General features: G+C 38.0%; 4 protein-coding genes across 4 annotated transcripts; all 4 read left to right on the forward strand.

Annotated features, from left to right (window-relative positions):
- The first annotated feature begins 999 nt into the window (after positions 1–999).
- Positions 1,000–18,032, forward strand: LOC130430155 (protocadherin Fat 4-like). The gene is given in 24 exon segments (XM_056759142.1): positions 1,000–1,105; positions 1,608–1,730; positions 1,808–1,963; positions 2,129–2,270; positions 2,774–2,946; positions 3,040–3,168; positions 3,267–3,452; positions 3,535–3,595; positions 3,598–3,772; positions 3,874–4,019; positions 4,099–4,323; positions 4,422–4,579; positions 4,674–4,710; positions 5,113–5,254; positions 12,915–12,972; positions 13,961–14,099; positions 14,187–14,359; positions 14,453–14,581; positions 14,680–14,865; positions 14,949–15,193; positions 15,293–15,438; positions 15,518–15,730; positions 16,993–17,210; positions 17,476–18,032. Coding segments are annotated over 24 exon segments (3,438 nt in total). The 5' UTR covers positions 1,000–1,054; the 3' UTR covers positions 17,503–18,032.
- A 5,003-nt stretch (positions 18,033–23,035) lies between these two features.
- LOC130428043 (B-cadherin-like) lies at positions 23,036–26,942 on the forward strand. The gene is made up of 12 exons (XM_056755876.1): positions 23,036–23,092; positions 23,364–23,462; positions 23,540–23,695; positions 23,840–23,981; positions 24,092–24,264; positions 24,358–24,486; positions 24,585–24,770; positions 24,854–25,098; positions 25,192–25,337; positions 25,417–25,641; positions 25,722–25,940; positions 26,206–26,942. The coding sequence occupies exons 1-12, from the start codon at positions 23,051–23,053 to the stop codon at positions 26,247–26,249; spliced, it is 1,806 nt and encodes a 601-aa protein (XP_056611854.1). The 5' UTR covers positions 23,036–23,050; the 3' UTR covers positions 26,250–26,942.
- Positions 26,943–35,287: 8,345 nt separating this feature from the next.
- On the forward strand, positions 35,288–50,450 carry LOC130427937 (B-cadherin-like). Its single transcript, XM_056755702.1, has 16 exons — positions 35,288–35,558; positions 35,678–35,792; positions 37,391–37,635; positions 38,267–38,410; positions 38,488–38,643; positions 39,419–39,560; positions 39,671–39,843; positions 39,937–40,065; positions 44,951–45,136; positions 45,220–45,464; positions 45,574–45,719; positions 45,799–46,023; positions 46,122–46,340; positions 49,048–49,178; positions 49,376–49,519; positions 49,600–50,450. Exons 1-16 carry the CDS (start codon positions 35,508–35,510, stop codon positions 49,804–49,806), a joined length of 2,658 nt encoding a protein of 885 aa, XP_056611680.1. The 5' UTR covers positions 35,288–35,507; the 3' UTR covers positions 49,807–50,450.
- Positions 50,451–53,263: 2,813 nt separating this feature from the next.
- Positions 53,264–55,652, forward strand: snai3 (snail family zinc finger 3). Its single transcript, XM_056759263.1, has 2 exons — positions 53,264–53,822; positions 55,398–55,652. The coding sequence occupies exons 1-2, from the start codon at positions 53,264–53,266 to the stop codon at positions 55,577–55,579; spliced, it is 741 nt and encodes a 246-aa protein (XP_056615241.1). The 3' UTR covers positions 55,580–55,652.
- The last annotated feature ends 2,627 nt before the right edge of the window (positions 55,653–58,279 follow it).

Consider the following 58,279-nt stretch of genomic DNA (forward strand, 5'->3'; position numbering starts at 1 on the left):
GTAACCTGTACATTTATACTTAGGTATGTGCAATCCCCTGGGATCGAACCCACGTTGTTAACGCAATGCTCTTCTACTAAATCCCCAAAAGTGAGTAAAATCCACAAGTTAAGCAAGTAACATGGCAGGGAGATAAAAAGCGTAACAACAACAACGATTGACACAACTGAACAAAGGGGCATTATAGAGTACATACAGAAGAAAAGAAACATGAAATAAGACACAGATGAAACCAGTTGCAATAATTATTATAAATAAAAATGGATTATATTTATTAAAAACTCTTCTACTTGTAGATGATGAATGTGTATTTTCTCCTATATTTCCATTTAAAAATATTTTTGTATGTCTCAAGATTATACCTGCATATAAGTCCTGGAATGAAAATGTTTGGGAATCGCTCCTATAAAACACAAGCAGAAACAGCACTATGGCGCCCTCAGGTGGCGAACCGAGGCGACGGCAACAGGACGTGACACCTCATTCACAAAACATTTTGTCGTAGCACCATAATTTCTCCTAAACGGCAGTAAATGTAATAAGTGTGCAGTAATATGACCATCAGGTTTTTCCAAATACAAATAAATTTCAAGATTTCTAAAGATATTTGGAAGAATGTTATTAGCCGACAGTTCTGGGACATCATTGACTACCAGAGTAGACAAAACTAAAATGGTTAGTCAAAGGTGCCTCCTATGGGCACGGGATGATGACACAGAAGGGCACTTTGAAAAACAGTTTTTTGGTCCCCTACACCCTTCATCCCTTTGAGGGTAAACGCTTTGAAGGGCTTAGCGCATAGGGATGAACCCTTCGGAATGGAATGCAGGTACATAAATATTGTAGAACAGTATCATGTAGCCATGTTCACATAAAGACACAATGTTCAAAGTTTTTTGGGCCGTAATTCATATGCCCCACCCACTGACGGCTTATACCAAAATGATCGAAACCACATATGTATGTTGCGAAACTCTTGGAATTTAAGTTCCTTGCACAAACATCTTGCAGCAGCACACGCTTCACTCTCACAGAGAAAACACAGAGACTTCTCATGGAGGCAATGCTAACTGTACGACTGGGAGTTTTTATTTTCCTTATTCAGGTAGGATTCTATCCATCATAACAGGTTTCAAAACCTTTAAATAATGTATCGAAACATTGTATTGTAATGTAACATTGCTGCTAGAAGATTGCAACATTGTAACAATGTTTGAATAAGAACTATCTTAATCACATTTAAGTACAGAGATATTGCAAATATGTTGAAGATGCAGAAATGTTAACTTGCCGAGATTTTTGTCTTTTTTATAAGATAGTGACATTAAAGCAGGGGGTGCAGACTAGAATTCTGGGTTCCTCATGAGCAAACTGCTCTGCTGTTTCCCGAAACCATGTTCTAGCAGAGATTTGAACCCTTCTGGAATTTCACCAGACTTAAAAACAGAATTAGACACACCCCTTCTTAATGAAACTCCACCCTCTCAAATATGAAATGACTGACTCTAAGCAGCTCACATTCATTGACGGGTGTTTTATTATACAGAACAAGTTAAATAGCAAAAGGTTAATATGTCACATTTAAGACTTCACTTATTATTGATCAGGCACTCTCGTGTGGGTTTGCGGAAGAGTTTGCAGGACTAAAGAGAGCAAAGAGAGGTTGGATTATTCCACCTTTCAATGAGCCTGAGAACAGCAGAGGTCCTTTCCCAAAACAGCTTTCTCAGGTAAGTGAACATCATCATAATGACTTTTGTCATTAAACAGGGTTTGTGTTAATGAGTTTGTGTGTTTCTGTCATTAGATCAAGTCAGATTATGCTTCAGAAACTACAATGACGTACAGTATCACAGGTGAAGGGGCAGATCAGCCACCGGTGGGCCTTTTCATATGTAACAGAGTTACAGGGTTTATTTCAGTGACACAGCCGCTCGACAGAGAGAAAAAATCTTTCTATCAAGTAAGTTTATTTACTTTAAACCTTGTTCATGATCAGATGATTTCAAATGCTACTACACAACATTCAGAACATTTTAGATTAAAAACGAATGAGTTCTTTGAATGTTTTTGTCTTGTTTGCTGGCAGTCTTCAGTTTTTTGACTATAAACATGCTTCTGTCTTCAGCTCATAGCTTATGCTATTGGAGAAGGAAACATAAGAGAGAAGCCAATGGATATCATCATCAATGTGATTGACCAGAATGACAATAGGCCCGTGTTTACTCAAAATCCTTTCAATGGACATGTTCATGATGCCGCTCCAAAGGGTAGGTGACTTATGAAGTTTCTTTCATGAAAAGAATCCTAATGTTTCATCCAATGTCTTGTTTATGGTCATCAAGTTAACATGTAAAATTAGATTTTAGTCTTTAATCCTACTATGGGATTCAACGGTGACTCAAAACGGCTTCAGTTTTGTTCAGCACAACAAAGAAATGTATACAGGTTTGTAACAACTGGACGGTGAACAAATGATGTCATCATTTTTGGGTGATCTATTCCTTTAGGGTTTTTTCTGCTGGAGACACTGAGCCGTCACACAGGAGTCGTGCGTTCTTTATAACCACAGGACAAATTTTAAATGATATTTTTACTAAGGTCCTCTTCACACATACCAAAAACATAATGCGTGACCTTGTGATAATTCTGAATAATAATTTTTATAGTTTTAAGATTCTGTTTTGTATAAAATCGTTGCATTAACTACAGACAATAGTTGGTTGAGATGGCTTCTTTAAATTACACCACTTGTATTTCCCAATCTTTGAAGATTATGAGTTTATGAAGGTCACAGCCACTGATGCAGATAATCCAGAAACTGATAACGCTGATGTCAGATACTCAATTATCAGACAAGATCCTCTATTACCAAAACCAAATATGTTTGATATCAACACCATAACTGGAGGGATTCGTGTCATTGAAGAGGGTCTGGATAGAAAGGTGAGAAATTAATTAATTTGATGACTGTATCTTTAAGTGTTGTTGAATGAGTTGATGAAAGAGAAACTCACATGTGAACATCTTCTCTTTCAGAAATACCCCACATATACTTTAGTAATTCAGGCTGCAGATATGCAAGGAAAAGGTTTGAGAACGATGGGCAAGGCTGTTATTACTGTCACAGACATCAATGATAACGCACCTCAGTTTGAACAAACCATGGTAACGTACACTCATCTGAATCTGATGTACACAATTGTGTTCTATTACACAGTTTACAGATGAAGATATTTTACCTTTTAAGTATTTTATGTCTTTAGTATGAAGCATCTGTCCCAGAGAATCAAGTTTGTGCTGAAGTTGTCAAGCTCACAGTTACTGATGGAGATGATCCCGGATCATCCGCCTGGTCAACAAAATATAAGATTATAAATGGTGATAAAGGAGGATTTTTCAAGGTCAGTACTGGACCCAGTCAGCTCGAGGGAATCATCACCACTGTGAAGGTACAGAATGATGCTCATAAAGTTGAGAAACAATCGTTTGTGGTGATCTGCCAAAACTTACTGTGTGTTCTTGTCCATACAGCCACTGGATTATGAAAAGACCAAACAGTTCATTCTGTCTGTGATTGTTGAGAACGTCGTTGTCGCGCTTTGCCCACATCAACTGCCACAGTCACTGTCAATGTGGAGGATGTGAATGATCCTCCAGAATTCAAACCAAAAGAGAAAATAATTTACAAACGTGAAGATCTGGCTGTTGATTCTGAGTTGGTGACTTATACAGCCGTTGATCCAGACACTGCCAGATCACAGAAGATTATGTAAGAAGACTTTCAAATGTTCTTTTTTAATGATTGTCTAAATTGACGCAAAGTTTGTCTTGGCTATTTCATTTTCATATGCATAATCTGTTTTCCTCCAGTTATAAAATGGGCAGTGATCCCTCCGGCTGGTTTAATATTGTTAAAGAAACCGGAGTGATCAAAGTCAAGAAGCAAATGGACAGAGAATCTGGTTTGGTCACAGATGGCAAATACAAAGCTCTCTTTCTGGCTGTTGATGATGATGGTAAATTGGGTTTCTTTTGTTTGGGGGCTTGATGTGGATAATATTGTTTCTTTTCTAATAAGTTTGTACTTGTGTGCAGATAAAGCACCAGCGACTGGCACAGGAACTCTGATCGTCCAGCTGGAGGATGTGAATGACAACCCTCCCTTTATTATTGAAAGAGAAATAAAGATGTGTAATCATGAGGCGCATCCAGTTCTCCTCACTGTTAAAGATAAAGATGCGCATCCTTATGCTGGCCCCTTCAGTGTTGAGCCTCAAGAAGAAACCCAGAAAAACTGGACTGCCAAGATGAATGATGAGTGTAAGAGTTGACCAACATTTACTAGAGAAATGAGCGTTAAATGTCATGCTTTTCTAGTTGATGTGTCTGTTCTGATGGTCATAACGTGCTTGTTTCAGCAACCCACATAGAGCTGATGCTCAGTGCAACACTGGAGCCCGGCATCTACAATGTCATCCTGAGAGTTTTGGATCAGGCGGGCCTGTTTCAGGACAACACGATAAGAGCGATTGTATGTGACTGCAGCGGAGATGATGTCATATGCAGTGAGACCATGGTAATATATGAAAATTCATTCAATCATATTTTTATATGTACTAATTGAAGTTCACAAAGTTTTGAAAAAAAACAAAATGTGTTTTTGCATTCAGCCCCTGGACATCGAGGAGAACAAGCCGTACTGGTTCTGTCTGTAATCGTACAGAATGAAGATCTTTTTTTCAGTCCTTTGCCCACATTCACTGACACTAATCCAAACATTTCTTACTTTGTAGTGCTATTGCTTTTTGACGGTGGTTTGTTAGATTCTGATCAGCTCCTGCCAAATAAAAACTTTTAAATATAATATTGTTTCCTATCAAATCCTCCCTTTTTATACCAAACATAAGTATTATGGACCACAATTATACACAACATTTATAAAACGCTTCCTTTTTCCCGTCTGATTGATGGCCATCAGCGGTGGAGTTGAAGACAACAGATCCCATCATTCCAAACTCCTTCTGTCATGGTAGACAAAGAGAGACTTAGGTGCGGGGTAAATCAAGATTTATTAATGAGCACAACAACAAAAATTGTCAAAAAAATTAGGCACCAAGGATAATCCTGCGTACAACGGGAATGATGCGTTCGTCGTGGAGGAAGAGTCCACTGTGAGAGTCTTAGAGATTCCACGGGAGAAATGCCATAGAGATCTGGGCCCGGGGAGTATTCTCAACCCGGGACTCACAACGTGAGAGATTCTGACGATCCCCGTGAAGGGTGCAGTCCTGAGTCCACAGGGATGGTTCCTGGTGAATGAAGTGCTTGCAGTCCAGGACGACAACGGGAACTATAGTGGGAGTAATAGGAAGAGGTGACGAGACAGGGCAGCAGGAAAGCACAAAGTAAGATACGTGGTAACGTCTGTGACGTCGCTACGGCTACGGCAACGGCTACTGCTATGGCTATGGTCTAGACACGCTAGAACTAATTCAGTCTGAACTGACAGATAACACGCAACGTTCAGACAGAGAAAAAGAGCAACAGAGGGGTAATAAAGAGATTTCTACTGAGTGGAGATAGGTAGCAGGTGTGGAGCAATTACGGGCAATGAGAAAACCAAAAGGGAAATAGGCAACATGTGCAAGTGTGATAATAGATAAATCACCGATGAGGGGAAAGTTCTAACGGGGAAAGATGAGGGCTTGGTAAATGAAGTAGACACTGAGCGCGTGTGCAGCCGTCAAACATAGCATAATACACCTCCCGTGCCAGATAACACCTAGACAAGAACGGGATCATGACATCTTCACAGCGTCATCAAGCTACGCCATAGTTGTTGTTTTGATCGGGCGACTTCTAGCAGCGGTTTGTTCAAAATATAGCTTCAGCGCAAGTTCTGCCAGGAAGACTCAATCCTACATCCCTCACTACCAATCAACACCTAACCAATCACCTTCCATGATGGAACATAAAAGATCGCCACTTACCTCTTTCTACGACCGCCCCCAAAATCCTCCTCACCACCAGGAGGTCTCTGTCAATAAAACCCCAGGGGGGTTGGCTACGCCCCCGCCTTCATCTCAAGGCGGGAAGTGGAGGACTTCTTGGCCCTCTGGATGTGAGCCACAGACAGGGCCTACTCCAAAGACACCCAATATCCATCTTTACTATACTATCCATCTTTACTTATTGTAGTGGAGGAGGGGGGGCGAGACCGTGGGTCGAGAATCACGTAGGAGATCGGGAGCATATAAGAGAACGAGCAACCGGACCGTCGAAGAGAGAGGACCGGGCCCGAACATGTTTATGTTTGTATTTATGTTTTATACGCCGCCGTCGACTGTGAGGGGCGGCCGGCTGTCTTCTTACTTTTGATTATGTTTGATTAAATGTTTGCCGGTTCCCGTCTCCATCCTTCCCTACTTTGAATCTCTCTACATATATATTCTGTCTAATAAATGTTCAATACTCAACATTCGCCTCCCGAGTCTTTCTGGTAGGACTGTAGCTTTATGGACAAAATACATTGATGCAATTTCATGAACTTGTGTGTGATTGAAAAAGGGTTCTGTCAGGCTACCTGTATCCATAAAAAACACAAAGGTACATGGTACCCCTCTCATTCGACTAGTCTCATCGATCATCACCCCTTCCAGAACGCCCAGACACCTGGAAGTGGTGATCGATGATCAGCTCATGATTACGAATCATGTCGCCAGCACTACCCAGTCTTGTAGATTCATCCTCTACAACAGCGGTTCTCAATCCTGGTCCTCGCGACCCCCGCTCTGCATATTTTGTGTGCTTCTCCTACCGCTTCGGAGGTTTGTTTAATGCGCCCTTAAGAGCCCTACGAAGTAAACATCACTAGATATTCTGCCATAATTCCAGTTCAAAATAGGCATAATGTTGCACAAATCTCAAGATTACGGTTAAATAACCCTTCAATCTTCCATAGCAAATTTTGTCTGAATGAAGACGCTGCAGGCAGTAGTGATGCGCAAATTTGTGTTCTAAAGTTAACGTCATCCGATTTCATTTGTGTGCAGGGATTAAGGAGTAATGAACACAGTTAAGGAAAACGTCAATCGGAACGCAGTTCATTCATTAAACTCTCTTCTAATGAGCTAGATATTTAAATCAGGTGTGTTAAACAAGATACACAAAATATGCAGAGCGAGGGGGCGCGAGGACCAGGATTGAGAACCGCTGCTCTACAAGATCAAGAAAATGTGATCTTTCCGCATACTACGCAAGTCCTAGTCCAGGCTGTTATTCTGTCCAGCCTGAAGTATTGCAATGCACTATTGGCTGAACTTCCAGCTTCCACAACCAAACATCTACAGAAAAATCTAGATTGCAGTGGCAAGAGAAAACGTAGCTCCTCTCTTCATTAAGATAAATTGGCTCCCTGTAGTCGCTCGCATGAAATTCAAAGCTCTGCACCTGACCTTAAACACCACCACTGCTAAAGCACCGCTATATCTTTTCTCACTAATACAGACTTACATTTCAGGGAGCATTTCAGCATTTCAGGGAGGTATCCCGAAAGCAGAACCCCCTGCCGATCCCACCGCTCCCCCCCCAACAAAAAAAGGAGGCCAAGGATATATATCCCTAAAAGATATAAAAGCATAATATATAATTTCTACAGGTTATAGGCCTATGCAATTATTTGTTAATCATTAAAATATGTAGATTAATTTGACTATTTATATAAGCTGCTAATACTATTTATACTTTTATCCCAAGGGCCATCAAAGAACTGAACAATCATACACCCCTATCACAGTCAGCACAGTTGCACTTTATAGATAGGGACTTTATGCAATGGGACTTCAGTGTAATATTGGATGCCCTGTTATTGTTTTATAATCTTTATACTTTATTTATTGTGTGAGTGTGTATATGAAAGCGAGTATTTTTAGATGATGCACAAGCAAATTTCGTTGTATGGTACTACTGCACAATGACATAAAATTCTCTCTTTCTCTCTATCTATTATGTAAACTGCTTTTATTTATATTCCATTGCAATTTTAAATATGTCTAAGGTGTTTTCATGTAGCTAGTTGTTAGCCGACCTGAATAATATGCACATGAAATCAATTGAAACTTGATGAAGTCACCTCAACATGTCTTCTACAATCATTTAACCCACCATGGGCAATGCTGAAGTCGCTATTGCAAACTGTACAGCGTGCAAGACTGTCATTATTTTTCACTTTTATAAGACAGGGGTACACTTTCGTGTAGTCTCGGGTAAAATGTGTCTCATATTTTCGTATTTTGGGGCCCTCTGCCTATGCCACGGCGCTCTTGTTTCTAGCTATACTGAACTGAATATTCAGTTCGGGACTCGGGATGAGAGATAAAAGCCCGCCCACACGGACAAGTGATTGGTTGACTTACCGAAACAGGCCAATCAGGACGCTCTCTGTATTACCTGCGCTTCATGAGGCACACACGCAGACTAGCACACGCGCACGCACGCACACGCAAGGTCTCTCGCTCCCTCTTCCTTTCTGTCGTGCGCGCGCTACATGTGTTGAAGCACAGTCTCTGTCTCGCATGCGCGCTCTTGATCACTCGCTCTAGATTCCGGGATATTTTAACTCATTTGCGGGCATCAGGGAGCCGCTATCAATATGCGGGAGACTCCCGGAACTTCCGGGAGACTTGGGATGTCGCCCCTGCTAGATCCCTACACTCTGCCAATGAACAACATCTTGTGGTGCCTTCCCAAAATGGGAAAATCGATCTCACAATAACCTTCCACTTTTGTGGACTGATCTTCCTGCTGCAACAAGATCAGCAGATTCTGTGGCCATCTTTAAGAATCGGCTGAAAACACATCTCTCCGTCTACACCTGACTGTTTAGTTCTGACTTCTATTTCTTTTCTCTACTCTTTCTATCCAAAAACAGCATAGCTATGTATACTTTGGTAGGCTTTATGAGACCAGCTTTACTGCAACTATGTTTTTTGTTGTCCTTGTGTTGTGCCAATTGCTTCCATTGTTTACTTCACTTGTAAGTCGCTTTGGATTTTTATTTTTTTGTTTGTAAAAGTGAATCATACAAAAACAAATACAGTATGTATGTGTCATTTTCAGCACTGAAGGTCCAGTTACATCCATAAATGTACACATTCGCATCTGTGACAATGTGTTCAAGGGATCTGCTGTACTGTGTCACTAGATGGCAGTGTTATATTAAATGTCCACACTAGGCAGACTCAAAGGAATGATGTGAGGTAACGTTACAAGTTAAAAAAAAAATCTTTCTGTAGCCAAGTCTAACACTCAACTCAACTTTATTTATATAGCGCTTTTTACAATTTTCATTGTTACAAAGCAGCTGTACATGAGACACATTGAATACAAGTATGAATTCGAAAGCAGCCCCCCCCGGCCAGGCAGATAGTGCAAAACAATATGCAAACGGTAGTGAGGAACCCAAAACTCCCATCGAGAAAAAAAACCTCAGGGGAACCCGGGCCCAACCAGGGGATTCCAGTTCCCCTCTGGCAAAAGCTGCTGCCTCTGCACAAGCTCAACAGTGCTTGCACAACAAGGCTTAATAAAATATAAAAATTAAGGATTTAAGATTATCATTAACAATCTAATAGCATTTTAAATGTTGTAGGAAAAACAAAGTTGTCTCGTCCTTTATCCAGCTCTATCCTCTTAGCTCTTGTCAGGTCATCGCTTCCCATTCTCAGCTCTGCCATCAGGTCTGGGCATGGACTGCATCCTGCGGTAACCTTGGAACAAAGAGACAAGACTGGCTGAGAGTAGAGTACTGTTCTGCACTCTTTGATGTAACAAGTACATCATTTGTTGTTGGATGTGTTACTGGTTCCGGTTGATCTAAATAATGCAGCCTAAATCCTCTGAGGATTAATATTATGGAGGTATAGTGTATGCAAGATTAAAAAGATGAGTCTTTAGTCTAGATTTAAACTGACAGAGTGTGTCTGCCTCCCGGACCATGCAGGGAAGAATATTCCAAAGTTTGGAACACGGCTTGGTTTGTGCCCGCCATTAGACCATTAGGCCAGCAGCGGGTGAAAAGTAGAGATGGAAATCTATTCTGAGGAGTTGAAAATGGAGAGTTGATTTCAATGGTTGGAAATGATTCCATCATCGAAGAGCATCCCTGCGTTCCGATTCCAAGGGCTCATCCCTATGCCCTAAACCCGTCAAAGGGATTACCCTCCGGAGTTAGAACTTCAAAGGGTTTAAGGGTGTAGGGCACCAAACAACTTTCTTGACCCTTCTGCGTTATCATTCTGTTCCCATTAGGAGGCGCCGTCACCCACAAAGAATCAGTGGAAAGACTCCTGGGGGCCCAAAGTGTCCATCAGTTGTACCCAGTGGTGTAGTCTACGTGATATGCAGGTATAAGCCGTATACCCACTAGGAAAGTCAAAGGATTTCCGTATACCCACTTAAAAAACGTGAGGATACGTAACAACATCGTTTTGTGACAGAACTTTCATTCATAAATTCACCCCCTCTGTGTTGCGATTGCGAATCACTAACGCTTTTGAACCATTGGGGCTTCCGTGGCCTGTGACCTGACGTCACCTACCAAGGAAAAGCAGTTGCTTGGTGGTCTTTTTCGGCGCAAGTTTTAAATTCATCTCGAGTGTCTTTACATCGCAAGACTAACGTCATTCTGAATCTTGATTAGAAGATATGAAACAAAAGCAGACTCAAAGTACACTCTTTGAGTGTTTTCGGAAGCCTGCCCCTAAGGCTACAGCAGCTTTGGATGACACTTCAGCTGCAGCAGATGACACGATCGTTATAGAAACTGCAGAAAATGAGGCTGATGCTATCGTTAAGTTACCTGGTAAGTAAAGCTAGCATACAGTACATATTTTCATTAAGCTTAGCTGTAGGGGATTGTTGGTATATTGATTTTATCCAGAACTGGCTAACTTCACTACCGTTAGTGTGGTGGATCAATTAATACGGCAGAAGAGGGGAGATTGTGGTAAACAGAATAAAAATAGTATATCTCCTTATTTCAGATGATGAGAGAAATGAGAACCCCTGGCCAGCCTTGTGGAAAATGAGTGTCACCCGCCCCTCCCAACCGTGCGCAAGCGCTTAGGTTTCACTCACGGTCGAGCTGTTATCACGCGTCTGCCTATCAAAGATTGTCATGTCAGCGCAGGACCGGCGATCTCCTGCCACCCTTGCAGTGATCTGAATGGTGATGTGACTGAGTGTTCGTCCTGTGTTATCAACATTCCAATTTATTATAAACAACAGAAGACAGTCAGCCGATAAAACCTCTGCTCCAGGTACCATATTCATATAGTATCATCATTCTTAAAGGTATAGTTCACCCAAAAATGAAAATTGTAATAATTTCCTCACCCTCAAGTTGTCCCAAAACTGTATGAGTTTCTTTCTTCTGTTTAACACAAAAGAAGATATTTTGAAAATGTTGGTAATCAGACAGTTGGCAGCACCCATTGCAGTGGCGGAGCTAGAGTTTTTCACATGGGGTGTCCTGGGGGTGGCCAAGGCAACTTCAGGGGGTCTATAGACCATGATAGAAAGTCAGTGTGTAACCCTAACCTGGGGTTATAATAATTTACTTAACCTGGTGTTTGTAACGTGATTTGCATTAAAAAAGATGTATTCACATACTATGAATTGTCAGAGTCTCTATCTCGTAACACTTAGATTGTATGTACTATGGAGTAACTTGGCTATATTTTTTTAGCCCTTTATGATATGTAAAAAGGCTATTTGCAATTGAGGTAATCTTTTGAGTGTCACGACTGTCTTGTGATCAAATCATGAAGAAGCGTTTGATAGGTAACTCCGTTACGGATATACAACATGAACTACGACTGACTTTATCTTCTCTTATGCATGTATGCGGCCTCAAGCCGTCCTGACTCTGTAGCCCCCTAGTGGGCAGGTGACATGTCCCATGTATAATACTCTGACATCTCACCTTTTCAGACAATTTGTTCCTTAGAATAAACATTAAGCATCAAGCAGAAAAATACGTCATCAACAGTTCATGTTGTATATCTCTAACGGAGTTCCAGGAGTCTAATAAAACTATAGTACCTATCAAACGCCTCTTCATGATTTGATCACAAGACAACGACCAGATAAATAGCTTAAGAATTTCAAAGTTAGCTTAACATTAAAACACTGGTGGTGGCTGTAGCTGACGTAAGCTACATTAAGTAAACAGGCAAATAGTGTAATGTATTGGCACTGCACTGTTTATGTGTATATAACTAGCACAAATGTAACGTTAAACATAATGTTAAGGCTAAATCGCGATCTCTCTTATCTGATTAACCCTTCTAGCGGCAACATTCATGTTTACTCATACAGCGACTTGGAATGCGAATCCCGACGACTAGTCTTAAAACTAACCTTATATGCGAAATGTCCTTATTTTCCTGTTACTCGCATCACTTGATTAATTTGAAAGCTGCGAGCGGCACTAGACGCTTTTTCAGCGAGTGGTGAAATTAGATGTCAATCATCATTAAACTGCCCAATAAAATTTGGACACCCAGGACACCCCTCTGGCTCCGCCTCTGACCCATTGACTTCCACAGTACGAAAAAATATAGACTATGAAAGTCAATGGGTGCTGCCAACTGTCTGATTACCAACATTCTCAGTACTCTTGTGTTAACACAAGAAGAAAGAAACTCATACAGTTTTGGGACAACTTGAGGGTGAGGAAATTATAACAATTTTCATTTTTGGGTGAACTATACCTTTAAGAATGATGATACTATATGAATATGGTACCTGGAGCAGAGGTTTTATCAGCTGACTGTCCTCTGTTGTTTATAATAAATTGGAATGTTGATAACACATAAGCAGTCTTTAATAATGCTCTCAATTACATGTAGATGCGTACTTTATCCATTAGGGAGTGTGGTGGTGCCATGGGGTGTCGCTCTGGGATGGGTACGTATGAGGCTGGGAGGGGAAAAAAGCACAGTATACTCACTACAAAAAGCTAGACTACACCACTGGTTGTACCCTTCGAAATTCTTCATTCCGAAGGGCCCTTTGAAGTGGCCAGTTATGAGCACTTTGGTTAGGAACGACCCTTCAATATGGCAGCGATGATTTTTTTCACGCAAAGAATCATGTCACCCAAATTGACATATCTCTGTCTTTTTTTTACTTGTTAGAATATTTCAAACATTTCAGTAAAAATACTAAATCCGTTAAAAATGGTTAGGGCTGTTGTCCACAAAATAGAGGTGATACGAGGATCAGTGAACAACACCTAAGCATCGTGTCACATTAAGCAGTAAACTTTGAAGCCTTTAATGACAGAAATGTACATTTGTGTAAAGGTTCGGTCGGTGTTGCTGCTCAAAGTTACATCTGTGTTATACTTGTGGTAAATCAGATTAAATCAGGAAGTCTTTCAAAACTTCATTTCTGATCAAACTCATCCAGACATCATCAGTTCTGGGCCAAAATGCCATAGCAAAGTCTTTACTCTTATAATATACTACTGTAAATGTCAACATTATAAATTTGCCGTGACATTCAAGATATGAACTAGTGTACTCAGTTTCTCCTGAAGATATTTAATAAACCATTCACATTGGGTTGTACTTTTGTAAATTATGAAAAATAGCGCTCTTAACTTTAGCCTGTTACACGTCTGAATAATAGGCCACACCTTCAAACAGCTCACAGAAGCTCTTTTAGTTCCTTTCAGATCGGCAACATTCACACAGAAAACAGAGAGATTTTAGTGCTCCTAATGAAGACAATGATCGTTGTGCGATTGGGAATCATTGTTCTCTTTTTTCAGGTATATGCTATAAACATAAAACACTTCACATTTTAATGTTCTTTGGAAATCATTGTCGGATAAATATTTGCTATCTGTCATCGCAGAGGTGTTTGACACTTAACATGCACATGTCTTCAGCATGTAGGTTCTGCAGGACGATCTTTCTTATCATCGAGAATTTATAAAGTTAATATCCGTGTGATTGACCAGAATGATAATAAGCCTATATTTACTCAAAATCCCTTTAAAGGACATGTTTATGATGCCGCCACAAAAGGTAGGTGGTGTTCCTTTTCAATTGGTTTACAGGAAATAGAGGACTTGTGATTGTCATGGTATCATCTCATCCATCTTCTCTCTGAAGATTATGAGTTTATGAAGGTCACAGCCACTGATGCAGATGATCCAAATACTGATAACGGTGATGTCAGATACTCAATTATCAGACAAGATCCTCCATTACCAAAACCAAATATGTTTGATATCAACACCATAACTGGAGGGATTCGTGTCATTGAAGAAGGTCTGGATAGAAAGGTGAGAAATGAATTCATTTGATGACTGTATCTTAAAGTGTTGTTGAATGAGTTGATGAAAGAGAAACTCACATGTGAACATCTTCTCTTGCAGAAATACCCCACGTATACTTTAGTAATTCAGGCTGCAGATGTGAGAGGCACAGGTTTTTCATCGACAGGCACGGCTATTATTACTGTCACAGACAGCAATGATAACGCACCTCAGTTTGAACAAACCATGGTAACGTACATTCATCTGAATCTGATGTACACAATTGTGTTCTATTACACAGTTTACAGATGAAGATATTTTACCTTTTAAGTATTTTATGTCTTTAGTATGAAGCATCTGTCCCAGAGAATCAAGTTGGTGCTGAAGTTGTCAAGCTCACAGTTACTGATGGAGATGATCCCGGATCACCCGCCTGGTCAACAAAATATAAGATTATAAATGGTGATAAAGGAGGATTTTTCAATGTCAGTACTGGACCCAGTCAGCTCGAGGGAATCATCACCACTGTGAAGGTACAGAATGATGCTCATAATGTTGAGGAAACAATCGTTTGTGGTGATCTGCCATAACTTACTGTGTGTTCTTGTCCATACAGCCACTGGATTATGAAAAGACAAAACAGTTCATTCTGTCTGTGATTGTTGAGAACGAGGATCCGTTTGTCCGCGCTTTGCCCACATCAACTGCCACAGTCACTGTCAATGTGGAGGATGTGAATGATCCTCCAGAATTCAAACCAGAAGAGAAAATCATTTACAAACGTGAAGATCTGGCTGTTGATTCTGAATTAGTGATTTATACAGGCCTCGATCCAGACACTGCCAGATCACAGAAGTTGACGTAAGATTACTTTTACAAACAATTGTTTAATGATCAGTGCAGTTTTGTCCAGTTTACATTGTCTCCCTTCTCTGGTCTTTATCTGCATCATTCTTACAGGTATAGAATCGGCAATGATCCCGCCGGCTGGTTTAATATTGTTAAAGAAACTGGAGTGATCAAAATCAAGATGCAAATGGACAGAGAATCTGGTTTGGTCACAGATGGCAAATACAAAGCTCTCTTTCTGGCTGTTGATGATGATGGTAAGTTGGGTTTCTTTTGTTTGGGGGCTTGATGTGGATAATATTGTTTCTTTTCTAATAAGTTTGTACTTGTGTGCAGATAAAGCACCAGCGACTGGCACAGGAACTCTGATCGTCCAGCTGGAGGATGTGAATGACAACCCTCCCTTTATTAATGAAAGAGACATAAACATGTGTAATAGTGAAGCACGTCCTGCTGTCTTCTCCATCACAGATAAAGACGGACCGCCTCACGCCGGTCCATTTCGTGTCAACACTCGGGGAGAAACCCAGAAAAACTGGACTGCCAGCAGTGTTGTACCTGAACGCGTTCATTGAACGATAGTTCATGAACTCGTTCATATTTTGGGCGAACGTGAACTGAACGTGCTGTATTACTGCCTGATGAACGTTACTGTGAACTCGTTCATTCTGGTGTATGTGAACGCATGCTCTCTCAGGTTAACTTCGTTCAATAGGGTGCCAGATTTCTATAGAGCCTTCCAGGCGAAATCCCGGCTAAAACACACCGTAAACGGGTCTTAATATGTAGCGGAAAAACACCCAATCTGGCAACACCAGCCACCAGCAGTGTCGCACCGCCGTCCGCCGCATGCCTGACGCGTCATCAAACAAAAAAAAGGCATGGAGGCGACAGCAGCATGTTGCAAGGAGTATGATCATTTAAAAGAATTTTATGACAAGGTCGGTGAGAATGGGAGAAATCTCACTTTTCTGTGCAAACTTTTTCCGCCGGCTTTCAAAAAGAAAATCTTAATTTCATACCTCAGCCTGGTTCCTACCTCAGTTTGTGTTAGTAGAATGGATTTGAGGGTTTTACTATTCATGTAACTTGTTTGTTGAACCTGCCTGGTATATTTTTCCAGGATTCCAATATTCTGTTTTAGCATGTGGACAATGGAAAATTATTAAAATTGAAAAACGTTTGCACCTTAATGATTACTGTCCTGTTTTTCTTTTAATAATTCCTCATTAAAAAAGACCATTCAAGCAGCACGTTTTTCCTCATGTTTTTGAGAATGTACTGTGAGGTTGAAAGCTGAAGCTGCTACTAGTGTGGAGTGAATGGACAGCAACAAAGCATTAAAGCAACAATGGGGAAATGCTGTCCCCTCAATGATAATGTAAACCCTGGTTGGATAAGGATTCAAAATTGGATATGAAGATGAAATCTTACGCATAGCTTCATTGTTAAAACTGATAAAATAATTGCTGTCTGTGATTCTACTGTATATGGGCTGTGGCAATAATTTTGAAAAATAATAGCTCGCATCAACATATGGAAAAGAAGAACTATGAACTAGTTCATTTTTGGAACTTAGTGAACTTAGTTCAAAATTTTGAAGTTTGAACTATGAACTGAACTAGTTCATTTTAAAATTTGTGAATTGAACTTTGAACTAGTTCATGTTGAACGTGAACTTTCCCAACGCTGACTGCCAGGATGAATGAAGAATGTAAGAGTTTTGACTAACATGTCTAGAGAAATGAGCTGGAAATAATGCTTTCCTAACTGGTGTGTGTGACCTGACGGGTTCAATCTTCTTGTTTTAGCAAACAAAATAGAGCTGATGCTCAAGAATACATTGGAACCCGGCATCTACAATGTCATCCTGAGAGTTTTTGATCAGGGCGACGAGTATCAGGACAACACGATTAAAGCTCAAGTGTGTGACTGCAAGGAGAAGAGTTTGTATGCAGAGAGAGAGAGACGACAGGGTTTCCGCTGTATGGAGTTCTCAGAAATGTCATTGGCATCTTGGTTCTGCTGTGTATGTATTTCCATTCATACTTTTACACTGATTTGCATTCTCTATTTAACTGAGTAACAGCAGCCTTTCCTTCAGTGACATTCTCGTTGCAAGGCCCATATCGAACTGTACAAAAACAGTGTGCCTCACAAACTAATGTTAGTAGCAGATCATGGACTTTAAGGGGAAATTGTTTGTCCCCTTTGGTTGGAAGTAAATGGTATACAAAGATTATGTAATCATAGTTGAATTGATTCACTGAATAATCTTCATGTTTCTATCACAGCGCTCATCCTGCTCATCGTGTTCATGAATAGGAAAAGCCACTGACTCTACTGAAGCGACTGTGAGTGACTGCAAGGCGATCAATGTCATATGCATTAAGACCATAGTAACATGTGCAAATTCTGTTTATTTTATCATTTGTCTTTTGAGTTAAGCATTTTCAGACTGTTAATCATTCATGATCGAATCACTAAATTACATGCTACACAATGTTAACAAATCTCGTAAAAAAAAAAAAATCTGGTAGCTTTGACGCCAGATATAAACCATAAATATTTTTTGCCTGTAAAATTACAGTTTTCCCCATTTTTGGTGTAAGTTTGCAGTCTTTTACTGTAATTATTTGTGTGAATGTTAAAATACTGTAAAATTCTTTTAAACTACAGATTTACATTACAAGTGGAAAATCTGTAAAAAAAATTGATTTGATTTTAACCTGCTTCCAAACATGCTCATAATCTGTTATATACCATAACGATCACTATTGAAACTTTGTTTTGTTGTTGTTATTTGATGGTGGTTTGTTAGGTTCTGAATTTAAACTCTAGAGGCACATTTCTTTTTTGAAGCATTGAAGGATGTATGTGTTCCATAACTCTCTGTTCACTGAGAGGAAGTTTTGACCTCTTCATACATTAGAGAATGTGCTTTTGAAAGTAACTCAAAACTGGTTTTACATGTTAACACTTCTATAACATTGCAAATAAAATGAATACAAAAAGTGTAAAGACATAACAGCTTCATGTTTGGGTGAAAACTGTAACAGACAAGTGTGATAAGAATCAACATCATCAGCATCTATAACCACTTCTGTTAATCAGATTCTCACGACAATCCCTCATTATCATGGGGACTTAGAAATAATGCAAAACTTTTATCTGCTACTTTGTATTTTAACCCATAAACGTACGCATCTGGGAAAAAAATTTTAGTTTGATTTTACAGTTGTGTTCAAAATTATTCAACCCCCACTGAAATTGATTGTTTTGGTCGGTTTGACATTGATCATTCAGTCATCCTGCTTACAATTAAATCAAAGAGGCACGTGTAGGTCAGACAAATATAACATAACATTTATAATGAAATAACCACAAATGTCTTTTCTGAGCTCACATCATTATCAGTTTTATTCAACCCCCAAGTGACATTCAATCTTAGTACTTAGTACAACATCCTTTTGCAGTTATAACAGCTTTTAAACGTGAAGCATAGCTTGACACAAGTGTCTTGCAGCGATCTACGGGTATCTTCGCCCATTCATCATGGGCAAAAGCCTCCAGTTCAGACACATTCTTAGGCTTGCAACTTCTTTCTTTAATTCCCACCAGAGGTTCTCAATCGGATTTAAGTCTGGTGACTGCGATGGCCACTTCAAAATGTTCCAGCCTTTAATCTACCGTGGCCGCTGGGTGTCAATGCGCTGCAACAGAAGAAAACACATGCAAAAAAAAAAAACACAAGCAAATTCAGAAAGCATTCGCGTTAGTTTGACGACACATGCCCTGCAAATACTCGCAACACAAGCAAACACAGAAATGCGCTGCAAGTTTTCGCAACACAAACAAACACAGAAACGCGCTGCAAATTCTCGCAACACAAACAAACACAGAAACGCGCTGCAAACTGCACACACGACAACGGAAGTGTTTCCGGGGGACCGCAAAAACTGATGCACTTCATGCGCTTCATTTTTACTGTTCAAATTCGTTAGTGGAGTTGTCAGCCACACTGACTATGTCGACTACAATACATTTTTAATCATTAATCATTAAACCATTAAATGTTTTTAACGTGACACTTGTTTAAGTAAGTCGAGCAATTACTACGTCTCATAGTTTTTGTTAAACTGTTCAAATCGACAGGCTAATAATATCCTACGGACGTACGTTAAGAAAGTTAAAATAAAGTTATAAAGCAACTACCTTCAATGTGGCTGACAACACCACTAACGAATTTGAATAGTCAAAGTGAAGCGCGTCCCAATCAGGTGCATCAGTTTTTGCGGTCCCCCGGAAACACTTCCGTTGTCGTGTGTGCAGTTTGCAGCGCGTTTCTGTGTTTGTTTGTGTTGCGAGAATTTGCAGCGCGTTTCTGTGTTTGTTTGTGTTGCGAGAATTTGCAGCGCGTTTCTGTGTTTGTTTGTGTTTCGAGTATTTGCAGCGCGTTTCTGTGTTTGTTTGTGTTTCGAGTATTTGCAGGGCATGTGTCGTCAAACTAACGCGAATGCTTTCTGAATTTGCTTGTGTTTTTTTGTGTTTGCATGTGTTTTCTTCTGTTGCAGCGCAGTGACACCCAGCGGCCACCGTATTAATCTGCAACCATGCTCTAGTGGACTTGGAGGTATGCTTGGGATCATTGTCGTGTTGAAAGGTCCAACGTCTTCAAAGCCTCAGGTTTGTGACGGACTGCATCACATTGTCATCCAATATCTCCTGGTACTGAAGAGAATTCATGGTACCTTGCACACGCTGAAGCTTCCCAGTACCTGCAGAAGCAAAACAGCCCCAAAGCATGATTGACCCCCCGCCATGCTTCACAGTAGGCAAGGTGTTCTTTTCTTCATTGGCCTCCTCCAAACATAGCGTTGATCCATGGGCCCAAACAGTTCTAATTTTGATTCATCAGTCCACAGAACACTTCTGTGGTTTGTCCACATGACTTTTGGCATACTGCAGTCGACTCTTCTTATTCTTTGGGGACAGCAAGGGGGTGCGCCTGGGAGTTCTGGCATGGAGGCCTTCATTACGCAGGGTGCGCCGTATTGTCTGAGCAGAAACTTCAGTATAGCCATTGCCCTTCCTGTGAAGAGTAATCACCTGTTCTCTTGTCTTCCTGGACCATTCTCTTGACCTCACCATGTTTGTAACCACACCAGTAAATGTCTAGAAGGAGCTGAGTATCACAGTCATTTTAAAGCTGCCTAATTGGTGCTTATTAGGCTTTATTGCTGCTCCCTGATATCCACAGGTGTTTTCAATACCTGATTGAAAACACTTCATTGAACCTCTGTTCTTCAGAGTGGTAGTCTTTAAGGGGTTGAATAATTATGTCAATGAAGAATTCACAAAAGAAACATTTACTACTGTCTTACAAAACTAATTGATTTCATTTTATTTGCATATGGTTCTTTAAGAAGTCCTTGTAGGATTTCATTCTGAATACAATTACAAATGTACACTAAATTCCCTAAAACCATTTACAGCATTGGGGGTTGAATAATTTTGAACACAACTGTACATCTGTCCAATTCTGTGAAAATGTCAACGAAAAAATAAAGTTTCTCCAATGGTTTTTAATATGCTAAATGCACAGATATCAACATTTTGTGCTTCAAATACACATGTGATGTCAATCTTCAAGTGTTTAAAGCATTTGTTTTATTTTTATTGCATGATTTTTTCATAATCAAGTATCATTATCAGTATTGTCACATCCATAACGGTGAATATTCCTCATAAATGGGCACATGAAAATATAAATATATTAACTAGTGGTGGGCCGTTAACGGCGTTAGTGAGACTATTATCGCGCGTTAAAAAAATTGTCGCCGTTAATCTATTCTCAAAGTTGGGTTGGGAGCTGGGTCTATACTACGCAAGCTATGATGTCTTTCACCTTGATATTTAAGCGCGGATGTATACCAGCTTAACTGCACTGTACGGGGCGAGAACGAGATTTTTCAACTCGCGTGATTCGCGTCATTCGCGGAAGCAGAAGCAGCCTCATCATCTCATGACCAGGGCTTCATTCGCGTCCTTAGCGCAGCCTCATCATCTCATAATCAGGGCTTCATTCGCGCAATTCGCGCAGCAAGTAGGTCTATTGGCTCTTTGCATTAACACATAAATCACTCGCGCTTGACACGCCATTCGCGTTTAGTCTGAACACAACATAACGTTACTTTGAAATTACCGCATCAAACGTGACGTGCTAACATGGATGCAGCTATGAAGCCGCCGGGTTTGCTTCAGGGAATATTAATTTTTAAGAAGCTTCCCAATAGAAACATCGACAAGACTAAGGTTGTTTGCACCTTGTGCAATGCGGAATTGGTTTAAAAAAAAAAACACTTTCTCTCAACAGGTAGTGGTCTAACTTTAGTTGAAACCAGTAACTTTGTATTGAGATCTAATGTATTATGGCTCCTGTATGACATATCGCTTGTTGCTCCCTCACTCTTTGTAAGTCGCTTTGGATAAAAGCGTCTGCTAAATGACTAAATGTAAATGTACTATAGGAGCTCTTCCAGTCTCAAGTACCACCTAAATGGAAATCATCCCTTAGCTAATGCGGAAGTAAACACAAGTTCATCTTATTGAACATAATTTAATTTTCATCACCAATTATCATAGTAGAACAGCTTTCTCAAGCAGTTTGTGATGCATTTTGGAAACAGTAGATGAGCCCCTGGTCTAATGCGCCACCTGGCTTGAGAAACCCGTTCTCAAAGACTTACTTTTAGTCATTATTTGGGTAGCACACATATTCTGAGTGCCTTCGGCAGAATTCAAATGAGCCATTTTAATCTAGATTAATCTAGATTAATTTTGGAATTAATCTAGATTAATCTAGATTAAAAAAATTAATCTATGCCCACCACTAATATTAACTAATTATATCACAAACTTCTAAAAAGGTTGTCGACTCTAAAAAAAATTATCCTTTTTGCTCACACTCATGACGCTTGTTTATCTGTTTTTTTAAAGAGAAAAATTGTTCATAGAATAATATTTTTACTGAAATTTAGACTCCATCAACAAGTGTTTAGTAAAATATAAACAAGATGGTTCAACACATTCATAACAAAATAAGTTCTCTGAGTGTTTTTATGTCACGTCCATAACGCTGGAATTGCCCATCTAATCCTCACAACATAGGGTTATTGTGTCATGTATGTTTTGTTTTGTGTGCCACACTTTTAAAATTGCACCTGTTTTCACGTCTGTGTCGATGATGTCAGGACAAAAGTTTCATTGGATATATGCAGTTTATTAATGTGTATTATAGTCCACAAGATGTCAGTATTTATCTTTCTCAACTAATGACAATCTAGCAACTCGATTCCTAAAAACGAATCAAAGTTTCAGTTTCTGTCGCTGCTCAATCTTACATTAACATTTGTGATCAGTCAGATGAAGCTAAATTTAGTCAGATTTATTTTAGTTTTTCAAAACTTTATTCCTGATAAAACTCATTCAGACATCAACTGATCATCAGTTCTGGGCCAAAATGCCATAGCAAAGTCTTTACTCTTATAATATACTACTGTAAAATCAGGATTCAAATGTCCTCAAAACTCAAGAAATGAACTAAAATATTGTCCTGCTCAGTTTCTCTGAAGATATTTACTGAACCATTCTCACATTTCATGTGACTTTTATAAATTAGGAAAAATCTCAAGTTTCTAACTTATTTAAATATGATTTAATGACTTATACTTTTTTAGCCAGTTACACATCTGAATAATAAGCCACGCCCTCCAGCAGGCCACATAAACTCTTTCAGTTCCCATCAGATCAGCAGCTGTATGCACTTAACATTCACAGAAAAATCATATTTTACTGCTTCTCAAGACAATGATTATTGTGCGACTGGGAATTATTATTTTCCTTTTACAGGTAGGATTTCATATTTTATAACAGAGAATGTTCCAAAACCTAAATTTTTTGGACTTTATAAGCTATAATTATTTTAAATATTAGGAGAGGATAACTGTGTTTGAATGTTTGTATCTGTGACACCTGCTGCAAATGTGTTTGAAGTAACAAAACTAAGTTTAAATGCTGATTTGAAATTTTAGGTAAATAATTAAATAATAAGCAGATCTAATATCTCTATAATTCAAATATTTTCTCTTCCTGTGTGAAATCTTCTGATCTGGTTATGAAGTTCTCATCAGGACTAAAGAGAGCAAAGAGAGGTTGGGTTATTCCACCTTTCAATGAACCTGAGAACAGCAGAGGTCCTTTCCCAAAACAGCTTTCTCAGGTAAGTGAACATCATCAAAATGACTTTTGTCATTAAACAGGGTTTGTGTTACTGAGTTTGTGTGTTTCTGTCATTAGATCAAGTCAGATTATGCTTCAGAAGCTATGATGGCGTACAGTATCACAGGTGAAGGGGCAGATCAGCCACCGGTGGGCCTTTTCATATGTAACAGAGTTACAGGGTTTATTTCAGTGACACAGCCGCTCGACAGAGAGAAAAAAGCTTTCTATCATGTAAGTTATATTTACTTTAAACCTTGTTTATGATCAGATCAAAAATCGAATCAAATGCATCAGAAATCTCAGGAGTGAGAATGTGTTTCATCTTGTAAATGTTGGCTCTACAGATTTTGACTATAAACATGCTTGTGTCTTCAGCTCATAGCTTATGCTATTGGAGAAGGAAACATAAAAGAGAAGCCAATGGATATCATCATCAATGTGATTGACCAGAATGACAATAGGCCTGAGTTTACTCAAAATCCTTTCAATGGACATGTTCCTGAATCTTCTCTAAGAGGTATCTTTTAATGTTCATTCTGCCAAAACTTTACTTAATGATTTATAGGATCTAGAGTTCTTGTGTGTAAAACGTCAGCTTGTATGAACATATTCATCTTCTCTCTGAAGATTATGAGTTTATGAAGGTCACAGCCACTGATGCAGATGATCCAAATACTGATAACGGTGATGTCAGATACTCAATTATCAGCCAAGATCCTCCATTACCAAAACCAAATATGTTTGATATCAACACCATAACTGGAGGGATTCGTGTCATTGAAGAAGGTCTGGATAGAGAGGTGAGAAATGAATTCATTTGATGACTGTATCTTTAAGTGTTGTTGAATGAGTTGATGAAAGAGAAACTCACATGTGAACATCTTCTCTTGCAGAAATACCCCACATATACTTTAGTAATTCAGGCTGCAGATATGCAAGGAAGAGGTTTGACAACGTCGGGCAAGGCTGTTATTACTGTCACAGACAGCAATGATAACGCACCTCAGTTTGAACAAACAACGGTAACTTACATGCATCTGAATCTGATGTACACAATTGTGTTCTATTACACAGTTTACAGATGAAGATATTTGACCTTTTAAGTCTTTTATGTTTTTAGTATGAAGCATCTGTCCCAGAGAATCAAGTTGGTGCTGAAGTTGTCAAGCTCACAGTTACTGATGGAGATGATCCCGGATCACACGCCTGGTCAACAAAATATAAGATTATAAATGGTGATAAAGGAGGATTTTTCAATGTCAGTACTGGACCCAGTCAGCTCGAGGGAATCATCACCACTGTGAAGGTACAGAATGATGCTCATAATGTTGAGGAAACAATCGTTTGAGGTGATCTGCCATAACTTACTGTGTGTTCTTGTCCATACAGCCACTGGATTATGAAAAGACCAAACAGTTCATTCTGTCTGTGATTGTTGAGAACGAGGATCCGTTTGTCCGCGCTTTGCCCACATCAACTGCCACAGTCACTGTCAATGTGGAGGATGTGAATGAACCTCCAGAATTCAAACCAAAAGAGAAAATCATTTACAAACGTGAAGATCTGGCTGTTGATTCTGAATTAGTGACTTATACAGCCGTTGATCCAGACACTGCCAGATCACAGAAGATGACGTAAGATTACTTTTACAAACAATTGTTTAATGATCAGTGCAGTTTTGTCCAGTTTACATTGTCTCCCTTCTCTGGTCTTAATCATTCTTACAGGTATAGAATCGGCAATGATCCCGCCGGCTGGTTTAATATTGTTAAAGAAACTGGAGTGATCAAAATCAAGAAGCAAATGGACAGAGAATCTGGTTTGGTCACAGATGGCAAATACAAAGCTCTCTTTCTGGCTGTTGATGATGATGGTAAATTGGGTTTCTTTTGTTTGGGGGTTTGATGTGGATAATATTGTTTCTTTTCTAATAAGTTTCTACTTGTGTGCAGATAAAGCACCAGCGACTGGCACAGGAACTCTGATCGTCCAGCTGGAGGATGTGAATGACAATCCTCCCTTTATTAATGAAAGAGAAATAAGGATGTGTAATAGTGAAGCACGTCCTGCTGTCCTCTCCATCACAGATAAAGACGGACCGCCTCACGCCGGTCCATTTCGTGTCAACACTCAGGGAGATACCCAGAAAAACTGGACTGCCAGGATGAATGAAGAATGTAAGAGTTGACCAACATGTCAATCAAAATGTTTTTTATCTGGTGTGAGTGACCTGACGGTTTCAATCTTCTTGTTTCAGCAAACAATATAGAGCTGATGCTCAGGAATACACTGGAGCCCGGCATCTACAATGTCATCCTGAGAGTTTTTGATCAGGGCGACGAGTATCAGGACAACACGATTAAAGCTCAAGTTTGTGACTGCAAGGGAGAAGATTTTGTATGCAGAGAGAGAGAGACGACAGGGTTTCCGCTGTTTAAAGTTCTCGGAATCCTCGGTGGCATCTTGGTTCTGCTGTGTATGTATTTCCCTTCATACTTTTACACTGATTTGCATTCTTTATTTAACTGAGTAACAGCAGCCTTTCCTTCAGTGACATTCTCGTTGCAGGACCCATATCGAACTGTACAAAAACATTGGGCCTCACAAAATAATGTTAGTAGCAGATCATGGACTTTAAGGGGAAATTGTTTGTCACCTTTTGTTGGAAGTAAATGTTATACAAAGATTATGTAATCATAGTTGAATTGATTCACTGAATAATCTTCATGTTTCTATCACAGCGCTCATCCTGCTCATAGTGTTCATGAATAGGAAAAGCCACTGACTCTACTGAAGCGACTGTGAGTGACTGCAAGGCGATCAATGTCATATGCATTAAGACCATAGTAACATGTGCAAATTCTGTTTATTTTATCATTTGTCTTTTAAATTTAACATTTGCTGATTATGCATCATTCATGGTCGAATCACTAAATTAGATGTTGCATGATGTAAAGAAATCTCGTAAAAAACTATTTTCTGCCAGCTGTGGCACCAGACATAAACCGTAAAAAAACATCCTGTTAAATTAATTTTCCCCGTTTTTGTTGTAAATTTGCAGTCTTTTACTGTAATTATTTGCGTGTGTGTGTGTGTGTGTGTGTGTGCGCGAATGTTTAAAAACAGTAAAATTCTGTAAAATTACATTCAAATGAATCTGTAAACGAAAATGGATTTGATTTAAGACTGGCAGTAAACATGCGATCACTATTGAAACTTTAATATGCTGTTGTTATTTGATGCTGGTTTGTTAGGTTCTTAATAAAAAACTGAAGAGGGACATATTTCGTTTCAGAGTTTGCAGCATTGAAGATGTAAGGCCTATGTATTCCATATCTCGCTGTAAGGAAGCTTTTGAACTCTTCATACATAATGTTTGCTGTATATTTTAAAGGAACTACTTGAAACTGGTTTTGCATTTAAACACTTCTAGAACATTGCTAGTAAAAAGAAATACAAAACGTGTAAAGACATAACCACATCCTAACTGCGACAGACAAGTGTGGTTAGAATTAACATCATTAGCATCTATAACCACTTCTGTTAATTGGACTCTTGTGACTTCCACTAAAAATTGTACCAGATCAAAATAAACAGAAAAAAATGATGATTTCTGATTATATTTTATTTTAATGTTGGAAATCTCCTTGTTGATGTCTGTTGCATACATGCACATACACGTAAAGCTTTATTACATTTGACCACTAGATGTCAGTGTTTTTCTGTCTCAGCAAATGACAGACTGGTTGACTCATGTTTCATTTAACTAAAAAACAATTATAAATGACTCACAATGAATGTCCCTATTGTATGACAATATATTTAAATCACACTTAGCACAAGTCAGATTTTGCATGGATATCTTTAAAATATGTGCCCCTAACATTTCATTATAAGTTTTTATTAGTCTCGGAAAAAACCCACACCCCAAAACAACACATATGTGTCTTCAACAATTAAATTTAGCATTCCGGGTCAGAGGTTCAGAAATAAAGCGACACGGTAACTTTCAGACTCATTCCACCCTAAACATGTGTATTCAAACATGCATGGGCAGTGATACTGTTTGTCACCGTTTGCACTTTCTTGTGCGGTGCCACTCCTGTGTTTGATTATTTGATCATTACTTTCTCAATTTTGTTACAAAGCAGAGAGCATTTTTCAAGCAGAGGTCTCCCCGCTGGAGTGGAAATGCTGCAATGAGATCAGTCCTTCAGCAGGGCTCGAGGACCCTCCTCCAGCACAATGACACTCCATTGTTTCCTTCAACCTCCCTGAGCTTGAAAAACCTGTTTATAGATAAAGACTGATAACACACCTTCCACACGCCAGCTCACACAGTATCTGCTCGCAGTTTCCGTCAACACCGTCTTTTACAAGCTGCTACTGTGTTAACCGTCCTTAAGCCATTGATAGAGTTTATTAATAATTAAATTCCCACCATAAAATACATTTCCATGTCCCTGCCATATATCCCTTAAAACAACATTAACAAAAATATTTGAAGTAAAGTAAAATCAACCATATTGTCAATTTAAGTAGGCTTTACAAATATCAATGTACAAGTAGTATAGCCTATTTGTAAGTGTTCTATTTCAGTACTAACTGGACTTATATTGGCCCATTTTTAAGTTTATGAAAGAATACTTTTAAGTGCAACACTGTAGTAAACTTTTGAGCACAAGAATAGTTTCTAGTTAGTTGTGTTTCTACTGGAACTAAGTGAACTTATCGAATTGGTTTAGTGGCACATTTGTGTGTACAGCTTTCCTTTAGCTCAGTGGTAAGAGTACTGCGTAAACAACGCAAGGTTGTGGGTTTGATTCCAGGGGATTGCAAATACCTATGAATAAATGTATAGGATAATACAACGTAGGTCGCTTTGAATGACAGCGTCTGCCAAATGCATGAATGTAAATGAAAATGTAAAATGTGATGTATGAAAGAATACCTTGAAGTGAAAAATTAGTTGAGTAACTTTAATATAAAAATCCATCACATTAAGGGACAGAAGTTGTGTTTTTGCCATGTGTAAGGGTGTTATACACTTTAAACCATACTTTGCGCACTATATAAAAAATATAAAAAATTAGCTGTTTCTTATTTTTTTTATCTTTTGTTATAAAATCGTATTGATAGTATTTGTAAATGGTGACCATTTAATTCACTTAGAAAAGCCGGTTTCTTAAAAACATCATCCTTCACGACGCACATAAATACTTATTAGTATCATATTTGTTTATCATATTTTCGTATTAATATATTTATGATGTGAAGCTTTGTGGCATTTGTTTGCAAAAAAAATGCACTGTAACAAAAAAATATGTTTAAATTAATTACAAGTTTAAGACCCCTCAACTTTAGCCATGTAACTATTCTGGTTTTCTTGCCATTGTGTAAACAACAAAAGTTCACTTAATGTGCTTGATCAAAGCATATTTCTGGCACTATTTTGTTATGGTTAACCTCCTTCCAACAACACAGAGGCAAATTCATTTCTGCAAAGGGACTTTGTGATGACTCAGGTAGGTTATTCATTTACATGTGGATTAGGTCAGCGCCTGAAGATGACAAAGCACCACACATTGTGTATTAGCAATTTCAGTTTACTGTAATGAGGAGTTTAATGGGGAAGTTTAGGGTGTGGTGAGAATGTTCAGATAAAAGTTAAGCTCTGCCTTAAGGACCTCCCCCGTAAGCCTGCTGTTATATGAGTAGTGCTGAAGTTCTGTGTAACCTACAAATGGTTTATCACAGAGACTGTTGTCAGCCCATACTTAGAATAAATGCTCAGTATCACTGGAATGATAATAAACATCGTCACATCGCACACCTGCATAATTGTAATGCTTAAGTGAAAGTTCTAAGTCCTCATTAACTCAACCTCTTGTCGTTTCGAACCTTTATGACTTTCTTTCTTCCACAGAACACAAAAGAAGATATTTTGACGAAAGCTGACAACCGGACAGCACTGGACCCCATTCACTTCGATTGTACGGATACAAAAAAATTACAAGTGAATGGGGTCCAGTTAAAACATCCTTTTTTTGTTAAAGTCACAGAGGTTTGAAATCTCAAGAGGGTGAGTAAATGTTGACAGAATGTTTATTTTTTTGGTTGAACTATCCCTTTAATTTTTCTTATGTTTCACCTTTCTTAAAGTGTTTTAATTTCACTAAGGTGTGATCAAAGTTACCTTAGTGTAATGCAGAGGCAGTTTCATATTTTTGTTATGAATGTTTAATATAATTTATAATTTAGCTTTTTTATAATCTTATATTAGGTTATAGCTATCAGATCCCAAAACAAACCTGTTTGTGTGTACACAATATGCACATGACAAATGTGACGTTGTCTGTGAAATCCAGACTAAGGTCTTAAAATCTAAATTTTGAGATTAGCATCAAAGTTTCATTTTAAGGGAATAGTTCATCCAAAAATGAAAATGCTGTCATCATTTACTCACGCTCATGTAATTTCATACCCGTAAATTAGAGAAAGATAAATCAGAGAAAGATATTTGGAAGAATGTTAGTAATTTTCAGTTCCTGGACATCATTGACTACCATAAAAGGAAGAATTAAATGGTATTCAAAGTTGTCTGAGAACTCTTTGTTTTCCTTAATTCTTCAAAATATCTCATTATGTGTTCAACATACCAAAAAGTTCAAATATTTTTTTCCTACTATGGTAGTGGATGATGTCCCCGAACTGAAAATGGTCAAATATCTTTCTCTGTGTTCACAGGAACAGATATATATTATACAGGTTTAAAACAACCTGAGGGTGAACAAATGATGACAGATTTTGGATGAACTATCCCTTTAATCATTCATTTTATAATAGTTTTTCAATCCTTGACTTTATACTAAGTCAATGTTAAAGATATCAAGGTTATATTTTGTAAGATTTTATATATAAAACAGTAAACCGCAACAAAACGATCAGCTGGGTTTTCACAGGCCGGGCCCTTAAGAGAACTAAAACTCTTTGAAACAAAAACTGGAGATCTTTCTGATAAGTTAACGTCATAGATACTGCAGAGCCGCCATCTATAAAGTGTACACTTCACGTCTGTCGGCTTGTCCTGTGACCTCACATCCATTTCCAGTAAAACCTGATGCAGCTATACTTCATCTGAACTTCTCAACTACTTCCTTATTAGCTCCGTCACTGAAATGGTCTGGAAGAGTTGACCGAGGGGGGGGGGGGATTTTTTTAAAGAGGTATTAATGTATCAACAACTAGCCTCCAGCTATCGGGCTTGTGGTGGCTCGGCAGGAGATGGGAGGAGATGCCTTTCTTACTAACAAAAGCCCCGGCGCAACACAAGACCGGTCTTGTCCCGTGGCTGCGAAACCAAGGTGCTATCACACAATTCAGCATTGCGGCCGCTTCCCAAACCCGAGTCCACGAACACGACACCGCCAGCAAATATGATACCGAAAGTTCTGCAAGCATAAACATTTCATGGAGTCTAAAAGCCCTTCTGAGATAATGGTGGGCTTTTAAGGCCGCTGGCCGTGTCTGGTCAATCAAAGCCAACTGAAGGAAGATTGTAGCTCGAGTCCATACTGACAATGTTTATTAACGCTCATACCCCATTACCATGTAAGCAACATGTTGTGCATTACACTGGGTAAAAGCTCTTGTAATAGCACGCAGTCGCATTCGTAATTATTTGTCCCGGAAATATCGATTGGTGTGTAGCAGTCTGAGTATTGAAGCAGTGCACTTTGAAGTGGATGAGTGGCTTTGCTTCAGTGTAATGCGGAACTGGTTTCTCCAAGCCGAGATAAGCCACCCACCATCCCCCATGTTTTTCTTCAGCGCCTCGCCCAGCTTTAGGCACTCGACAAACATCTCCAAACCTGTTTGGTAAAACCACATAAGAGGAACACCATTATCCATGAAAACATTTACTGTTGGTTCTGCTTGTTTTCTGGAAAATGGCATCCACGCTGACAGTGGTTAAACTGATTATACTTGCAAATTCTGCTTTTGAAGTTTGAAATAATGAATCCCATTTAGAAGATTGAGAATTGATTTCTTTGATCTTTCTGACAGAGTACTGGAGTAAAGTGAACAGCGTTTTTGAACAGATTTATCCGGCAGGCGGAGTATCTAGTGTCTTTTTAATGAACAGCATTTCTTTCTGACTAATCATTAACTCGGACCTCCATTACTGACCTTGTGCACATGGGTTTGTGCTGCATTTAATGATTTCACAGCGGAACCCACATTTTAGCAGCCAAATTCAACAAATACATCAGCAAACGCATTGATCTAGATTAAAAACTAAGACATTTTTACGTTTGCAAAATTGTTCATACTATTTTCTGCCGGACTTTAGTAAAGGTTGGTTAATCTGAATTTCCGTTGTGCTTTTTCCTTCATTCTTATTTAATGACCGCATACATTCCAGCTGGCATGGACTTCAAAACCTGATGTTACCCGGTGAGATATGAGAGCACTTTTATGGAAGTAAAGAATGAAGGAGTTAATATGTCAAGCTCACAAACTTTCTTTCATTTAATTGGTGACATCTTTAATATTAAATAACGCTTAAAATCCTAAAACGTTCAGTTGTGTTCATTCAAACGTGTCACAATGAATGTGGTTTCACACCAGTCGACTGTATATTGTTCCTGAGAATTTCTTTCATCGTCTCCTCGCCCTCATGTTTCTTTCTTCTGGAGAACACAAAAGATCATTTGAAGAACATTGATTATTTCATTGACACAACTGAGACATTTCACAAAATTATCCACAAAAGAAAGAGTCAAATAAAGGTTTTGAACCATAGGATGGTGAGTAAATGAGGACAGATTTTTTTTCATTTGGGTAGTTGACAAATTTACCATAAATGTGTCCTATGGTGTGACATAAACATTGAGGGAAAAAACTGACAGTTAAGGAATACTTCACCCAGAAATGAAAATTCTGGCATCATTTACTCACCTTCGAGTTGTTCCAAATCTGTATAAAGTGCTGATGAACAAATAAGATAAAAAATACAGTGGTAGTCAAAGGTTCCCCTAAAAGTGTTTACTTTCCTACATTCTTCAAAATATCTTCTTTAGTGTTCAACAGGACAAAAAAAAATATGTGTGGGGGGACAAGATCTGTTTGGTTATAAGCATTCTTTCAAATCTTTCTCTGTGTTCATCAGAACAAAGAAATGACAGAATTTTCATTTTTGTATGAAGTATCCCTTTAAGCTATAAATCTCTCTGCCATTTTAAATCATTATAATATTTTATATTATTAGTTATAGAGAGTATTTGCAGATCTGTATAAAGTTGTTTGTTATGATGAACAAATAAGATATTTGGAAGAATGCTTATAACCAAACAGTTTTTTCCCCCCATTGACTCCCACATTCGGAAAAAATACAGTGGTAGTCAAAAGTGCCCCAGAACTGTTAACTGTCCTACATTCTTCAAAATATCTTCTTTAGTGTTCAACAGAACTAGAAAATGATAAAATAAATCTTTCTATTATGGTAGTCAATGAGGGGGGGAAGATCTGCTTGGTTATAAGTATTCTTTCAAATGTCTTTCTGTGTTCATCAGAACAAAGAAATGACAATACTTGTGGGAAGTATCCATTTAAGATCAATCTTTCTGCCATTTTATTTTATTATTATATTTAATATTATAAATGATACAAACTAATTTAATTATTATTTTACTATGTCACACCATATGACTGTACGGTGTATTTGACAACTACAACTGTACTATTTCGCTTACAAGATTAGTAACAACCAATGTTTGTACATTAAGACTGAACACAGTCAAAACAGGCATCTACACGTAAGTCTATACATACAGACTCAATGTCACAGCCAGACACTGAGTTGGCATACAGAGCTTAATGCAATGAGAAGAGGTGCACATATTGAAACCAAGGCTCATCTGAAGATACACACACAGAAATGCATCTAGCTCAGTCTGGGAACGGTATGCAGTCCTTGGTCACAATCTGCATTGAGAATTTTCTCCAGCAATATTTGTCCTCTGGGACTTATCTCCAGGCTCAGATAAGCAGACACTAAACAAATGATTAACTAAATGTTTTCTGTCTTCTTTCCCGGGTGACTGGATCAACTTGAAGCTTTCCGTTTTATTTTCACAATCGTGCACCGTGGGCTTTTATTTTAGCCAACTGACTTTTGATACTTATGTGAAATCTGGCAGAGTTTGGTAAGATTCTATCTTGGAGAATAACTATGTGGCTAATACATTAACACTGAGCCCAACCAATTTGATACAATGCTTTTGAGGATATCAAGATATTCAGAGACATATTTGAAGCAGGTTTGGGTCATGTAGATTTTCAGTAACAGCCATATGCATTATTTACGTGTTTACTTCTACCTCAGAAAGTACTATTGGCTGGATGTTCTAGGAAATATATGTCCTTTGCCTCGAGGTTGCATTGCATGATGCTTAAATACAATGTTTTGAAATGAAACCAGGATCATTGCTGCAATAGGGAAAATGTCACGTGTCACATCTTAGTCTCTACACTGTTGTCATTCTACAAAGTCATGCAAAACTGTGTCATGAGAATGATGGTTCTGGAACTACAAAGAGAAAAAATTGGGAAGAAACATTAAAGCCAACTAAATGGAAAGAAAAGGACAGATAATAGCTGATAACAGTTCTCAACTTCTCCATGGACGAGGAACACAATGTGTTCTTTTGTACGGGGTGTTGTATTCTAAAGGTCAGCATAATAACATTCATATTTTGGAGCTCTGAGAGAAGAATCAAATGCTTATAGTTTGGTGACCTAACAGTGTATGTCAAAGATGAACGGATCAAGAACGTTCATTCTGCAACCGGTTTTCAAATTTTAATAAAGTACCGTAAATCGTATTTAACATCTTCTTAATTTACGTCATTTATCTTGTCCGACTATAACAGCTGATACCGAGACTTTCTCCATACTAACAATGATAGCGAAGAAGTCGGTGTATGTCGTCACAAAAAAAAAACATGCTCAAAACTTTTTCCGTAGAAATTAGAGCCGAACCAAAATACCAGTGGCAAATTTTGTCAATGGTGTTGCCATCACGCTGAAAACTCATGACCGGACTAAGCTGTGCGCTGTCCTCCGCAGCCTGGGGCCTCCCATGCAGAACAGTTAAACAGAAGGGGGTGTTTTGGGGATTATCTCGCCAACAAATACTTGTGTGTTTTCTGCTGGATGCATATTAACCTAAATTAATTTATTGACCAAAATGAACTGTATTAAGTTCACTAAGCATTGCAGGCGTTGTGCATGGGTTGTTTCAGTAGTGATGTGGGGGAAGGGGCCAGATGGCTAAAAATAATAAGTAACTAACGAGGGGCACATTAAGAAATACTGCATACTGATGATATGACTAAGCTGCTGTGGAAGATGTGAAATACAATTTACTGAAAACCAACCGAAATATAACTGTAGGCTGATTATTACAGTGTCAATAAAATGAAAACCAAATTGTTTTCTAAACATTTATAGTGTTTAGAATTAACCATGAAGTTTGTTAGTATTTTAAATCCATCAGCACATCAAAATCCATTATAGCAGCAGAGACAGTCAGGCAGTGTGTGTGCGTGCGTGCGTGCGTGCGTGCGTAGGGGTGGGAGGAATGAAAGGCGTTATTCAGTCCAGCAATATGAGCGTACAGCAGTTGCACAAACTGTCTGTTAAAGAGTCGAGTGGGCTCATAGAGGTCATTCATTGTCTCGACTGTGTGGAAGAAAACACAGTTTACATATTTTACACACGCCGTTCACAAAACAACACTCGTTTCTGTACCTGCTGCACAGGCGCGACGTGAAGGCCACGCATGACCATATTTGGAGCTGACAATTACCGGATGGGCGAGGTCACCTGGCTGCGTCAGATCCGAAACTACCTGCTGCAGATCATTTCCTCAATCTGCTGTTTGTGGCAAGACGTTTGAGGAGAACATCTGCGACAAGCTTAACACACCCCGGATAAAACACTTCAGGATTTTCATTTCCAGGCTTTTGCTTTTTATCGAATGGAGCCTGTGAGGATCGTACGATTAGGAGTTATTGTTTTTCTTTGTCAGGTAAGATTTCCCACCGGCGGCGTCCACTCGCGTCGCGAAAGCGCTCGAGCGGTTCCGGAGAACGAAAGTATTTGGTTTGTTCGTTAAGTTCATAGTTTTATTTTTTCTTATTCAACAAGGTACTTTCGTCTGGATTCGCCGAGGAGTCGCCATGCACACCTGGCTTTGAGTCGGAATTGTTTGTATTTCAAGTGCACCGAGAGCACCTTCACAGGGGGAAAAGACTCGGAAAAGGTGAGACGCCCAAAATCCATTTTAAAACCGTTCAAATTACTCAAAGATTTGTCGGTTCGTTAAATTTGTGAAGCAATTCGTGTATTACTTTTAGCGATTTCGCATATTTGGAAAATCGGTCAAGTTTGTGGTCACCTCAGCCATTTTTGCTCCTCGCGCTTGCTCCAAAGTTCAAACTCGTAACCGTCGTAACTCATTCAGTTGTTTTATTTTTATTTCGCGCCCTCTGTAAAGAGCTTTTGGTTTTTACTTCTTATGGATGTGGGATATAACCCCAGACCCTATCAAAGTTGCTATGTCGATCTCGTTTTGTTATGTGTGAAATAAGATCATTCCAATATAATGTAGAAAATGCTCAGCTTTTGTAACTCTTCTTCGGGTGTGTGTCTGGATATTAATCTTCAGAGACTTTGCTGCTGTTTTGAGATGTTAATGGTTGATTAATTCAGATGTATTTCACCCGCATCGCTCACAATTTCTGTGGGTGTGGAATGAACCGTCTGTAACGCCTCAATAGGGAACTGGATTGAGATGTTTTTTCACTTATGTTCGAGACGTTTAAAATGTTACTATTTCGTACCTAACTTAGTTGTTTTCGTGGTGTACGTGGTTAACTCTTTTCCCATTATCCGTGGGCACATAGTCCATATTGTGTTCAAAAGGGTTTAAGTTCATTGACTCATCTTGGACGTGTTGTGTCATGAGTGCAATAATGCAGGTGCTTCCCAACAATAGAGTGATGCCATGAGAAGTTCACAGTTTCGCTTTCATCGTCATAACTCAGAATATTTAATACGGAGTTTAATTGACCCAGATTTTTATTTATAGTATAAGTGTATATGATGATATTTGTTTGAAGTTTGATTGAATCACGAAAGTTTGCCATAAATTCCAAAAAATATATTAGTATATTTAACTGACCCAGAATCAAAGGGGTCGATGTAGTACATCCAGAGATTTTATTTTAGGTGGATTGTTTTGTTAATCCTTTCTCTTTGGTCAAAAATGATGCATTGTACTAGTAAATTTTAAAGAGCCAGTGGTGTCATTTTTTAAATTTGGGATTCTACTTCATCTCTAGATTTTCCCAGCACAGCGTGTGCCCTGCTTTATGTCCTACTAATTGTCTTTTTTGTAAGGGTTGATGGGTTAGCCACTTCCTCTGCACAGACCGCTAATGGTGGTCGTTGCAATACATGTGTGAAGCGAGTGTTTAAGTGTCTATACATGTTTAGTCTTCATTATCATCACTCTAAAGCAGAGGACCGTTATGGGTTGTATATCATGCTTGTGAGCTACACTGCAAGCAAAACAAACCGGAACATTGCAAATTGAATCTGGAGTCGAAAACGGGATCTAGGAACTTCAAACTATAGTTGTGTGAATAATGTAGAACAATGCATTTAGTTTTCTGTGATTGGATGTTTACAGCACAGTTCAGCAAATCATGTTTTAAACAACTAGGATGTTAATTGCTTATGGCATTTAGTAAACAAGCTTGTTTTTCAGTAAAAACATGTATAAGTGCACGTCATAGACACGAAAACTACAGTATAGAGACAGTTTTTAATTTTGTGCTTTGTGTCTTTCTCTGACAGTAACGTTCAATACGTGCGATGGAAGATCGAGAACACTCTTTCAGTCCGCCGACAAGCGGTTTGATGTGAACACGGAAGGAACTGTATCAATGAAGAGACAGGTCACTCTTCATGAGGGTCATAAGGTGTTTGCTCTACATGCTTGGGACTCCATTGGCAAAAAGCACACAGTGTTTGTCAGAGTTGAGCGTGCTCACCATCATGAGGATCATCACATGGATACTGTGGTGAACACAACTCCACAGGTACATACTAGTTTGAGTATGGTACAAGCATCCAAGCCTGACCTCTTCTGGACATGTTGAGCTATTTAGTTTGTGTGTTTTCATGTGGTTAGTGTTGGGAATCAAGAACAAGCTCTTTATCTGAACCGACTCCTTTTAAAAACAAATACTGTGTTCGTTTTCTTTCTCGTTTAAGGTGAGCAGTCTGAATTGCATGATATGCAAGAGTTGACACTTAAACAAATTGGGCATTATATCAGCGCATTTTAATTTATTGTCCCTCTGGTTGCATACAGCAACGAAAACAACTATGTCCGACAAAATACTTTATTTCTGTTAACCTTTTAAAATTTGTCTGAAAGACTTGAAACACTTTTGAACTCAAGATTTCTGTACAAAACTTGAAAAGCCTAAAAAAAATGGCTGCTTTTAATATAAAATGCAATGTTTTTGATGCGTTGCGTTTAAATAGAACTACTAAACTAGAAATGTCAAAAAGGTGTTTGGTAACTAAGGACCAAAACATGTGGGATGGTATTATTTCAGAAGTCATACTTTAAAATGTGGTTTTTAATGCTTTTAAAGTAGCTCTCTACAGCATTTAAAGCAAAGCAGAGCAGTGCATACCATTAAACAATTTATTTTCCCCCAGATGGAATCTTCCTCTGATGATCTGGTGATTGTGAAGTTTCCAAGGTCTTCAGCAGGACTAAAGAGAGCAAAGAGAGGTTGGGTTATTCCACCTTTCAATGAACCTGAGAACAGCAGAGGTCCTTTCCCAAAAGCACTTTCTCAGGTAATTGAACATCGTCATTATGACTTTTGTCATTAAACAGGGTTTGTGTTAATGAGTTTGTGTGTTTCTGTCATTAGATCAAGTCAGATTATGCTTCAGAAACTACGATGGCGTACAGTATCACAGGTGAAGGGGCAGATCAGCCACCGGTGGGCCTTTTCATATGTAACAGAGTTACAGGGTTTATTTCAGTGACACAGCCGCTCGACAGAGAGACGAAAGCTTTCTATCATGTAAGTTTATTTTTAAGTTTATTCTTGACTATAGACAGTTACAGCAAACCCCAGTTAACTTCCGGGTTGTGTCTGGCTAGTTTTTAATAATATAACCATTATATTTTATTTGATTAATTTTTATTATTTTACTGTATAAGCATAATGAAATAAGTTGGTTGAATGAGTCCTATAGTTTGCTCTCGCATTTAAAGAAATCGTGTGGTAAACTGACATTTAGCCGTTGAGCTTGGTATTTCTTTTTATTGTTATCACCTACAGGAACTCTATTGTTTGAATGTGTACCGGAAGTTAAGTTGTGATCAAAAAAGTATGCATGGACAGTAATGTTTGTTTATGTTGTTGTAAAGACGAAACCATCTTAAGTAGCTCCTTATCCACTTTTAAATTTGTGAAGTGTTAGTAGTCAAGATGAATAAAGTCAATAAGACCCAAGTTGCTCTCGGCAGCTCTGTGAATCGATATTAAAAGAAAACTTGTAAAAAGGATGTATATAATACTGATATTTAGACTCTGCACATGTTAAAAATAACGGATGGTTTCACATACACATGACAAAACGATCTGCATTTAAATGGATCTGTGAAAGCAAATATATGTTGTTGTCATGTAAACAAACGGCCAAAACTCATAAAAAGTTAATATTACTTTCAAAAGTTTACAAATCAAGTATACCACATTCAAAATACTTTAAACATTATTTGAAAGATATCACCTTGTAAATGTTTACCAGCAGTCTTTAGTTTTTTGACTATAAACATGCTTGTGTCTTCAGCTCATTGCTTATGCTATTGGAGAAGGAAACATAAAAGAGAAGCCAATGGATATCATCATCAATGTGATTGACCAGAATGACAATAGGCCTGAGTTTACTCAAAATCCTTTCAATGGACATGTTCCTGAATCTTCTCTAAGAGGTATCTTTTAATGTTCATTCTGCCAAAACTTTACTTAATGATTTATGGGATTTAGAGTTCTTGTGTTTTAAACTTCAGCTTGTATGAACATATTCATCTTCTCTCTGAAGATTATGAGTTTATGAAGGTCACAGCCACTGATGCAGATGATCCAAATACTGATAACGGTGATGTCAGATACTCAATTATCAGCCAAGATCCTCCATTACCAAAACCAAATATGTTTGATATCAACACCATAACTGGAGGGATTCGTGTCATTGAAGAAGGTCTGGATAGAGAGGTGAGAAATGAATTCATTTGATGACTGTATCTTTAAGTGTTGTTGAATGAGTTGATGAAAGAGAAACTCACATGTGAACATCTTCTCTTTCAGAAATACCCCACATATACTTTAGTAATTCAGGCTGCAGATATGCAAGGAAGAGGTTTGACAACGATGGGCAAGGCTGTTATTACTGTCACTGACTGCAATGATAACGCACCTCAGTTTGAACAAACCACGGTAACGTACATTCATCTGAATCTGATGTACACAATTGTGTTCTATTACACAGGGGTGGGAATTCTTTGGTCTAGGGCTGGGTGTTGATTCAGACGTTCTGATTCGATTTCGATTCTTAAGCTCTTGATTATGTTCTTTGCATGCATACTAGAGATGCAACAATACAGCTCACCCATGGTTCAATATGTACCTCTTGTTTTTTTATCAAGCATAGGTTTTTTTATTTATTATTCTATGCATATGTGCCAGGAAAGTTAACAAAAACGTTTTTTTGAAATTCCCATTATTTTTACTTATTATTATCTATAAGCAAAAATCAAATAAATGTAAGTTTTTACACTGGCAGCTAAAAGCAGTTCTTGGTTAACTATTCATCAACACGCAAATAAAATGAGCTTCTGGGAGAAATTTTGCGCATCAGAGTATTTACAGCAATCACAAGTTTGCATCATGTTATTTTAATGGAAGTAAACAGACAAACGTGCGGTGTGCATTTAGCACTGCAAATACTACGGCTCAATGGGAAAGGCCAAAGATAATGTATTAACAAGGAGCGCCACTGCCATTACACATACACATACATGCCGCTTTGAATCAAAAATCAGTCATTTATGTGAATCATGTAAATCCAAAGAGTTTTTTTTCTGTGGGGGGATGGGGGTCTTAGGCATGTACTCCGAGCCTTTGAAATGTCTTTGGTCCAGCACCTAGACTCGTTTGGCCAACCAGAATCGAGATAACAGATAACCGTGTTGTTTTTTGGTCCTTCGGCCAACCAGAATCGTGTTCTTAACGCCATGTTTGAGCCCGTGCTGAAAGGAGCAACTGCTAAGTGTCAGTCGAAGAGAAAACCGGCCAGTCGTGTGATGGGAACGGCTGTTATGAGAGACAATTTCTAGTCTCCCTTTCAAATTTCCACTTCTAGAGCTCTGCACTTTAGTGAGTAAGGCAATTGGGTGCAATTGATATTCGTCCAAAGTTTGTTGCAGAAGCTGTATTTTACAGACGATATTTAATCATTATTTTAGAGACCAATCAATTTGCTTCATAATGTTAATATGTTGTCGGGAGTGCGGGGATTACTTTTGTATTGCTTGTATATGCTTTTTGACCTTATGTTCCGTGGATCCCGGCCACGAGCGCTCCTTCTGAGAGAATAGTCAGCTTTGTTGGTGGAGTTGGAGGAGAGATGTGAACTGATATGGTTGTCAGTAAGCATAAGAATTGCTTGTATTGGATGTTTTTTTTCTGGAATGTAGCCTGTAATAACCCAACAGTTTTCATTGATTTGTATTTTTAGTTGATAGGCCTAATGTGGAATGACACTTAAGTGTTTTGTTGTAGGGGTACAGAGTTACTTGCATTACATTGTTTTAGCAGTCAGTTATATACTATTCATGGGCTCAATTTTTTATTTTATTTACTTTGTTTTGCTCAATTTTATAATATGTATTGTATTTTATTGAAACGTAAGACAAATTATAAAAAGCACATTTTGACTATTCAGTTTGTGCAATAAAAAAAAAAAAGGCTTGATAAATGGAAGAAATGCAAAAAAATGTTTCACATGTTCGGCTTCGACCAAGAATTTACGTTTCGGTGCATCCCTAATTCTGATGGACTAGCATCCAGTTTGTATTAGGAAAGGTACACCTAGGGCTGGGCGATATGGCTAAAAAATATATCAACGATATGATCCTTCATATCGTTCTATATCGATGATTATTGACCTTTTTTTTAAAGTAAAAATGACAAGTAGAACAGTAAGTATTTAACCACTGTATCTTTACTGACCCACATTATTAAGCAGTACAGCAAATAAAATTAGTTTTAGCATTAAAAAAAAGTAAAACAAAATATATTTTTTATGTCGTACTCTACTTATATTAAGATAAACGTTTAAACGAACTTTAACTTTGAACTTAAAATGTTACAAAATGTTTCCACTTAATTTAATGTAAACATGGAACAATCAAGGCAAACTTTGAGGTAGATCAACAACAGCATCTGTAATAAGCAATACCAACAAACCCTTATAACAGTAAACAAAAGCCTGACTTCTCCACTATGGTGAACGGCAGCATTTCTTTTGCAATGAAGTATGCTATTGCAAGGGTTATGTCATTATATCGCTTTGAAGATTTATCATATGGCATTGTTACCGAGTACCTCTCCATCGTGTACTGCTTGTGGGTTGTTTGTTGACTTGAGGTAGATGGGCGACATGATGTATATTCCAAAGGGTTGCAGCGGTTTAGATGGTGGAATAAATTGCTTGTGTTTCCTTGCTTGGATGGGACGTTCTTTTTACATCGCTTTCACACTACGTTCTTCTGATGTTGGTCGGAAGAAAGAAATAAAAAAACGTTCACACTGGCGAGCTGACATCTCGCTTTTTGTTCACAATTTCCGTGCTGACGGCATGCACGGCACTCATCTTGCACGTGTTCTAACGTCAACATGGCGATGACGCAACCAAATTGAGCCTAACGCAACCCGGCAAATTAGATCTTATTGGTTGTTTGCTTGTCAATCGTAGCACGCTCATGTAACAAAAATATTGTAGGCTGTTTAGGATTTTCGGACATCACGGGCGCGCACATTTAAAGGAAATTATCTAGCGCTATATCAACCTTTTTTTTATATTGATATCGACAATGTGGTACCGTCGATAAATATCGATATCGTTTTATCGCCCAGCCCTAGGTGCACCTCTCAGAAACTTAAACAAATGAAGATCATTTTAGATGTTTAATAATGACTTGAAGCATTGGGATCCTAAGACGAGGGCAACGCATGTATTTTTTATGAAAATCTCAAATTCGAACAATTAATATTTTTCCTCTAGCTCAAAATTGTTGTCTTGTGTTTAGCTGCTGCTCCATTGGTATCATGTGTTGCACTTAAAAACTTGTGCAGCCCAAAGCCTGAAGAAAAGGACAATGCCACCCCCTTATATACACCCCTGTTGCATTTGGTGATGTCATAGACTAATTAACATATTTCTGATGTCGTCATCATTTATCGCTTTGGAAAAGCAACTTCAAAACATAACAGTAACAAGTGTTTGGAAATGCCGTTTTGTGTTCTTTTATTCACGATTCAGCTGCCATATGGTGAATTGATTTCGAGCAGCACGATTCTGGATAAATTGAGGATCCAGATTCTTTTGTTTCAAATAGAGATTGCGATTCTTTTACGATTCTGAATGATGACTTAAAGTATAACATAATTTACTAGAGGTTCTGACCAAAATAATAGTTGATATAGGCATGTAATATGTAGGACTTTGCTTCAAAACATTACATATTTCAGGGTTAACCTATAGGAACTCTGGTGAAATGTTTAACCACAAATTCCAAAAGTAAACTAAAGTGTTTTTTCATTTGTTTGACTTAAAATGCAAAAGTTTAACTTCCTAAAAAGTATAAATGCATTGAAGTAAATTTAATATGAAATATTGCTCAGTAAAACAAATTTAATAAGGTGACACTTTTTTCCATTGTATACATTTGCCTGATATCTACAGACCGCTTGAAGGGGTCTTTACAGAAAGACAACACTGCTTCTCTATTAGCATAATCACATTGATAAACGCCACACATTCTGATAGTGTTTTACCATAATGATGGATACAAGCGCTCACTCGGATTTGTCCGCGCTACAAACTACAATCGTTAGTTTAGTTTCAAACATGTCCAGTTAAGATGTGAAGCATAATCAGAACAATGCATCACAATCCTGAAAGACTCTCATAAGAACAATTTTGTTCTCAGGCTGTGTTTACTTTATATGTTGGTCTGTTATTTGGTGTGAGATTAATTTGGGCAGAGCAGGAGCTTGTAAACGCGTCTCATGCTTGTGAGTTGGTAACTCTCTGCTTTAATCCCAGTACTTCTGTGATCATTTGACACAGAAATAATGATAGTGTGTGTTTTGAAAAGACTGTTTGTGACGTTGTTACATACCTTATAAATATAATTTTAACTTCTGCAGCAGCAACAGCATATTGAAGCGTTATGATTATTTGTGATGCTGTTCGTGCTTGTCTAGGCATGGGCCGGTACGAGATTCGTCACGGTGATACCCCTGAGCAAAACTACCACGGTGTCAGAGAATGATAATTACATATCTACAATGTTATTTAAAATAATTTTCCACTGAACACAATATGATTTATTTTAAGAAACCTATAGAACATTCTGGAACAGTACACATGTCACGTTTAATCATTAAAATACATATTTGAGTTAATTAAATTAAAATAAATGCTGTCAGTTAAGTGAGCCTCAACCTGTAGCTCAACAATAATCAGAAGTTCAGAACATAAATAATTTTAAATGAAAACAAAATACGGTCACTTGAGTGAGCCTGAACCTGCAGATGAACAATGTTTTTGGAGACATGTTTACTTTCCAAAAAAATTTATTTTTCAGTCCAAGTTATAATGCAGGAATGTAAACATGTTCACCTAGTTCAAACTAGTTAGGCAATAAAAAAAGGAAACTATTTTCACAAATTTATTGAGGCCAGCTGTGGTATGGTGACATAAATGCAAAACCTATTTTATTTAAGTTTAGTCCAACAGAGCTGGATGTTTTTTTTCTGTCTCTACTGTTCTTGTATGCTCTGCTGTAGAAATGTGTGCTCTCAAAGCTACACTGCCCCGACTAATGACTTTGGCCTGCCTTTTTTGTTCTTATAACATCACATATTTATTATTATTACATGAATGTAAAAAATTGATATTTTTAAAATCTTAGTTGAATCGATTCAGAATTGCGATGCATCTCCGAATCAAAATTTTCTCCCACCCCTACTAGTATACCTTTTATAGAGAAAGCTAGGAATAATTACCATTACAATAAGTCTTTTATGTTTTTAGTATGAAGCATCTGTCCCAGAGAATCAAGTTGGTGCTGAAGTTGTCAAGCTCACAGTTACTGATGGAGATGATCCCGGATCACCCGCCTGGTCAACAAAATATAAGATTATAAATGGTGATAAAGGAGGATTTTTCAATGTCAGTACTGGACCCAGTCAGCTCGAGGGAATCATCACCACTGTGAAGGTACAGAATGATGCTCATAATGTTGAGGAAACAATCGTTTGTGGTGATCTGCCATAACTTACTGTGTGTTCTTGTCCATACAGCCACTGGATTATGAAAAGACCAAACAGTTCATTCTGTCTGTGATTGTTGAGAACGAGGATCCGTTTGTCCGCGCTTTGCCCACATCAACTGCCACAGTCACTGTCAATGTGGAGGATGTGAATGAACCTCCAGAATTCAAACCAAAAGAGAAAATCATTTACAAACGTGAAGATCTGGCTGTTGATTCTGAATTGGTGACTTATACAGCCGTTGATCCAGACACTGCCAGATCACAGAAGTTGACGTAAGATAACTGTTTAATTTCATTTGTAGTCTTGAACAGCGGACATTAAACGTTTGTTGGGACTCATTTCCTTTGCTGGTCTTAATCTGCTTGTTTCGCCACTTTACAGGTATAGAATCGGCAATGATCCCGCCGGCTGGTTTAGTATTGTCAAAGAAACCGGAGTGATCAAAATCAAGAAGCAAATGGACAGAGAATCTGGTTTGGTCACAGATGGCAAATACAAAGCTCTCTTTCTGGCTGTTGATGATGATGGTAAGTTGGGTTTCTTTTGTTTGGGGGCTTGATGTGGATAATATTGCTTCTTTTCTATTAAGTTTGTACTTGTGTGCAGATAAAGCACCAGCGACTGGCACAGGAACTCTGATCGTCGAGCTGGAGGATGTGAATGACAACCCTCCCTTTATTATTGAAAGAGACATAAACATGTGTAATAGTGAAGCACGTCCTGCTGTCTTCTCCATCACAGATAAAGACGGACCGCCTCACGCCGGTCCATTTCGAGTCGACACTCGGGGAGATACCCAGAAAAACTGGACTGCCAGGATGAATGACGAATGTAAGAGTTTTGACTAACTTGTCTAGAGAAATGAGCTGGAAAGTCATGCTTTTCTAACTGGTGTGTGTGACCTGACGGATTCAATCTTCTTGTTTCAGCAAACAAAATAGAGCTGATGCTCAAGAATACACTGGAACCCGGCACCTACAATGTCATCCTGAGAGTTTTTGATCAGGGCGACGAGTATCAGGACAACACGATTAAAGCTCAAGTTTGTGACTGCAAGGGAGAAGATTTTCGATGCAGTGAGGGGCGCGCTGCAGCGTTACCGCTGTCTGGAGTTCTTGGAATCCTTGGTGCAATCTTGGCTCTGCTGTGTATGTATTTCTGTTCACCACTGATATGAAGGGATCATAGCGTGCATGAGAAATGAGTAACGGCAGCAAGGGATGCATTCTTGAATGCATTGCAATGCAGAAGTGGACATGTCTGAATCTATTCACAAATGTGTAAAATATATTTTTTAAACGTTCAAATCAAAATGTGAGGATCAAAAGATTCCCACCCCAAACAGGCTTGTGGCGGCAGTGCATTTTTATCTGAATGTAATTGTTGAAGCTCTTATTACGGTAGTATCACGGTGATGAAATGCATAAAAAAACATAAACCAATAGAAATGTTAAAGCCATTCATTGCACATTGAGTCCGAAATTTCCGCACCTTAATAAATTAATATGACCATGTTGTATCGATCACATTTACATACTTCCTTCGATATCAAAAGCCTTTTTAGTGTCAAAAACAAGTTTAATAACTTTTTCCAATAATAATATAGAAAGTACATCTTATTTAATTAAACGCCTGAGAAATTATCAATATGATAAAACATATTTTACTCCATAACAGATCTTAGTATTTGAACACATGTAATGGTGCTGATTAAGCTAAAGTTGCTAACTTTACTTGCTGTATAATAGTGTAGTTAACATACATGGTCAAATACAGTACAAATATATTATGTAATTGGGATGCTCCGATCCACCTTTTTTCGATTCCGATACCTGAGATTCAGTATTAGCCTATACTGAGTACCGATCCGATTCTAGAGTAACATTTTTAAAGTGCACAATTACTTAATAAACTGTGTGCAAGGCATCAGGCTCGAATTAACATTAATTTCCACCCGTAAAAACAAAATAACAAACAAATGATTCATAAATTTATTGAATTATTTATTAAACCAGCAAAATAAAACAAAATGTTCACTATCTTAAACTTGAAATTCAAAATTAAAGTGCAAATTAAGCAGCTAAATAATACAACAACTTCACTAGCTTGATAAACGGGTATAAATAAATGGAAACAAAATCTCTTAATAACTGTTATGTGCAAATAGAATTTAAAAATCAATGCACAATAAACAATAAAGCAGCTGAAATTGAGCAAAAAAGTAATAGCTTTACTGCTTTAGATATTCAAACACGAATCAGCTGTTTTTAATGCTTTAGTCATTAAAGCAAAGTCCATTTACATTTGAGCATTTGGCAGATGCTTTATTCCAAAGCGATTTACATTGCTTTATCCTATACATTTTACATGGGTATTTGAAATCCCCTGGAATCGAACCCACAACCAATGCTCTTAACACTGAGCTACAGGAAAGCTTAACTAAGCTAAAGTTTAGTGGAAATCAACATCCAATTTTAACATCCAACACAGAAACAGATAAATAAAACACTAGCTTCCCTAGCTTGGTAAAACTGCACATGTAAAAATAAACAGAAAAATATATAGTAATTTAGTCTGTGCAAATAGAAGTTCATAGTCAAATTAATGTCACTTTCAATGTGCATTTGTGCCTTCATCTGCCCAATACTGTGAGGAACTGGGGTCTCCTATGGGCTAGAGATGCTCCCATCCACCTTTTTTGCAAAACTCACCGCACTGACATCTTTATTTTTGTTCGTATACGTGTTTGCAGACTTTTTCATACAGTTCAGGTCTCAGATAAATATTTACGCTTCATGTCGTACTGCGGCTCCAGACGGTCTGAAGCCATTGTTCGCTATGAAGGACAGCGGTTGCAAATCCATAACAATGAAATTCAGTATGCTTTCAGTGATTTTCGCTGCTTTCACACTACCAGATGGAAATTTCTGAATTCTTTCCGTTGTTTCCGCCAAAGTTAGCTGCTTCGTACAGTCTCGTTTTAGTTTCTCTGTAAATGCTTGATTAAATTAGTATTATAATTAACAGCTTTATCACCACCTTTCGGAACATTTACTTCACATGTATTGCAAACAGCGGTGTAACTTGTTGGCGTAGCTGTTCTAAAATAAAACGTAATGCGCTGCTCAATGTAAGCTTGACCGATACCCGATCTAGAATTTTATTCAGTATCGACGCCGATTTCCGATACAAATATCGGATCGGAGCATCCCTATTATGTAACATAATATTCATGGCTTGATTTTTAAATTGTAATTTTTACAGACACATAATTTCATTATAAATGATTACCTGTCAGTGTCAGTACAACAATGGTGCTAATTCATGTTTTTTTTTTTTTTGGAGGATAGCAAGCAGTTGGATGACTTAATAGACATTTAAAAGCAGCACTATGTGGCAAGATACGATTGTGTTGTTTCAAAATCAAAATAATTATTCTCCCACACTGCCATAATTGACTACATGTCTATGATTAGCGGTTTATGGTATTTTATTTGTTAAATTACGAAATGCATAGATAGCAGACCAAGCCAACACTTCAACTGTGAGAAAAGCAAATGTCAATATAATCCATGCAATTTTGGCACATTTATCTTTACTGTGGTTTGACGTGCCCTCAATAACACTACTGTGCATTTTCACTTTTGTGGTGTACCGTATTAACGAACACCTGCACATGCCAAAGTCCATTTTAGTGATCGTTTGGGACCTACATTGACCTGTACACAAACTTGTGTTAAAACCAATTAGGGGTTTTAAGGGCAAAGCATGTGTCATCTAATGTTGGAAAGGTTAAGCTTATGCAGCGCTCGTGTAATGTTACTGAATCTCAAGTGATTACTTTTCCTTTTGCAGTGCTTCTTCTTCTGCTCCTCTTGTTCATGAGGAGGAAGAGTGGAGCTAAAAAAGAGCCTCTTCTTCCTGAAGATGAGATCAGGGACAACATCTATTATTATGATGAGGAAGGTGGTGGAGAAGATGATCAGGTTGGTTTCATTTTTTAGGGTTGTGGTTCTGTCATGTGGCATTTCTTGAATTTGTGATGACACTTGTGTAGCAAACATTTTACAATGTACTTTTTTTAGCGTTTATACAAATTTGTGTATTCGAACAACAGTTTACACGGTATAGTTTTTTTTCCTGCTGTCGTTCCTTATTCATATCAAACGGTCATTTTTCACAGGATTATGATTTAGGCGTGCTGCACAGAGGCCTGGACAACAGACCAGTAGTCGTGAGAAATGATGAGATGCCATCTTTTATGCCTGCACCTCAGTACAGATCTCGACCTGCTAACCCCAATGAGATCGGCACATTCATCGATGACGTAAGTGATTGTTAGGTGTATGCACGTTTAGTTCAGTCTCGTTCTAAAGAGTTAAAATACAATTGTTTCTTGCACCGTAGAATCTGAAGGCTGCAGATAATGACCCTACTGCACCCCCCTACGACTCCCTGCTGGTGTTTGACTATGAAGGTGGAGGCTCTGATGCCGGTTCACTTAGCTCCATCCACTCCTCCAGCTCAGGGAGCGACCAGGACTATGATTGCCTCAATGAGTGGGGCCCGCGCTTCAAGAAGCTGGCGGACATGTATGGCGGTGGAGAGGATTAAAACATCTTTGAGGGCTGTTTTGCTCTGGTTGTTTTCTTCAAGCGAGAGAGGCACGTGGATGTTTGAAATAAGGGACACATTTTATACGCTTTTCACTTTGTCTGGTGATTGGATGTTTTGTTGGAAGGTACCTGGATTTATAGCACTGCTGATGCGTCGCCAATTTAAAGAAAGATTTATTGACTTTAACGAGTGTTTACCTGTCCACCATAGTCTGGGCAGGAACTTGGCTGAATTTTTTTAAAGCAAAGCTCCAATTTAAAGATATGTTCTACATTTGCTTGCAAATATTTGATCTATAGATAATGAGCTTAATTACGGAGCAGGATGTTTGTCCCACATTTTAAGCTGTCGATGCCTTGTATATTTTGTTATGCATTTAAAGTTTGCTAAATGAATTTATCTTTTTACCATTTCTTTGGCATTAAAGGCTAATCCAAAGCAAGAACTGTATTGTACATTTTCTGTTTTTTTAAGAACACTGATCTGATTGTTTTGCAAGTTTTTTTTTTTTAACTGGCATCCACTTCTGTCCTATTTTCCTAAACGAGGATGTTATTCAGCTGTGTTTCTTTATACAGTTTTGTCTTGGTAATGTTTTACAAGGATGCTCATTTGCATATTTTATTAAACAAGTAATGGTATTCTGTGTTTTTAGTTATTTAAAGTGTGCCTTATGCATTAAAGGGACGCTAGGTGGCGACATTCATCCTCTAACTTACCGTTTCTTTGATCTCGGCAAAGTTTCTAAATAAGCACCGTCTCCACATTAGTGTTACTTCATTTGGCTTGCTGGATCTATTTTAATAAAAAATGTACTTTAGTAGAAAAGTGGAACAGTTTTGAAGTTGAAAAAAGACAATTTTGTCACGTGTATCAGAAGCCGAATAGAAGTAGGGGTCGACGTTGTTAATTAACTCATTTAATGCCAAATAATTAATGTGTGTAACCGAACTAAACACTATTTCCTTTTCTACATGAATTGTTATATCGACTAAATGTAACCATGATCGGTAACAAAGTGCATTACCTTCCCAGATCTAATACACCTTAACCTGCCTTATTATATATTATACTGTTTATCTAACTCAATGTGCAACGATGAAAAACAGGTTTGTGTGAACCTTCACAAAAATGCTTTTTTATATTAAAAACCGATTTATGCAGTATGACTTAAATATAGGTTCTCACTTTAAATGTGTTCCTTTAATCTATCTTTGTTTCGAGTAAACCGGAGGACGTTTGTGAGCATTTTAATAAAAGTAGCGTCAAAAGAAACAAACCATTTAAAACAAATCTACCTTTTTTGTCTACAAAAATCATGTTTTATTGTGTGCATTTCAAGTAATAAAACAACCCAACTGCAGTTTGATTTATAAGTAACGGCACAATAAACTTGATTTTTGAAGATCTGTTTTTGGAAATGAACTCTTAACTTATGTATTTTTATATTGTTAATCATTCTTCAAATGTTTTATCATAACGTGCATGTATAAACTACATTTTTTATTAAGTTTAGACTTTTTTATAATTAAACCAACACATAAGATTGATAGTTTCTAGAAACATAGGCTATTTATTGGCAACTTGAAGACATGCCACATGTTTATAAAAACAAAGTTATTCTATTTTCATCTCGCGCAAGCACCTGTTATGCTGCGGTATGTCGGGACACACGTGGCTCCGCCCCTTGCACTTGTCCCTCACTTCTGGTTGGCTCAGCGGGATGTCTATGGTAATTTCCTTCTAGCCTTGCACCTGACTCTTTCTTCACTCAAAGACAACCTCCGAGCATCAGCTATTTATTCATCTGCCAATCTCTCTGTTAAAAGATAGCAGGACTGCTCAGATCTGACGATGCCAAGATCTTTCCTGGTGAAAAAGCACCTTAGCAACAAGAAGCCTGACTATGGTGTGCTGCAGGACTCAAAAAAATACGGTAAGTTATTTTTCAGACTTAATTCTGAATTAAATATTCATTCAGAAGTTGGTAAATGTTCGTAGTTAGTCAAGTCGGACTGTTTGTTCTGTTTAAAATATACTTTATAATTATGTCTTCGAAGAAACTCTTTTTCTTTGTTTGCATTGTTTTTTATTAAATAGGCCTGGCTATCTTAAATATATAAATAATTTCCAGATTACTATCTTACTACTTTAAAATTAAAATATCGGAATGTTAAACAAATAAAATATTATTTAAATGATTTATCATATATAAGTATAAATCCGTTATATGTACGTATAAAATAATTGTAAAACATATATAAATGATAATGATATAAAATATAAATAAATATTAGATCAATATAAATAAATATTATTATAAAAATATAAATAAATAATATAATTTGGTATATATAAATTAGTTTTTTAATTGTGTATGTTAAAAACACATTTAGTCAGGTGTCCATTGATTTGACTAGTATTAGACTATTAGTATTAGTGTCAGTAGTACTTATTAGCAATATTAATAATTATGTGAGATAGTTATATCTGTAAAAATATGTAAATTATATATAAATAATTATATGTGAAATTTTTTGTGTTAGTGTCCAAAGTAACAGTGTATAAAAATAATGCTACAATAGTTAAACTTACAGTATAAACTTATTTTAAGCAATGTATATGTATAAGGGAAAATGTATATTTAGGTGCCACAACTGAGCACTTAATATCTTGTGATTGTGTGCTGAAGTTTTTATGACTACCAACAGATGTTTAATACACATACTACATAATGACAAAAGTTTGAAAAACAGGAATAGATCCTCTGAACGGAGCAGGTGCAAAATCTGTCACAAAAGAGGGGCTCATTGTTGCCCTTTGCTTTGGGATGTGAAGAGTCCTATTAGAAGAGCTGAAGACATGAGATCTCTTTATCCTGCAATGCCCTGAAATCTACATGTTCGTTCAGCACTATTTCATACATAGCATGCAATAATATAATCCGTTTAATCTCTTCCCCTTTTATCAATCCTCATGTGGCCTATCCTGATGGCCTTTTTCAAAAGTAGGAAAAGGGTTTTTGATTATTATTATTTTAATTGCTTTATTAAAAAATACCGAAACTATTTAAATATAAAAAAGAAAAATGTGTTTAAAGGATATTGTTCAAAGTTATAACAAAATAATTTTGATAAGACAAATGCTTCAAATGCCAAAAAGATTTATATCTTCATTGTCCAACATGGCACAATATTTCAATTTCTCAGATAACATACAAGATTCTGCTAAACTTTTTTTGTGTGTGTTGAAAAGAGATATGGAAAAACATAAGACTTCATGAATAAATGATAAAAAATGCTTTATTGGATTACAAGTGTGCAAAATCAGTATGCAATAATCTTAGGGAATTGTTGAATTCATCAGAGAATAAATCTGAACGGCAAACCCTTTAATGTAGTGCACGTCAAAGTGTATACTGACAATATTTCGTACACGTCTCCACACAGAGGTGATGACAGAATCTTCAAGCTCCAAACTCCAATGCCTGCATCCCCTTCAAACCGTGTTTCCCGCCCCACATCATGGGATCTCGGCACAGATCAGCTCTCTGCGGATGAACCCTATCGATTCAGGGATGTACCTGCCTCCACAGCACCCGAGTGTGCCCATGGACGGCCCAGTTCTGCCTTACACTTACCCCATGACGCCCATTGCCCTGCAGCCTGTGCTCTCAACGCTAAAACCCTTCCGGCATTCCCACAGTGACCCAGACGAAAAACTCTCTGTGTCCCAATTACAACCGGACACCAGCGGTCAGGAGCGCCGAGATGGATGTTTAGATTGCCAGAAATCTTACTTTACCTTCTCTAGCCTGAGCAAGCAGAGGAATCTACACTGTGAGTGGCAATGCAAGAAGTACTTCAGCTGTAAATACTGCGATAAAGAGTATGTGAGTCTCGGAGCGCTGAAGATGCACATCCGAACGCACACGCTGCCTTGTGTATGTAAGCTCTGCGGAAAGGCCTTCTCCAGGCCATGGCTGCTTCAGGGACACATTCGCACACACACGGGTATGTCCAGGGATTTATACACAATGTTGTCGATTTTATATCTCCTGCTCTGAAACGGGAAGGAATAATTCAAGCTGGAGTGAAATATTTTGCCATTCGCTTTTATGTCAGTATCATTGCTTTATTTTTCGGCAAAGCATAAAATGGGATGTATGGCATAAATGGCTCATTTTCACACAATGTTATTTACTCAAAAGCTAAAAACACACACACAAAAAAACTCCCTAAATATATCACATGCGCTGTCTGCAGTCAGACCAACCAAACTTGAGGATGCTACTGACACAACATCATATTGTTTTAAAGTCACACTTTTAAGAATATTAACCACGGATTTATTACTGTAAACATTTATCAACCATGCTTATTTAGTTTGACTACAAAATTTCACGGTTAAACAATGGTTACTGTAGAAAAATCAGGGTCAATTTGTGGTCACCATGGTTTAACTCGTATCCGTGTTTTGGTTTTTGTTTGTAGTGAAGCCGAGGGCATGCCAGAGATGATGCGCCAGTTCCGACATCATACCTGAATGTGCTTTCGTGCCAAAAAATCACCGTTTAACAAATCAACAGCACAATTTAATATGTGTCTTTAGGGTAAATACAGGCCTGGTTTCACAGACCAGACTTAAGGATAGTCTAGAGTCTAGACTGATTATAACTTGCTCATAGAATTATCTTAAAATATATCAGCGCCGATGTTTTGTTTCAAGATGGACACAGTAATGTATTTCTAAGGCATTTTTATGAAAGCGACACAAATATCTTAATTCAACTAAGGCATAGTTCTGGCTTAAAGTCCCAGTGAAATAAAAATAACAATGCCTATTTTTCCATGAAATATTGTGACATTTATAGTAAATCATTTATCAATGTGGGTCATTCTCTTTTTAAAGTTCATGCGCGCTCATAATCTTCTGTTAAAATCTGAAAATGCACTTCCTTTCTGTAATGACTATCCATCTCAAATGATGTATGTTAGACAGCTTGGGCGGAGCATCTGTTGACTCCTCCCCTTCAACTGTCAGTCTGTTGCCTGTTCCATTTCAAAGTGCAACAGCTGTTTCTGAGCAAAAAGTCTCATGATTCATATTCAGAACATGATGCATGATGGGATACGCTTAGCCTTAATACCGCTCCGAAGCAAGTCTTGGAAACCAGGCCAACCAGTTAAAAATTCTGTTAATTGAAATCAAGTAGTAATTAGAAGAAATAAGATTTGTTGCCATAGCAATACAGTGAAATAACTTTAAGTTGTGGCACTAATCTGATGAATGTGAAACTTACCTAAAACTTTAATAGAAATAAAATAAATTAAAAATAGTGAAACGACAAAAGCATGTGACAATTTTTTTTAAATAAATCTGAAATAAACATGACTTGTTAACTTAAAAGTTAAATAAGAATAAATACAAAACAAAACGACAAAAACGCTACAAAAAAATATAATACCTCTGGTTCTTACTTCATAATTTGAACTGAACATCTGCAGTGTACTTTGAGAAAATGTACTGCACATAAAATGAAAATGAAAAAAACAGTCCTAATGTGAATTTGTTTGTATTCTTTTCAGGTGAGAAGCCGTTCTCCTGTCCGCACTGCAGTCGCGCATTTGCTGACCGGTCAAACCTTCGAGCGCATCTACAAACCCACTCTGAGATCAAGAAATATCAGTGTAGAAGCTGTTTAAAGACCTTCTCCAGAATATCACTCCTGTCAAAACACGAGGAAGCAGGCTGCTGCCCGATGTCATGAACGGATTAATCTGATATACAGACCCACATACACTGAAAGATCATATGCTGAATGCGACCGTAAATATTTTTCAATGAAAGCGTTTTATGATAGATGTGATGGATTTTCATGTTGAGATTTTGTATTGGATAAAGCAAACAATAAAATAATTATTTTTAATAATATATTGCGTCTGTCCTGTTTGGTATTAAGTTAAATTGTGAACTTGTTTCAAATGGACATCTACATTACCAGTCAAACATTTATCTCAAATTTGTTTTGATTTCAAAGATAAAAATCACAGGGAATTTCTCAATCCTAAAAAAACGTTCCTAAAATTCCCAGAAACCCTCTGGCAGTGTAGTGATGGTGGATCTGCTTGTAATGAGAGGCGTCACAAACTCTTTTGGATGTGATTTTTACTTCTTGTTTGGACTTTAAGGATTTTGACTTGAAAAGAAAGAAAGTACGTGACAGATACACATGCCACAGCTTAGACAGTATTCAGTTGTCTATATTGAGGGCAGCTGAGGAAAGGAAAATTCTTCGAGGCTAAATAAAACCAACATGTTTCCCATTTGCAATCATGCATGGAAAAAATGTTTGTATAAATATCTGTTTATTGGCAGGTGGATGGAGGCCAGCCGCATGCCACGGTGGTGCCGGGCCAGATCTCCATCAGCAGGGGTCTACGTCTCTTATTTCTCTCTCGTCTGAGAAGTGATCAGACAAACGTATATGATTCAAACTCTCTTTGAGAAATGACACCTAAAGAACCCCAAAACATGCCCTAAAATCGCAGATGAAATCTCGATTATATCTTATACGAGATTTAATGGAGAGCTGATGGAAACTTTTCTCGTAAATCTCATCTGTGTCTTGAGAATAAGAGTCAGAAATCCCACATCAAAGTTTCAGAAGAGATGTCAACCATGTGTATAACTGAGCTCAAGTTTGCAATCAAAAGTCGATATTATCGAAGATCTCAATATGAACTCAAACATTTCAAGTTAAATTTACTCAAATCCAGATTGTTTAACCTCTACAATCTACATTCATTATACACCTTCAGACTCTTCGTGGATTCATCAGTCGTCTCATTTTTAGTTTTCACTTCTCCTAAGCAAATTTTGTGTGAAACATCTCCAAACAAAGAGCTTCATCAAATTTCCAGAGAGTCTAAAAGATACATGCAAAAAACTGCATCACGGTCTGTGTTGGATTTCATGGATTTTAGGGACTCCCAACCGACCCTGTAGGTGCCCTTTCAATATACACACAGCTGACCAAATTGATCAGTAACACGTTCTCTTCCCATCTTCAGGGACAGAGGGCAGAGGTCTGGCTCCGTCTGCAAGTGTCTCTGGTATTTTACTATAGTACTGACACAGTAGACACAGTCTGGAATTCCTCGGTTTATCCTGACTGGAGCCGGCATGCCCGAACCTTCACCTCCAGAACTAAATATATACAGTATATCCTCCTCATTCTTCATCCACATTGTTCCAGCATCTGCGACTTCATCCTTACTGTACCTCCAGATCAACCTGTCAACTACATCTTGACACCGACAAAGAAGTTCATAAACAAAAGCAGACGTGACCCTCCATGACGTTTACATCAGCCGATGCTGTTGCCTCTAACTATAACCACAGTGACTCCACAAAAGAGATGTCCAGATCTATAAATGTGCTGTAGTCAGGGTGAGCGAGTGTGAGATTACCCCTACACTGCTTCAGACGGGGCAAAAAATAGGCTCTGCCGGACTATTTCTGATCAACAGAGAAACAGGCCAAGCACGGGGGGTTGCTACTCCCACACGCCTCTGGCAAGAAGAAGTGGAACCCAACAAGTTTCCCCTAAAGAGTAAGATCTACACTTTTCCACAGAGACACCTGTGTCCCAAAGGCTACTGGGAACTTTGAGTTTCACTAATTTCATACAGCTGTCCCCAAATCATCCATATCAGTGACTGACTTATCTTAATGCCAAGGGCTGATTCTTATTCGCTTGTAAAGAAGTGACATGACATTTCACGCTTATTTGTTTAACACCCATCCAAAGCAATAACGTGTTGCTGCGCACATGCATGTACAGAATATATAAAATCAATCAGTCTGTATTTGGTTATCGGTCTGGCTAGTGGCTAATATTAATGCAATATCGCTCAAGTAGGAGTGGGACAATGCTCTTATATCAGCATTGATGTGATTAGGCCAGTGATACTGGTATCTCCTGGCTCTCAGCCAATCAGATTCCAGAACCAAAAAGCACTGTTGTATAAAACTATTTATTTACATGTACATTTCGTCATTTAGCAGATGCTTTTATCCAAAGCGACTTACAAAGAGGTCAGGGAGCAATAAAGCGTTATGTCTTTCAGGAGCGATATACAATAGGTCTTAATGCGAGTTACTAGCTTCAACTTTCATATTTAATTTATATTAATATTCATTTTATATTGATATTTACAGTAATCCATTTCGCAGAAGCTTGTATTGTGGGCAACTTACAATCCATTTTAGTTTATACATGTCTTTTATCAGGATGCGTGTTCCCTGGGATTGAACCCAAGACATTTGCGTCTCAGTTCAACTAATATTAGAGGAACTAATATTCTTATTTGATTGTGTATTAATCATATTAAATTCAATTTAAACTAAACATTTACTGAGTCTTTGCGAAAGGTCTACTGGAAGTTAAGTTTGGGCCACATAACGT

The sequence above is a fragment of the Triplophysa dalaica genome, chromosome 1, assembly GCF_015846415.1.
Source record: "Triplophysa dalaica isolate WHDGS20190420 chromosome 1, ASM1584641v1, whole genome shotgun sequence".
Taxonomy (NCBI): Eukaryota; Metazoa; Chordata; class Actinopteri; order Cypriniformes; family Nemacheilidae; genus Triplophysa; species Triplophysa dalaica.

Excerpts from the sequence above, each read along its gene's own strand:
- snai3 (XM_056759263.1), top strand. The coding sequence starts at position 53,264 with ATGACAGAATCTTCAAGCTCCAAACTCCAATGCCTGCATCCCCTTCAA. Across the intron at positions 53,823-55,397 it reads ACACATTCGCACACACACGG|GTGAGAAGCCGTTCTCCTGT; the intron begins GTATGTCCAGGG and ends TATTCTTTTCAG.
- LOC130428043 (XM_056755876.1), top strand. The coding sequence starts at position 23,051 with ATGATTATTGTGCGACTGGGAATTATTATTTTCCTTTTACAG. Across the intron at positions 24,487-24,584 it reads CTCAGTTTGAACAAACAACG|TATGAAGCATCTGTCCCAGA; the intron begins GTAACTTACATG and ends TTATGTTTTTAG. Across the intron at positions 24,771-24,853 it reads GAATCATCACCACTGTGAAG|CCACTGGATTATGAAAAGAC; the intron begins GTACAGAATGAT and ends TTGTCCATACAG.
- LOC130427937 (XM_056755702.1), top strand. The coding sequence starts at position 35,508 with ATGGAGCCTGTGAGGATCGTACGATTAGGAGTTATTGTTTTTCTTTGT. Across the intron at positions 39,844-39,936 it reads AAGAAGGTCTGGATAGAGAG|AAATACCCCACATATACTTT; the intron begins GTGAGAAATGAA and ends CTTCTCTTTCAG. Across the intron at positions 45,137-45,219 it reads GAATCATCACCACTGTGAAG|CCACTGGATTATGAAAAGAC; the intron begins GTACAGAATGAT and ends TTGTCCATACAG.